Source organism: Muscardinus avellanarius, assembly GCF_963383645.1.
Source record: "Muscardinus avellanarius genome assembly, chromosome: X".
Lineage (NCBI taxonomy): Eukaryota > Metazoa > Chordata > Mammalia > Rodentia > Gliridae > Muscardinus > Muscardinus avellanarius.
In genome coordinates, this window is record NC_137792.1 from 6471358 (window position 1) to 6543446 (window position 72089).

Genomic DNA, 72089 nt, shown 5'->3' on the forward strand with positions numbered 1-72089 from the left:
AAGATATTGGTTGGCTAATTATGGCTTAGAGTATGAAGTTTTCCTAGATATATGTTGAGACAAATTCCTATTTTTCAAAATCTTTCTCTCAAAGAAATTATATATATTGGTAGTGGTGGTGGTAGTGGTGGTATTATGGGGAATTGAACCCAGTCATTCTACCTTTGATCCATATCACCAGCTTTTTAATTTTTTTTGTTTTGTTTTTGTTGCTTTGAAACAGATTGTTGCTAGGTTGGTGTGAATTTCACTGTTTCTGAGGCTGGTCTTCAACTCTTGATCCTCCTGTCTCAGCGTCTCAAGTACTGGGATTATAGGCATGCACCATCATACCCGGCTCTAAAATAGTAAATAAAAAATCCTGTACACTCAGTGCAGTGTGGTATTCTGAATTGAATCCTGGAACATAAAAAATGATAAAGAGTAAAATCCAAGTCAGGTCTAAAGATGTTGATTCATACTAGTTCCCTAGGGACAAATCGCCTTATCCAATATCAGAGAGCAAGCCATTATCATCTGCGTCTAATATATTTTATTGGTACTGGAGATAAAACCCGGGGGCATTCTATTTCCAAGCTACAACCCCAGCCCTTTAAAAAATGTAAAACAGGGCTTTGCTAAGTTGCTAAGGCTGGCCTCAAAAACCTTCAATCCTCCTGTTTCAGCCTCCTAATAGCTGGGGTTACACCACAGCACTCGAATTGTGTTCAGTATTTTTTAACCAAACTTATAAACAGGAAACAGAGAAGAGGCACCCAGCTTGTGTTTAATTTTTTATTCAAAATTATAAAGAGGAAATGGAGAAACAAGTCCAAATCCTTGGCCACCATTTACCTTCTACAGAACCTGGTTGTGAGGTTATATAGGATCCAAATAAGGCTTCACCGTCCCTTCTTGGAGCCCTATCAATGAATGGATTAATTAGCCACCTTTTTCTATATTAAATTGACATGATTTCTAGTTATTTGCCACTCACACAATGTTGGCATTTGCTCGATGTATTTATTTGGCTTCACTGGAGCACCTGGGATTGAGGGTCTACACAGCAGAGCGAAGTGTGCATGAACTAAAATCCCTAGTGCTGGCTTGCCAGTCCTTCTCTTACCTATGACAGTGTGACCTTGAAGGCCTGCCAGGGAGTTAATCATTTACTAACCATAACTTTTCCCCCAAAGACATTGAGCTAAGGCTTTTTCAAGCCTGAAGAACATCATATTCTTCTTTTAAAAGATCACCACAATCATATCATGTTTTTGAGGATTAATGTGAAGATAGTTGTTATCATAAGTTGGTTTGCATGGAAATGAACTTTTTTTTAAAAAAAACTCTGGTCGTAAACCTGATTATTACATATGATAAAGCTTCAGAAAGGTACATGCCAAACTCTTTCACCTCCATTAGGTTCTATTTGGAGGGGAACATATGTTTTCAAACATTTTCTCTCATTTTAAATAAACACCATTAAATGAGAAGTTTTCTTAAAATAAGAAAGCATTAATTTCAATGCTTCCCTACTACCTCAGCTAAATTAATTAGGTAGAATAAATAATTTATATCTTTCTGGCTGGCACCTCTGATCCCTTAGAAGCAAGAGATATTAAACATGGGAGAGTAAGTCATGAACAAAACAAAAAAGAATACTAACAAACCTATTGTGGTGGCCCATGCCAGTAATCCCAGTACTTGGTAGGCTGAGACAGGAGGATCAAAGGTTGGAGGCCAGCCTCTGCAACTTGGCAAGACCTTGTTTCAAAATAAGGGGAGGCTGGAGGTGTAGCTTTGAGGTAAAATGTCTCTGAGTTCAATTCTTAGTATCCAAAAAATTTAAAAAGTAAATCCTGTTCAATTGTGTACTATTCTCTGGTTCCCCATCCACTACTCTAAGAAAAGGAACCTTGGTATTCTGAGGAATGAGAAGAAAATAATGAGAAAATTCATAATTCACTGGGGCAAAAAACTGATGGTAGAATTGAAAAGGTGGTTACTGTTGTTGTTGTTGTTGGTGGTGGTGGTGGTGTTGTGTGTGTGTTCTTTATTATACAATGATCAGAAAGGCATGTTATGTTAGTTATTCCTCATTTCTCTACCAAGTTTCTAGGGGTTACTCGATGGCTCGTTCCTATTTTATAGCTAGAGTATTTTTAAGATAACCTATACTGATACATGCAACAACAGGGACTAACTGAAAACATGTGAAAAGTTCAGACACAAAAGACCACCAACTGCATGATCCCATTTATATAAAATGTTTAGAATAGGCAAATCTGTTATCTGTTATTTGTGGTACCTAGTATTAAACTCAGGGGTACTCTACCACTGAGCTACATCACCAGCCTACTTTTTTTTTTATAACAGACTTTTCTTGGTTGCTGTCTACACTGATCATGTCGATTGCAAACTAATCACATTTTCACTTAACTGTGCACTGTTCTTTCTCAGAAGAAAACTTTAAGGGACTACCATTGCAGAGCATTTCGAATGTCTAAGTTTATGTGCGCATGCCTTCTTCGTACTTTAGGACCATTTTTATTAGTGAGAATTTGCAAAGCAATGCGCTGGGCCAGGGATTGGCAAACAATTGATGACCTACTGGCCCAATCCTGCCTGCTTCATTTCTGTATAGTCTTCAAGGTACAAATGGTTTTTATAGCCGGGCATGGTGGCACACGCTTGTAATCCCAGTGCTTGGGAGGCTGAGACAGGAGGATCGCACAGGTTCAAAGCCAGCCTCAGCTACTTAGTGAGGCTCTCGGCAACTTAGTGAGACCCTGTTTCCAAATAAAGTATAAAATAGGTCTGGGAGTGTAGCCCCGAGGTAGAAAGCCTCTGGGTTCCATCCCCAGTACCACCAAAAAAAAAATGTTTTTTATATTTTTAAGTGGTTCGGGAGAGAAAAACCTTTGAAAATATAAAAATATAGATAAATAAGAAAAATTCATAATGAGAAATAAAATATTTCATGAAGCATTAAAATGACATGAAATTTAGCCCAGTGAAGCAGTACATGCCTATAATCCAGTACTTGGGAGACTGAGACAGGATCATAGGTTTAAGGCCAGCCATAGTGACTTAACAAGACTGTATTTTAAAAATGGGGGGCTGAGGATCTATCTGGGTGGTAAAATGCACCTGGATTAAACCCCCAGTACAAAAGAGAATTTCAATGTCCATAAATACAGTTTGACTGAAACACAATTCCATCCTTTCACTTTCTTCTTCTGCTACAACCGCTGACTCCCATGGTTGTAACAAAGCCCTTAAAGCCTGCAAAGCGAACACATTTACCGTGTGGCTAACTACTGTTCTGGAGTCACTATAAAACTGTGCTCGGGACTGACCCAAGCCCTGGCCTAGTGTTATTAACTTACATTCTAGTCACTAATGGGAAAGATAGTCAATATGTGGCCAAAGATAACACAGTGATAAATTAAGATAAATGCTACAAAGGAAATCAACACACAGAAATACATGATAAAAAAACTGGGGTGGGGATAGGGGAGCAAAGGGATAGGGGAACAAAGGGAATTGCTATAAGTAGAGAGGTTAAGGAAATTATATTTTATATAAACTAAAAGATCAAAAGAGCTGAGCCTGCAATGCAGGAGCCAGTGGAGAGAGTTTCTTGAGAGAGGACAGCATAGAAGCAAAGGTCCTTTAGGCCAAAAGCATTTGAGATGATTTAGAAAATAAGAGCAGATGCTCAGTGAAGGAGGGTCACATGTACTTGGAGGCTTAAGTAAGGCCAATCTACAATTATGTTGGCAGATTTTGAGCAGGATGGTATTCTCTTGCTTTGATTTAAAAAAAATCATTCTGATTGGTGTGAGGAAAGGTATTGAAGGGAGGCAAAGATCTGGGAAGAACACTCCAAGGAGGCCCTGGCAGGAGCTGGCTGGTGGTCAAGGAGATGGAGGGAGGTGCACTGGCTTGAGATGAAGACGTGGCAACCAGAACTCACAGACCAACGGTGGAAAGGACAAGGAGGAAGTAAGAGTAGAGGGTGAGGCACATATTTTGGACTTGATCAACTGAGTCGTGGTAGCACCAGCTATTCTTGGAAGATGGGTTATCAGAAGGCCGAGCAGCCAGGCTTCCCATTAAAGAAACCCGAGTTTTTCCTTAAAGGGCCAAATGGTAATGATGTAGATCCAGAAGGTCACAGTGTCCCAAGGACAACCATTTTACTCTAGCTAAATGGCATGAGAACAGTTATAGAAAATATGTAAATGACTGAATGTGCAAATATGTAAACCTTGACTTACCAAAACACACTGTGGACAGGATTTGACCCTTGGGGCAAAGTTTTTCAAGCCTCTGGGGCCTATAGTTAAGATTAAGCTCTGAGCCTCAAGGAGATGTCTGTGCTGGAGATAAAAGCTTATAAGTCATCAAGATTAAGTCACTGGCCTTGATGGTATCAAGGAAAATATGTAAACTGAGCAAAGTCAAGAAAGCCCAGGTAACTCAGTGGTATAGCATTTACCAAGCATGAATGAGGGTCTGGGTTCCATCCCTTGCACTACAAAAAGAGAAAAAAGGAAAAAGAAAGCCCCAGGGTCATCCTTGGAGACATTCCAACATCTGTTGTCCTGGTGGGATAAGCTTTATTCAAATTGCATTACTGGGAATATTTAGAAGCAGCAACCATTATCATAAGGAAGGATAAGAACTCTTTATGTACCACACTGATCTAAAATTGAAATCCTTCTTTAACAATTAAACACTTTTATGGTAGAATGAAGTAGGAAGCAGGAGAGAGTCAATATCAAGGTGCCATGTGACTCTACTATGTACCTGTGTGACCTTGGGCAAGGTACCTAACCTCTCTGCTGCTCAGTTTCTCTATAGCTGTGAAATAGGGTTGAAAATAATAAGACTGGCTGGGCATGGTGGTGCACGCTTGTAACCCCAGCATTCGGGAGACTGAGACTGGAGGATCGTGGTTCACGGATAACCTCAGCTATTTAGTGAGGCCCTTTGCAACTCAGTGAAACTCGGTTTCAAAATAAAGAATAAAAAGTAGGTCAGGGGGTGTAGCTTGGAGGTCGAATGCCCCTGGTTTCCATCCCCAGACCTGCAAAATAATAATAATAATAATAATAATAATAATAATAATAATAATAAAGACTGTTCTCATACAATTGTTTTGAACGTCTCTACGTAGCACTTTATACATGCACAATATTATTATTCCTTCTTTTAAAAGCTGCCTTATCCTAGAAAAGATTTGCAGCAACTTGTTTTTAAGGGTCCTTAATTTACACCCTCCACTTCTCTAATAGTTTGGCTCACAATAAAGCTAAGTTTAGTCTAGTATTAATGACTTTATTTTGCTCCTCTCATCAGAAAATTTCCCTGCCTTCTCCCTGAAAATCCAATTGCATATATCTGTATTAGTCTGTCTTTAATTATTATAAGGAAATATCTGAGTCTGGGTAACTTTATGAAGTTCTACTCGGTTTTGGAAGCTGAAAGTCCAAACAGTATGATTCTGGTTTCAGTGAGGATCTTTTTGGCTGCATTACTTCATGGCAGATGACATCAAAATGCATTACCAGACAGGCAGCCAGAGATCCTGGAGAGTAGCCAAGGTTGTCCATTTTTTTAAAGAACCCAGGGACATTTTACCTCTGTGTTACATCCCCAGCCCTTTTATATTTTTTATTATAAAACAGAATTTCACTAGGTTGCAGAGGATCTCACTATGTGGCTAAAGCTGATCTCAAACCTGCAACCCTCCTCTATCAGTCTCCTGAGTACTAGAACTACAGGTGTGTACCACTTAGCCCAACATGAAAACTGACTCTTTAATGACCAATTTTCTTGTAAAGGAGTTAGTTCACTCATCTTCATCAGATTTGAGGGAGATTTACTTTTGTTCTGGTTTCTATCTTATCAAGTATCATTATGGACTCATTGTTTGATATTTGGTACATTTCAGGCAATCACAATTGCAATAATTTTATATTCCCACTGTCATACCTTTGATCCATCGGAACCTATTTAGGTTGGCACCTTTCATTTCTGACACATTCCTCATTTTTTTATATACCAAAGGCAATATGAATCAGCCAATTTACCAAGGATTCCTGGCTCCTTTTTGTTGGAAATAGTGTTATGGCTTGAATCTGGAATGTCCCCCAAAGGCTCAGGTGTTGAAAGTTTGGTCTTTAATTCAGCAATGTTCAGAGATGGAGCTCCTTGGAAGTGATTGGGTCATGAGGCCTCCAACTTCATCAATGGATTCATTCATCAACAAATCCATAGATGAATGGAATATTGGGAGGTGGGAGATACTGGAGGAGGTGAGAGCTAGTTGACTATAGTGACTAAACAAAATGTGATGTGATCATACCATGAGATATCATTCAGTAATTAAAAAAGAAAAAATTCTATTCAGACATGAAATCACATCACTACAATCCCAGCTACTCAGAAGGCTGAGGCAGGAGGATTTCAAGTTCAAGGTCAACTTTGGCAACTAACTGAGACCCCGTCTCAAAAAAGATAAAAAGTAGGCTGGTGATGTAGCTCAGTGTTAGAGTACCCCTGAGTTTAATACTAGGTACCACAAATAAAAAGGAACAAAGTTCTGATACATGCAACAACAGGGACTAACTCTGAAAACATGTGAAAAATTCAGACACAAAAGACCACCAATTGCATGATCCCATTTATATAAAATGTTTAGAATAGGCAAATCTATATGTAGAAAATAAATCAGAGGCTGCCTAGGATTGGGGTATGGGAGTAATCAGGAATGGAGGGAGTGGTCTTTTTACTATCTCTATAGTTTTGACTTTTCCAGAATGTCATATAGTTGGAATCCTATAATGTGAATGAAGCTTTCACATATTGGCTTCTTCCACTACGAATATGTATTTAAATTTCCTCCATGTTTTCTCATGGCTTAATAGCTCATTTCTTTTTATAGCTAAATAATATTTCATTGTTCAGATGTATTCTCAGTTTCTGAAATTATCTGATTATCTACTGAAGGACATCTTGGTCGAGTCCAAGTTTTGACAATTATGAATAAATCTGCTATAAACATCTATGGGCTGTCTCCTTTACCCAGTTTTACATTGGCTTATTTGTATTTTTATTATTGAGTTCCAGTAATTTTTCTGTATTCTAGACACAAGTCCCTCATGAGATACATAGTTTGCAAACATTTTCTTCCATTCCTTGGGTTATAACCTTTCTTGATGGTATCTTTCTGTATAAGAACCTGGGGTAATAAAACTGCTTGAGGAAGATCGTGTAAGAGTCGTCACTGCGACCGACAAGTGGTGGCCCGTACGGGGAACTTCGCTTTGATCAGAACCTCGGCAGTCCAGGGCAGCTGGCTGGTAACTGTACAAGAACCTGGGGTAATAAAACTGCTTGAGGAAGATCGTGTCTTTGATCAGAACCTCGGCAGTCCAGGGCAGCTGGCTGGTAAGTACTCCTTTGACTCCGAAAAAGGAGGAGGAGGCTCCGTTTACGGAGGGTTATTTTCCCCGATCAAAGGGGGCTCCATTAAGGAGGATATTTTTTAGTGTAAGCAAGTTACCCCGATCAAAGGGGGCTCCATTAAGGAGGATATTTTTTAGTGTAAGCAAGTTAGAGAATCGGGCTGGTCCTGATTCGACAAGATAGGAGTAAATAAGGCTCGCGGATAAGCGAGGCTCGCGGATAAGCGAGGGACAGCGCTGTGAAGGTTCGCAGGTGTTGCGACGAAAAGGTCTAAGGTTGCTAAAGTGAAAGCAGCCATTTTAGAAAATTGGAAAGCGAAAGAGATTTCTAAGAAGGAAGAAGCTCTGTTAGAATTCATAGAAAAAATGAAACGCCCTAAACCTTCCGCTCCTCCCCCTCCCTCTCCTAATCCGCCACCATAGATGGAAGACACCTGAGGTTAGTTGGAAAAGGCGCCTAATGTGTAAAGGATAGGTCAGAAGATTAGTTCCTAACGTAAGAGTTGTAAACTGCTGCTCGGTACCGTAGAGATGAGTTGTTTTCTTTAAGATCTTTGGGGAATTATTTCTACTTTCCCTCTTCCTTTACCTTGGTTAATGAGGTTGTTTTATTGATACCTGTTTTCTGACTTTCTGCTATGCTTCTATGCACCCTTGGAGACTTTGGAATTTCTGCTCTTATTGCTGTAATTGTGGCCTCTGTGGCCGTGGCAGTTATTGCAGCCACTATGAATGCTCTATCCTCACATGTGGCTGCTGGCATGGCTCAGCAAGCTCAATTATCTGGACTATATGTATAACGTATGTGCAGTATCAGAATTTCTCCCATGCAGGCAATTTGTTTCGTCAATTAAGCAAGACGCTTCTAGGAACTTGGAGCCGTGAATTTGAACACACCATGATTGAGCTATGAGCATCCATCGCTGCAATTAATTCTACCCGCGTGGAAGTCGCCGCAGTACAACAATGAATGGACTTAATACATGGAACATTGGGTTTTTTAAAAGACTGGGGTGGCATGGCGTTCTGGGCATTCTTGCTGATGGTAGCATGATGTTTCATGGTTGGATATATCAGGCGAACTCAACAACGCACACTGCAACAACAGCGCATATTGGTGCAAGCTCTGGCAGCCCTTGAAGCTGGCTCATCTCCCCATGTATGGCTCAGTATGCTGGATCGGTAGTCAGTGACGGGTAAGATCGTCCCCGGGACCTTTCAACCTAAGACAGGGAAACAATCATGCTATTGTTCTCCCAATGACGGGTAAGAATGGTCCTTGAGGGTCGGCAACCTAAGACAGGCACGATCCCGAGCCTTATTTTAATAAAACAAAAAGGGAGATATGTCGGGGCCCACTCGGCAGGACCGAGGTGGCACCCAGGCTTGTTGCCAGCGTGGACTCAAGATGGCGCCTGGGCTTGCAGCCAAGTCACGAGGCTCACGAGGCTGGCGGTGCCCTGAGCCTGCGCAGTGAGCCCTATCAGGCGCCTTACGGATGATTAGTGACGCAGCGCCTCGTGCTACCACCTGCCCGCCCAGGAGAAGGTTAAAAAGCGCGCATGCCCTAGCGGGGGAGCTAAGAGGGTTGGTGGAGTGATGAGGGAGAGGATAGAAGACTGATGTTGTTTTTACCTGAGAGGGCGTTGAGAGAGCATTAAAGAGGAACGGGAACTGTATAAGAACCTGGGGTAATAAAACTGCTTGAGGAAGATCGTGTAAGAGTCGTCACTGCGACCGACATCTTTCCAAGTACAAATGTTGTTTCTTTTATTTTGATGGATGTCCAGTTTATATATTTTTGTTGTTGCTGCTGCTTGTGCTTTGAATTCATATTAAATAAATCATTCCCTAATATCCAAAGTCATGAATATTTGTACCTATGGTTTCTTTGAAAAGTTTTATAGCTCTGCCTCTTACATTTATGTTTTTGATAAATTTTAAATTAATTTTGTATATGATGTGATCTCCTTATACAGACATAGACTAAAAAAACATAGAGGCAAATATATGATATTTTTAATTTACTTTTATAAACCTCAGAAAAGCCAGGAGTGGTGGCGCATGCTTGTGTTCCAGTCTCAACAACTTAGTGTGGATCTCAGCAAAACAGTGAGAATGTTTCCAAATAAGAAATAAAATTGGGCTAAGGGTGTAGCTAGGAGGTAGAATGCCTCTTATTTCAATCCCCAATACTAAAAAAAGCTTCAGAAAAATAGATGAAGTGAATATGGCAAAAATTTTTGCAGTTGCAAAATCTGTGTCATGTGTATATGAGTGGTCAGGATACTCTCTTTTTAAAATTTTTCTTTAAATAATAAAGTAAAAACAAAAGGTAAAACAATACTTGATTATGAAGAAAAGTGTCACTAGTAAAGGAATAAAGTTGAATCCACTCTATTTATTTATTTATTTATTTATTTATTTATTTATTTATTTTGGCGGTACTGGAGTTCCTGGAAACCCTTCTACCTCCAGGCTACACTATTTTAATTTGGAAACAGGGTCTCCTAAGCCAGTAAGTCTGGCTTCCAACCTGCACGATCCTCCTGTCTCTGCCTCCCAAGCACGGGGATTAAAAGTGCACTCTAATTTATTTTTAAAGGATATTGTTTATAAGTTTTAGTGTTTTAATTAGTTACTATTTGACACATCCCTGGTAAAAACACACAAGGGAATGTATGTGTCAGGATGTCTTGGCATGACTCCTAGAAACCAATGTTCTAGAATTTCTTTCTCTAATACAGCAACTGGTAGCCACATGGGGCTGTGCACAGAACACTTCAAATAGGGCAAGTACAAGTTACAACTTGCTGTGGGTGTTAAATATACATCAGATTTTGAAGACTTGGTGCCAAAAAATTATGCAAAGCACCTAATTGATATTTTATTCTGATTGTATGTTGGAGCAATATTTTAAATTTAATAAAATTCACTATTAAAATTACCTGCACTTGTTTCTTTAGAGTCCCTTAAAATACATCTATCAAAGAATGTAAATAGCTGGGCGTGATAGCGCACACTTGTAATCCCAGCATTCAGAAGGCTGAGACCGGAGGATCACGGTGCATGGACAGTTAGCTACTTAGCGAGGCCCTTTGTAACTCAGTGAGATCCTATTTCAAAATAAAGAGTAAAAAAATAGGGCTGGGGGTGTAGGTCAGAGGTACAATGCCCCTGGTTCAGTCCCCAGTACCACACATAAAAAATAATGTAAATGACATATAAGGCTTGCACTGTGTGTCTTTAGGACAGTACTATTCTGGGATAGAAGACTGGGCTAAAAGATGCTCATGCTAATTCCTTTGCTGTCCTTCAATAGCAATGAGACTTAGGTACACTATTTCCATTTCACAGCCCTGGGATAATTATGAATAAAGCCATTCAGCAAATATTTAGAGCTCTTACTACATGCAAAGACCTTGACTAAATTAAATGGGAAGTACAGGATGCGGAAATGTCCATAAGTTCAAATGATTGGTTTCCCATTTCACTTCTATCTGTGAGTCAATGAAGATAGAGGTAACTATGAAAATTTTTCTTGTCATTTTTATTCTTTTCCACTAACACTGTATCTTAAAGCAATGAGTATTTTGTAGTATGCCCAAGATCTAAGATTACATATACACAAAGCCTATGTTCCTTTTATCTTCTGAGTCTTGAATTACTATTTTCCATTTCCATGGAGGCACCTGCAACTCCCTATTTACTCAAACAGTAAGTGCCCTCTGGCAGGCTGAGAGGACTGAGTACACACACTCTTCTATTGTCCCATACCACATTCACTCTAATCTTGGCCATGGTGACCTAACTTTGTCTAATGGGATATTAGCAAGCAAGATATAAGCAGAAGGTTGATCAACATTTGCTCTTTGAGGGTTATCTCTTTAGCAGAATCCTCCTTTGACCCCTGCAGCCATGTTATGAGGAAGCCCAAGCAGCCAGCCACTAAGTGAAAGCCCATGTGGAGGAGGAAAGGGTTAGGAGTTCATTCAGACAATTCATTTTCAACCTGGGGTGATTTCCTCCACCCTGGGTAATATATGAAAATTAGTTGTCATAATTGGTAGAGAGGGGCTCCTGGCATCTAGGGTGCAGAGCCCAGGAATGCTGCTAAACAGGACAGCCCCACAACAAAAAATTCTCCGGCCCAGATGTCAGCTGTACTATGTTTGGGAAACTTACTCTAGACCAAGGTTTCTGCACAATTTGGTTCCTATAAATCAAAGACAAATGGATTTGGGAGGAAAAATGTTTGCACAAATACAATCTTCTACAGTTGCTTTTTTAAGCCTGTTTGTTTCCCAGTGGTGGCTTTCTGTCCAGTCTATTTCTCACGATGATTTTGACAACTCACATTAATATGCTCATCTATTGCAATGGTATATTTCTCTTCGTTTACTTATACTCAGAACCTAAGCATAGTAACCCATCAAACCATTGAACCAACACCCGTTTTGCTTAGTTACCCCAATCCACATTTTGCTTTACCCTGGTGCTATCAAAATCATGGTGTGTCACAATCAATCTGAGCTTCCAAATCCTCACCCCATTAATCAGCCCAGTGCCCAAGGGCTTTAGCTCATATTGTTTTATAATCCGTCAGCCTTGTCACCAAAGCACTGTGGCACCACCCCTCCAATAGGAAGACACTTTCCCTTTGAGAGGAGCATGTGTATATTTAGGGGAATTCCATTATTAATCTGTTTTTTCCTATGAGCAAAAAATGTAAGGACAATAAAAATTATAGTAATATTGCTAGTAGTAAATTTCATTAGAGTTTAAATATAATCCCATTAGCAGACTCATTCAATAAAAATTTTAGACATATGGTTGAGTATGAATATGAATCTCATTGCTATGGTAATTTAGTATGTAAATTTAATTTAATTTATTATGAAATATAGGCATGTGCTGCTTAATGTCTGGGATATGCTCTGAGAAATGCATCATTAGGTGATTTCATCTTTATGTGAACATCATAGAGTTCTGCTAAAACCAACTAAGACAACATAGCTAAATGAAATAATCTTATGAAACCACCTTTGTATATATGGTCCATAATGGACTGAAATATTGTGCAGCCTTACTCTGCATAGTTAAGAAACCATCACAGGTAGGTGTTTTTAATATAATAGAGTACATACATCTTTCTTTCTCTCTTTCTTTCTTTCTTTCTTTTTGGTGGCACTGGGGGTGAAACTCTGGGGCTACCTTCCAGGCTACACTCCCAGACCTTTTTTATATTTTATTTGGAAACAGGGTCTCACTAAGTTGCTGAGAGCCTCACTAAGTAGCTGAGGCTGGCTTCAAACCTGTGTCAACCTCCTGTCTCAGTCTCCCAAGCACTGGGATTACAAGCGTGTGCTTCCATTCCTGGCCAGTACATACACCTTTCTAAGCAGAATGGAATGGGGCATGGGGCAAAAAGGCTACAAGAAATGGGTGCTTTGGACAACTTTTGGTAGCACGCAGATACAGGAGTTTAAAAGAAATACTTGTTATGCAGCTATTGCAATTTGCAAAGTGTGAGGACCTAGATGAAAAATATCAATGATAATAATAATCCCAATGATCTATCAAATCCAAGTAATATGAAGTCAAGTTAGAGTAGGCTACAAATTTTCAGTTTTATTTATTCATTCATTCATTCATTCATTCATTCATTTTGTATTGAGGATTATATCTTCAATCCTTTTTAATTTTTTTAAACTTTGAAACAATGTCTCACTTAGTTGCTGAGGCTGGGGTCAAGCCTGCCATCCTTCTGTTTCATCCTCCCAAGTGACTGGATAACAGGTACACTAGAACCCACCTCAAATTTTGAGGACTTTTTTTTTTTTTTTCTCTTCGCTTTGTTTCTTTTCTTTTTTGTCCTTTAGTGAGGATTGAACCCAGGACATTGCCCATACTAGACAAACACTCTACCACTGAACTACATCCCCAGATCAAATCTTTTATTGACGGAATCCAAGATAAAATAAAAATTTAGTACTTTGTAAAACATATCCACTAATGAGGGGAAAATAATTCATTGGGGGGGGGAAACATTTTCCCTAATTGAAGTTCAAAACTGGTGTATACTACCATCAAATAAAGTACAAAAGTGCTTTGCTCCCTGATACAAACACAGGCAACTCTGTGGACCTAGCCCGCCGGCCAGTTTGCAGACCCGCAAAGCAATGGAACACCAGATAGGTTTGCACTGGGCTTAGGACCTTCCGGGTTGGGAGGTTGCTTTTGGCTGTGAGGCACCACCAGGGCCCCTTCTCACATTCGCCCAGTTAGTCTGGTTCATTAGTCTTACCCTGGAAGGCAGGTTAGGGAGGTCAAGTATGGGCCTCGGAGCTCTCCCAGAGAGCGAAAGCGCCTCTGGGCTTCAGGACCAACCAGGGCTTCACTACACGCAGGCCGCGCTGCGTGGGCAGCCGCTGCTTGCCTGCACCCCCAGCTCCCCCTCCGAGCCCGCTCCTCCTCTCCCTCCCGGGTCCCCGGCTCCGCCCCTGGCCCCTCCCACTTTGCTCCGCCCCTCATCTAGGTCCCGCCACCGCGCTTTCCCGCTCCCGCAGCTGCAGTGGTCCGAGTCGCTGTCCCTCGTCTTCGTCGCCTTCGTAGCGCGCTTCTCGGAACCCGCGACCCACCATGCCAAACATCGTGCTTTTCAGCGGCAGCTCGCACCAGGACCTGTCCCAGCGAGTGGCCGATCGCCTGGGCCTGGAGCTGGGCAAGGTGGTCACCAAGAAGTTCAGCAACCAGGAGACCAGGTGGGGGTCGCTCCGGGGAGGGTCCTCGGCTCCCGGCTGCGGGGCCCGCCAGGGACCAACGCGTGCCCAGGCCCCCTCCGCGGACGCCGCGCACCCCCTTCCGGGGCGGGACAGTGGCTGCGCGGCCTCTGAGCCACCGCGGCTGCGCCTGGGGAGAAGTCGAGGAGGGGCGCCCGCTGACCGCTCTGAGTCCCCGAGTGCGCACAGGCTGTCCCTCCGACCTCCAGCGACCCGGCCACCCCAGGGCTTCCCAGGCCTCCTAGGCATGTCTCCCGGGCCAGGTGCCCCTAGTCCGGAAGGGCAACAACGGGGCGGGCACAGGATGTCTGAGAGAGAGTGGACGCGGCCAGTGGGAACCGCATCCGTGTGGTGGAGGGACTTCCCTTGCTGTGCTGATCCCGGTTGCTGCGTCTCCGCCAGGCTAAACCCTGGATCCCGGAGTGGTGTTAAAGGTTCTGCACATGTCTGGTGCCCTCCCTGCACACTAGATTTACCTGGTGATCTTTCAAATGCTTCTTCCCCGGCTTGCCCCTGAAAGTTCTGATCTAGCGGGTCGGGGATCAGCTTCCTTCCAACTCCCCTGGTGACTCGCGAAGCAACCTGGGTGCTCAGCAGTGCGTTAGCCTGAGGTTGGGAATGTGCAGACAAGAAAGAGTATGAGAACCCTGGGCGCACGTGCTAGGCCCTCCCTAGGCTTCTTCTTATTTCCCTGACCCTAGGATGATGGACTTTAAGCTTCTTTGTGGTTCTGGGATTACACTGCGTACAGTAGCAAAGCCCTAGTTCGGTGTAGATTTCTCAGGTCCGCAAAAAAATGGTCACCTCTCTCCAGGGCGATCAGGCGGTGGCCCTCCTTAGGAGCTGGCCTGGGGGATCCTTTCCCCATCTGTCTCCCTAAGTCTACAAGGCTCCAGATGATTTCAAGTTGGTCTCATTTTTTCCCTCGTCCCCTTCCAAATGTCTAGTTCAGTTAACTGTATAGAGTTGCAGATAACTTTCTATCTTTGGCTAAGTTCCAGCTCCAGTTCAACCAACAGTTTTAAGAAATGGTGCCTGAACAATTGGACAGCCATATGCAAAAGAAGAACCTCCATCTGTACAACCCACTACCTTACAAAAATTAACTTGAAATGGATCATAGATTAAAACTGTAAAATCTTTATAATTTCTAGAAGAAAGCAAGGGAGGAAATCTTGATGACTTTGGGTCAAGGAAAAATTTCTTAGTGGAGTTAACATTAACACTAATGGCAAAATTACTTTTTCTAGACCTATCAGCTTTTAGGATATGTAAATCCGTCCAGATGGTGAATTCCAGTTGTATGGCTTGGACAATAATACAAAGAAGAAACATCGTTTTGAATGCCTGGCTGGTGGTATTACACCTGGGGAACTCTATCTAGCTAAGGAATTGCAATTTGGATTTTAGTGTAGCCTTCTGGGAGGATTGTCAAGGACTCTGGAAAAGGGCAGAACTAGGTTTGAATATTGCAGAATTTTGCCAGTCCTGTTCAACACCAGAAGAATTAAGTTTTTGTTCAGAAGGTGTTATATTGTTGGGTATGGTGGCACACACCTGTAATCCCAGTATTTGGGAAGCTAAGACAGGAGAATCAGGGGTTCAAGGATAGACTCTGCAACTTACAGAGATCTTGTTTCAAAATAAAAAATAAAATGGGGCTGGAGTGTAGCTCAGAAGTAGAATGCCCATAAATTCAACCCCTGGTACCAGAACAATAAATAAATAAAAGAATTTGTTGTCATAGATGTAAAAGAGAAATTTGTGGATGAAGGGTGTTTTGAAAGCAGTTATGTTGCCCTTTCACATTATCTCAGTGCAGCACAATCCTTTGCTATAGAACATAGTTAATCTATATCAGTTCATTGCTAAGTCAATGTTGGATTTTTTTCTAAAAATACTTAATGGACTGTTGGGCAAACCCAATCAGACATTCAAGTAGGATTGTTTATGCATTTGTTTTAAATATAAAGCAGGCTCCTTTTCATTTGGGTTTGAGTATCTTATAACCACTGCTTCATAATTAGAAGTCATAAGGTCTCAAAGCCCACTCAGCATGACATCTGGGAATTGTTTACATGCCTATATTTTATGCTTTTAACTGTAGAATATAAAAGGTTAACTTCCTGACTTTTTTCTTTCCCGGGAACTATATAGGTACAGAGGTTGGTTATTGCAAACAGTCCTGTCTGTACCAGGTACTCTAATAATCTAGTTTTTACTGTGTGGTCTTAGCAGTGATAAAAAGAAGGGCAAAGGGAAGAGAAAATTGGTTCAGTTCATGTAAGTGCCCCTTTCTGAATCGCTCCCTGAGCCAGGACCAGAAATCTGGTTTACTGTCTCCTAGTCATCATCTTCTCATTCAATTTTTGTTAAACACTACTTAAGCAGATATAGAGCGTCCGGGTTTTACTTTCTCATTACCTAATTATTTCAGATTGCAGGTAGGTCTGCTTCGGCTTACCTACAGACCACAAAATCCCTCCATGACTTCCTAGGATGGTGTCTAGAATCTCTCTGTTGAACACTTTCCCCTGGACAGTTAACCTGCTAGTATATTTGCGCTAGCTCTTTCCTGGAAGCTCAGACAGGAACCCGAGTTCCTCTTCCTGTAGACCTCTCCACAGGACAGCCTAAGCACCTTTCTAGCTTGGAAGCAGGATACCAAGAGGGAGTATTTCAAAGGACAGGAAATGTAAGCCACCAGTCCATTAATGCATGGAATTTGGCACAGATCACTTGTGTTGCGATTTGTTGGCCAAGCAGAGTCCTCCCATATTCACAGAGAGGGGACATAGACCCTACTTCTTGATGGGAAGGTACTAAGGGATCTGTGGCCATCTTTTAGTTACTCCAGCCATTCATTGTTGAGTCAGTTACACTCTTCGGCCTTCTTCTTTGGGGTCAGAAAAGATACTCTGGCTGAAGGACTAGTAGATGCAGCGTTTTACCCGCAGTCTGTTAAAGTGCCAGAATCCAGATCAGTGAGGATTATCTTTCTGAGTAGAAGCAAGACTAGCTTTGGGAAAAAAAAATGTTGCCATGGCATTCTCTGCCCTTCCCTGCAGTGCTGGTAATGTGAGGATTGTGGTTCCTAAGTAGGAGAAAAATAGGCTGAAAAGTCTAATGTTGAGGGATCAATAGACGTAAGATCAGGAGTTGGAGAACTTTCTAGATCGCAGATATAAGCACTCCCAGCTGCACATAGCCTCTGTTGCTGTATCTCACAGTAAAGTTAGAAGTCCTCAGGGTGTCCATTCCCTTGCCTTTTCCAGATTTTCGAGGCAGCCCACTCTCCTGGGCTCTTGACCCCTTCCTCCAGTTTCCAAGCCAGTCACAAAGCATCTCTCTGTCCCTACTCCAATCAACATAACTTTCTCTGATCCTGACAGCTTGTCTCTCTCTTTCATTTTTAAGGACCCTTGTGATTACATTGGGGTCAATTTAAATAATACACTATAATCTCCTTATTTTAAAGTGAGCTGAGAAGCATCTTATTTCTACCTGCTAGTACATTCCCCCTTTGTCATGTAATCTAACATACTCAAAGCATTAGGGCTTAGATGTCTTGGGAGGGGGCATTTTTCTGCCTACCGTACCATTCTTAGCGCATAGGCCGTACCAAACAGATTGTAGGCTATATTTCATCAACCCCTGAGCAGTATACTTAATTGCCAAATGAAGCTCCTCTTACAGTAGATGTAATGTTCACAAAGGAGTTCTGTTAACTCCTTAGAACTCAAAATGGGAGGAGATGCATATAGAATTCATTCTGTCGTTCACCCTCAGGTTGACTGTGCACCGTTAACAACCATAGCAGAGAACATGCAAGAACATGACCGAATGTTATCAAGACTCATTTTCAGAATATGTGGACTTGAAAAACTTCATTTTTGCCTTAGGATTATTCTCTTGACAATTAGGAATAAGCTTCTGTTCATTTAGGTGGGCTGCTACATGGTGTTGCAAATGTTTATTTGTTTTACAATTTTCATTAGGTATAATTGGCTCTTTTAAAACATTTATTGGGAACAACTGGCTTCTGATAGTGGAGGAAGAGTAATCACGTGCCTCACTTATATATTTATTGCTATTTAATTTTTCAGATATATTCACTTACAAGCAGTTCTGCTATAACATGGCATATGGGTTCCTAAGAAATTACCACACTATGAATTGTGTGATCAAAAACCACAAGGCCTATGAGAAAATGCGGCTGGGTAAAATATTCAAAAAGTTCTTCATCCGGGCGTGGTGTTGCACGCTTGTAATCCCAGCATTCAGGAGGCAGAGACCGGAGGATCGCGGTTCTTAGACAGCCTCAGCTACTTAGGGAGGCCCTTCACAACTTAGTGAGAGCCTGTTTCATAAATAAAAAAGACTAAAAAATAGGGCTGAGGGTGTCGCTCAGAGCTACAATGCTCCTGGGTTCCATCCCCAGTACCTCAAAAAAACGTTTTTCAATGACACATTTAAAAAAATGGGATCCGGGTACAGGGGTGCGTACCTATAATCCCAGTATTTGGAAGGCTAAAACAGAAGGATCACAGGTTCAAGTAGACCCACAGCAATTTAGCAAGACCCACAGCAACTTAGCAAGACCCTCTTTCAAAATAAAAAAGGACTGAAGGTATATTCCTTCAGTTAAATCCATGCTACTACACACAAACACACATATACACACATCAAAAAAAAAAAAACTAAAAATTGATGGATAACCAGGCATGGTAGCACACATCTGTAATCATAGTACTTGAGAGGCTGAGCCAGAAAGATGGTAGTTTTGAGGCCAGTCTCGAGATTTAGCAAGACTCTGTTTCAGAATAAAAAATAAAATTAAAAAAGGCTGGGGGTGTAGCTTGGGGATAGAATACCGCTGGGTTCAGTTCAATCCTTGATACAAAAAAAAATAGGCCAGGCATCTTGGTGGATGCTTGTAATTCCAGCATTCAAGAGGCGGAGACTGGAGGATCACGGTTCACAGACAGCCTCAGCTACTTAAGGAGGTCCTTCGCAACTCAGTGAGACCCTGTTTCAAAAAATAAAAAGAATAAAAAATAGGGCTGGGGGTGGAGCTCGGAGGTAGAATGCCCCTGGGTTCCATCCTCAGTACTGCAAAAAAAAAAAAAAAATAATAATAATAATAATAATAATAATAAATTAATTAATTAAATAAATAAAAAGATACAAAAACATAGGAATGTAATATTGGCAACAAAACACATGTATTACAGTTTTAAAAGATATATAAACTCTACAATAAACATGTCACTTTCTAATGTAAAATATTTTCCCTTTGCTGGAGAAAGGGAGCCACAGGAGGGTTGCAGCTGTTAGGTTATTATGAGATGGCAGAAGGAAGAGAATTGGGACACCAGGTATGGGTAGGTGTGGCTCATTGCCCTAGCAATGTTGTATGTTTGTATTTCTCAGTGGTTCCTTTCAGCTGGGCTCAGAGCAATTTTCTCCATTCTATCTCAAGATGAGAGGCTGTGTATCAAAAGCAAACATAAAATTCACATTATGCCCAAGTTGTTACAAATATAACGATCATCGTAACAAGTTTGCCTTTTCAGAACAAGCAATACTAGCAGAACTGGCTGGATATTTGGTTACACAGTGCTCTGTGAAGAAGCTTCCCAAGGACAAGAAGAAACTCTTTTGCTTTTTCCCTACAGTGGGCACAGACCTCTCCCCCTCGAATACCCAGAATTCTAAACCTGGAATTATGGAAGTTTTCAGACATGCAATCTTAAAAATGTCAGCTCCTACATACTCTTTCTCAAGAAGCTATGGGAGGATGCAACCAGCAAAACAAGGAAGTACATCATAAAAGAGGATACAGAAAGTGGGTAATCAAGTGCAGGAGAGGGGTGAAGGGAACCCCCTCCAGCTGCTGGGCACAGGAAGGAGGATAAGCCAGGTCATCCAGCTGTGGGAGGGACAGCTGCAGGATGGTGAGATGGAGACGCGACCCAAATCCTCTGGTAGGGGAATGAAATTGTTAGTGAAGTGTTCAGTAAGTATTCAGTTAGTGAAGTATTCGGAATTTAGTAAACTCACGAGTAAGATCATTAGCTACAGGGAAAACAACAATGAAAACAAAGAGTGCCTGAAAAGAAAATAGGAACATGGATGGAAGTTTATTATATATGCCTAAGCTCTGAACAACATTTATAGGGTTCAAATGTGGCCATCACTTTTGAGTTTGAATGTTGATCCATACTGGAATGATGGCGAGGTGGGAAGGATGTACCCATAAGAGTTCAGCCCTCATCTTCCAGAGTGAGAATTCAATACATAATGCCTCAAATGAAAAATCAAGATATAGCAAGACTCATATATCAGCTAAGATTTGAAGGTAAATATATAACAACCATATCGATAGTTGGAATTGATTGCCTCCAGGCTATTTCTCTGTCTTGCAAAAATGATTTGAATTTCTAAAATAACTTAAATACATACATTTAATAAAAATAAGATGGAGCCAGGCATAGTGCATACCTGCAATTTTAGTACATGGGAGACTGAGAGAGTAAGATCACAGGTTTGAGGTCAGCCTCTGCTACTTAGCAAAGCCCCTCAGCAACTTAATGAGGCCCTGTTTCAAAATAAAAATAAAATAGCCAGGCATGGTGGCGCATGCTTGTAATACCAGCGCTTGGGAGGCTGAGACAGGATTGCACAGGTTCAAAGCCAGCTTCGGCTACTTAGTGAGGCTCTCAGCAACTTAATGAGACCAAATAAAGTATAAAATAGGTCTGTGAGTATAGTCCAGAGGTAGAAAAGCCCCTGAGTTCCACCCCCAGTACCACCTAAATAAATAAATAAATAAATAGGGCCAGGGGTATGGCTTGGAGATAGAATCCCTCTGGGTTCAACCTGCAATACCACAAAAAAATTTCTAAAATTAAATATAATGTTTTACAGAAAAGAGTTAACATAGCGGGCCTGAAACTTAGAAAAGCCTATTTGCAAGGTTAGCCCTTGGTTGGCATCTGGGAACTTCAATTTGGCAAGGGTTCTCATCACGCCTTCATAAGAATGGCTGGCTCCTCCCGTGGAGACTGCTAACAACTGCTAAGCAATGTGTCTTAGGCAGAACGCCCATTAATCTGATATTTTGGTGTATGCTAAGCTATGAAGTCTGTGTGACCAGCCTCCAAGAAGAATCCTGCGCCAAGTCTCTAAGGAGCTTCCCTGGTAGATAATACTTGGCACCTGTTGTCCCAGTTTACTATCTGAGGCATTAAGTTCAATTTTACTCCCCCTGGGCGGATGGGGGATGAGATGCTGGGAAACTCACACCCTGATTCCCCCAACTTCACTTTCTGAACTGTTTTTCTTTGCAGGGTCCTTTCCCTATAATAAATCATAGCTGTGAATGTGAATTCCTGTGATTTGACCTGGTGAATCGTGGAACATGGAGATGGCCACAAAGATCCCCAAGACCCAGATCCAATGGAGTATTTAATCAGTGGCCTTTTTCTTATTGCAGTGTTGAGATCGGTGAAAGCGTAAGAGGGGAAGATGTCTACATCATCCAGAGCGGCTGTGGGGAAATCAACGACAACTTGATGGAACTGCTCATCATGATCAATGCCTGCAAGATCGCCTCATCATCCAGGGTGACCGCGGTGATCCCGTGCTTCCCATACGCCCGGCAAGATAAAAAGGACAAGGTAGGAGAGGTGTGTTCTGCCCTCCAAACCTGCTCTGGGCCCCCACTTTTCTTCATGCGTTGCCTTGATTAGACTATCTGGAAGGTGATGTCTTTCTCTCTTCATGACCACATAAATATTTCTTCACTTTCTCTTTTTCAGATTTGTCTTTGAATCCACCGAAACATTAATATTTATAGGTAGCCAAACAGGTAAAGCAGAGTTTTGCAGGTATTAAAATACCATTATTGTTCTTACCGTGATGAGAGTATTGTGTGTCTTTGTAGTGATGGATAGAACTATGAGCACACAAGTCACACTAAGGGACATCTGAATCATGGACTGGGTTGTGTCAATGTCAGGGTCCTGCTTGTGACATCATGTTCTAGATTTGCAAGTTGTTGCTATGGAAAGACTCTGGGCAAAGGGGCTCTAGGATTTCTGCATTGTGTGTCAGTCCACAATTCTCCCCAAAGACAAAGTATAATTTAAAAGATCTTACTGTCTCTTTTTAGCCTTTCAAGAAGAATGGAGTTAGCCAAGCATGGTGGTGCACACTTGTAATCCCAGCATTTGGGAGGCTGAGACAGGAGGGTTGCGGTTCATGGACAGCCTCAGCTATTGAGGCCCTTTGCCATTCAGTGAGACCCTGTTTCAAAATAAAGAATAAAAAATAAAAATAGGGTTGGGGGACCCTGGGTTCCATCCCCAGTACTACAAAAAAAGAATGAAGTTAACATTTGATGATGATGGTGATGATAATGATGATGATTATTTTATTATTATTTGGATTCTGGGGAGTGAACCCAGGACATTTTACCTCCCACCTTTACCCCCAGCCCTTTTTATTGGTTTATTTTTTAAAATTCTAAAACAGATTCTCACTAAGTTGCTGACGCTGGTCTCAAACCTAAAATCCTCCTTTCTCAGGTTCCCAAGTACTGGGATGACAGGCACATATCACCATGCCCACCTTGGTTAATTATTCTTTTAGTAACATTTTTATTAGAGGAGGCTCTGGAAGTCTCAGGAAGTTGAAAGGAATCTGATTGGTATTAGACTTCAATGTGAATCTGAGAAGTTGGAGTTTGAGAAAACCTTATAGGAGATTGCATTAGTGTGCTAGGACTTCTATAAAATATTACCATAAGCGGGTTGCTTAAAAGAACAAAAACCTATTCTCCAACAGGTGTGGAGGCCAGAAATCTGAAACGAAGGTGTCAGTGGGGTCATCCACTTTCCAGCTTCTGGTGGTTCCTTGGTTCTTTGGATTGTGGCATCATCTCTCCAATCTCTGCCTCTGTCTTCACATAGTAGTGATGTATCATTGCGTGTTCATTTGGGTCACTTAACGAGGATACTGTCATTGGCTTGGGAGCATAATCTAAACCAGAGTAATCTTTGCCTTGATTTTTACCTTGGCTACAACTACAAAGATCCTAATTTCCAAATAAGTTCCCATTCTGAAGTTGTGGGTGCATGTGAGCTTTGGGGGGGGGGATACCATTTTACCCACTACAGAGATCAGCTCTACGTTTCATTGCTGACACAACACATTTATGAAAACAACACTCAATTCTCCACAGATATGAAATAAAAAGCCCTGTATATATTGGAATTCACAGACCAAGGTTTCCCTGAATTTTAATCCCAACCTCTTCAGGTATAGTTTCTATTCCTATGCTGACCATGGGTGGTCAGTTAATTTGCCACTAAATATTTTATCTCTAGAACTCCATTCAGCACTTAACTGAAGGTGAGCCTACTTTTCCCATAAATGACTGTAGGATCTCTGTTACAGCTACTAAGCTCTACCTCAAAAACAGCAGCAGAGAATATGTAAATGAATGGGTGTGGCTGTGTTCCAATAAAACTTTATGGGCACTGAAATGTGAATTTCATATTGTTTCATCACATGCCATAAAACATTGTTCCTTTCATTGTTTGCAACCATTTAGCTACATTAGAATCATTATTAACTCACAAGCAGTTGAACAGTTGGTATAAACAATACCAAAACAGGTTCTTCCTGAGTTCACAACACGGAAAAGGGGAAAGGGAACTAGCCACATATGGAAGGGGTACTTAAGTGAGCATGGGACAAGAAAGCAGGGAGGGGCCAGGCTCATTCTTTTTATAGTAGCCCACTTTTGCAGGAACTAACGTGAAGTCCCTTCTCATGACTTAACCATCTTCTGGGACCCACTTCTTAACCATTTCAGCATCTCAATGTTTGGCCACACTGGGGACCAAACTTCCAGCATGTGACCCTTTGGGTTCCAAACCACATCTAAACCATAGCATCAGGTGATTTGTAACTCCCAAGTTTATTTTATCTGATACAAATACTGATGTGCCTACACTTTTGTTGTCACAAATTCGATTTACAGTAACCCCTTTATCCAAGGTTGTGTTTTCAAATACTGGTTCTTATTTTGATCCATATGAAGTATTTGTAATAGAGAAACTAGCACTGTTTTTCCCCTGACCCTGACCTTACAGGAAGTATCATGGCCCTGTAACCTCTGCCCCATCATTTCCCACACTGTCCTCAGCTACTGTGATAGCAAGAAGATCCCTCCAGATTTCCAAAAATTCTAGTGGAACTGCATTGTCTGACTAGGTTCTTACCAGTTTTCCCATTGATAGACATTTAGTTTTCCATTGGGTTTTCCATTGGGGGTCATATGAACACATGTTCTGTGGCTTTCTGAACATAAATGCTACTAGAAAAGATATGACTTTCATCACCCAGAACACAGAAGCATGGATGGGAAGACATTTGAGGGACAGCATATGTGGCAACTTAGGAAAGCATGTGGCTTTTTGTTAGAGAACATGGATAGAAAAGAAGGAACGCTAAACCGGAGGTAGTGGCACACACCAGTCATCCCAGTCCTTGGGAGGCTGAGATAGGAAGATTGCAGGTTCAAGACCAGCCTCAGCAACTTAGCAAGACCCTGTTGGCAAAAAATAAAGAGGGCAAGGATTATAGCTCAGAGGTCGAATGCCCCTGGGTTCAATCCTCAGTATCACAAAGAAAAAAAGAAAAGAAGATGAAGACTAAGGAACCACACAGAGTATGTTTGTTTTCTAGTGTTTGGTAAAAAAATAAAAGTTCCCCAAATTGAGTAGCTAGAAAAAGCAGAAATGTATTTTTTTACACTTCTGGAGGCCAGATGTGAAAATACAGGTGTGGACAGAGTTGTGCTCCCTTGGGCAGCTGGAGGGGAGAATCCTTAGCATTTCTTGGCTTGAGGTTGCATCAGGCCTGTCTCGGCCTGAGTTTTCACAGGACCTTGTCTTGTGGGCTCTGTCACATCTGTCTCTTTAAGGGATGTGTATACGTGTGGCTAGTGCTCACCTAAGTAACCTGGGTAGCCTCTTCATTTGGGGATTTTTAATGTAGTCACATCTGCACAAACCCTCTTTCCAAATAAGGTACAGGTTCCTGGGATTAGTATGGATGTCCCAAATTCAGCCCTTTCAAAGGGGACTTAAAGGAAGTCACTGATGTTAAATGACTATTTTAAAGACAGTTCCAGTTTAGAAATAGTGTTGTTATTGTGTCATTTATCACCTAAGCCAGGACACTGGAAATTGAAAGCGGATTCTATCACTTGTGCCACCAAAGATGTCCCACCAGATTGTCCTGGGAAATTCTGATAGATGACCACTCTCTGTATAGGTCTATAGCCTTTGGACTGATCTTGGAGGTGGCCAAGAGAGGTAGATTGTTTCAACACCATTATTTCTGATATTTCTATGTAGTCAGTATGGCCTGTATTATAGGAATGAAACCTTTTCTTTCTTTTTTGTTGTTGCTGCAGTACTGGGGAAGGAACCCAGGGGCATTTTTCTACCTTTGAGCTACACTCCCAGCCCTATTTTTTATTCTTTATTTTATTTTATTTTATTTTGGTGGTACTGAGGATGGAACCCAGAGACTTTCTACCTCTGGGCTATACTCCCAGACTTATTTTCTATTTTATTTGGAAACAGGGTCTCACTAAGTTGCTGAGAGCCTCACTAAGTAACTGAGGCTGGCTTCAAACCTGCGTGATCCTCCTGTCTCAGCCTTCCAAGCATGAGGATTATAAGCGTGCGCCACAACGCCAGGCTTTTATTCTTTATTTTGAAACAGGGTCTCACTGAGTTGCAAAAGGCCTTGCTAAGTAGCTGAGGCTGTCTGCGAACTGCGATCCTCTAGTCTCAGTGTCTCAAATGCTGGGATTACAAGCATGGGCCACCATGCCAGGCCACAGAATTCTTAATTTGATCTCTGACTTTTGTATTTTTTAACTTTCTGACAACTTTTCTAACTATTCATTTCTTCCCTTGGCTCAAGTGGCTTAGCCCTATACTAGGAAACTGCTTAGATGAGGATAACAGAGATTCAGTGGCTAGGGCTCACCTAAATAACCTGGGTAGCCTCTTCAGTTTGGGATTTTTAATTTAGTCATTTAAGAGAAGTGACAACTGGGTGCAGTGGCACACACCTGTAATCCCAGTACTTAGAAGGCTGAGTCAGGAGGATCCTAGGTTTGATGCCAGCTCAGCAACTTCGTGAGACCTTTAGCAACTTAGTGAGGACCTGTTTCAAAACTAAATATGAAGGGCTGGGCGTGGTGACACATGTTTATAATCCCAGCATTCGGGAGGCTGAGACAGCTCAACTACTTAGTGAGGCCTTTGCAGCTCAGTGAGACCCTGTTTCAAAGTAAAGAATAAAAAATAGGGCTGAGGCTGTAGCTGGGAGGTAGAGGATCCCTGGGTTCAATCCCCAGTATGAGAGAGACAGAGACAGAGTGATATGCCTGAGCTTGTCAGTGTATTTCATTTCTTAGTCAGGTGCCTCCATTTATCAATGTGGTTAAAGGAGACCAAGCCTGGTTTTGGGTAAAGAGTGTTCTTCTGCCTTTTTGCTTCAGTATTTGATTGTAATAGAAAGCCATGGGCTACCATTGGTCTCTGGACCTAGACAGAATATTCTCCTCCTTGGCCACAGGAACAGCTCTGGGCAGCTCTCCCAGACCTTCTATTGTTCTTTTTCCTTCCCTTGGGAGTGTAGTATCTGTGACGTCTAAAGACACAATGAAATTCTGTGTAATTGCTCTACTTAGAAGTCTCTGCAAACAAGCCCAGAAAACTCCAGAGCTTCAACCATCTTCAGAGCTTGTTGCATTTTTAACCTTGTTTTTCCTTATAAGCTAGCCTTGCACGTATGTAAGGTTTTATTTTGAGCTTTATTTGTGTGTACAAGAAGCCAGGAACAGACTTTGACAATGAAGGGATGGGTTCTTAAATTATGACACATCAGCACAAGGGAATATGAACTTGGAAAAGGAATGACATATTAGTAATTATAACAGACATAGGCTACCAGGTGTTGTGGCGCACGCTTGTAATCCCAGCATTTGGGAGGCTGAGACAGGAGGATCGCAGTTCACGGCCAGCCTCAGCTGCTTAGTGAGGTCCTCTGCAACTTAGTGAGACCCTGTTTCAAAATAAAAAATCAAAAATGGGGCTGGGGGTGTGGCTCAGAGGTAGAATGCCCCTGGGTTCCATCCTCAGTACCCCCCACCCCGGAAAAAAAAAGGCATAGGCTGAGCATGGTAGCTCACTCCTGTAATCCCAGTACTTTCAAGGCGAGGACAGGAGGATTGCTCATTTAAGGACAGCCCGAACGACTTAGCAAGACCATGTTTCAAAATTAAAAGGGATGGGAGTATAACTTGAAGATAGAGCGCTCCTGGATTAAATTTCCAGGAAAAATAAAAAAGAAGACCTGGTACAAAGTAGTCCGAGCTCCAGGGTTCCAGCACCATTATCAGCTCAGTCTATTGTCTGTAAAATTTACTTAAACTTTTCATCTTTGATTTCTTTATCTGTAAAATAAGGGCAGTATTAACTACTCTTTATGAAGTATCTAGCCTATAATATACAAGCAGGCCGACTTTCTCTTAAAAGAACCAAGTGTCAAATATTTGGGGTTTCATGGACCTTGAGGTCTCTGTTGCAACAGCTTGACTTCTGCCATTTATTATAAAAACAGCTGTATCCACTATGTAAATGAATGGCTATGACCATGTTCAAATAAAATTTTATTCATAGCCAGGTGTGGTGGCACGCACCTCTAATCCCAGTACTTGGGAAGCTGAAACAGGAAGATCACAGGTTTGAGGACAGCCTCAGCAATGAACCAAGATTCTCAGCAACCTAGCCAAATGCTACTTGAAAATAAAAAAAAAAATTAAAAAGGGCTGGGAGTGTAGCTCAGAGGGAGAATGCCCCTGAGTTCAATTTCCAATAACCTCCTCCCTCAAATTTTAATTCCTGCACATTGATATATGAACTTTCTATAATCTCTAAATGTCACAAAATATTGTTATTTTTATTGTTTTTCAGCCACTTATAAATAAAAGAGACCCATTCTTAGCTGTCACTTTATATAAAAACAAGCTGCAGGCAGGTCTGGCCCATGGGCCAGAGTTTGCTGGCTCCTGCCATAGTAGACACTCAATAATTGCTAGTTGCTTTCTGCGGTGAAAAGTGTAGGTTGTGGGTGAGGCAGGGAATAATTACTTCTGAGCAAAGTGAAGGTCTTTCAGCTTGGCTTTTCTTTTTCTTGCTTCAAAATCATTTTTAAGGTCATGTTCTTGTTTTACTGATTAAATATTATTCCCAGCCAGGCATGGTGGCACACGCTTGTAATCCTAGTACTTGGGAAGCTGAGACGAGAGGATTGTGTAGGTTTGAAGCCAGCCTCACCTACTTAGTGAGACCCTGTTTCCAAATAAAGTATAGAATAGGTCTGGGAGCATAGCCCAGAGGTAGAAAGCCCCTGGGCTCCATCCCCAGTAACACACACACACACACACACACACACACACACAATGTTGTTCCCTTTTATTTTTCACTGATGTTAAAATCTACACTCTTGTAAGATTGTAAAGCTCATTAAATTTCTAGGGTGGCATTTGATGCATTCTGTACAATTCTGAGAAGATCGAGCTGACTTGCAAAACATTTGACCTTTATCCATTTTTCATTAGGGGAGCCCACATTTTATTTTTGGCTACTGTGTCTCATTTTTGTGTACTGTTGTCTCAACGCTACCTTTGTTTAAATGCTGTACTGATTCTTCTATATATAAACTATAATGTTAGGTAACTTATTAATCACTCTTCCTGCATAACTCAGTTGGGTTTCAGGCTAAACTGTGAACCACAGTACCAAAACATAACATTTTGAACAAGGGCAGAACACAGAAATCCTAAAGTCTGAATTTAGAAATTACCCCTCCTGTCCATGATGTAGACACCAGAAACAAGAAATACTGGATCCCATGGAGGAGGAATAAGATCCTTTTAGCCAGTGCCTCACTCCATTTGTGCTGCTATAACAATAACAACAGACCAGGAAATTTATAAAGAATAGAAATTTCTTTTCTTTTTTTCTTTTTTTCTTTTTTGGTGTGTGTGGTACTGGGGATTGAAACCAGGGGCATTCTCTCTCCGACCAAACACCCAGACTGATTTTTTAATTCTTTATTTTGAAGCAGGGTCTCACTAAATTGCAGAGGGTCTCAGTATGTAGCTGAAGGTGACTGAGAACCCTGATCCTCCTGTCTCAGCCTCCCAAGTACTGGTATTACACATGTGTGCCGCCATGCCTGGCTTGAAATGAATTTTCTTACAGTTCTGTAATCTGGAAGTCCAAGACCAGGACACTGGTGTTTCATGTGCATTAAAGGCCACATCCTCCAAAGGGATGAGTGCTGAGTCCATTCGTGGCAAAAGGAGGAAGGACAAGCTGACAGAATGCAGCCAGAGCCTCCTTTACCTGGGCCCTGATCCCATTAAGGGGGCATAACACACCTAGCCTAATCACCTCTTAAAAGCCCCACTTCTGGTGCGTGTGTGTGTGTGTGTGTGTGTGTGTGTGTTCCTGGGGATTGAACCCAGGGGCATTCTACCTTTTATCTTTGAAACAGGGTCTCAGTAAATTGCTCAGGCTGGCCTCAAACCTGCAACCCTCCTGTCTCAGCGTCCCAAGTACTGGGATTACAGGCATGTACAATTATGCCTGGCTAAGGCCCTACTTCTCAATACTATCACCTTAACAACAAATGAATTTTGGAGAAGGCATATTTAAACCATAGCTACAGCTTATGACATTATAGGAAGAGCCACAAATTGATTTCTGTTGTGAGCCAGATTCTATTACAAAGAAGTCACAGCGGCCAATTTGTTCTCTTTGTTATCCTGGAACTTTGTTCGAGTAAATAAATTCTTCTAGTCTGTGAGGCTGATGACTGAGCCTTGGCAACTTGATATTGTAGAAATCCTGTTATTAAATATTTATTGGAAAACTATCACATGCGAGGTATAAGAGCTGTATGCGCTGCAGATGATGTCACAAGCTCCCTACCATCTAGTCATGAACACTGACATCTGTGCATGTGGTATGTGTGCACACTGATCTTTCAGCAGGTGTCTATCACAAGGGGGTCCCAAATGGGAGGGGTCAAACGCTTAACCAGAGCTGTGTCACTTTAGAAGGGAGAGATGATTTCTGGAGTTCTCAGAGCATCTTAAAATCGGGAGATCTGGACCCGACCTGGAGGATCAAAGGCATTGGCCCAGTAGAGATGGGAGTGAAGTGGGAACCAGGAGGTATGCAGGTGTACAGGCATGGCTCAAGTGTTCTCTGGAAGAGGTTGGGCAGGCCAGGTCCGGGCAGCAGAGAGGGACCCTGCAGCAGAGGCTTGGGAGAAGCAGTTCTCAGCGTACTGCAGCCAGACCGGCCGGAGGACTTAGCATAGTGAAGCTGAGAAAATTTGGGTTTATCCCACAGGCAACTTGGGATGTAGCAGAGCAGGGAAGTTAAACATTGAAAACAGGAGTTATGATACATAGTTAATACAGAAGATTGGAAGAGTAGAAAGACAGGAAGGATAGGAGGGAGGGAGGGAAGGAGGAAGAGAGAGAAGGAGGGAAAATATTTCTCCAGTACCTGGGAGGCTTTGCAGGTTGGAGGTGAGACCCTGCAATCCTTCATGAGACACTGTTTCAAAATAAGAAATAAAAAGGGCTGAGGTGTGAATCAAAATGGAATGTCCTAAGCCGGGCGTGATGGCACACACTTGTAATCCCAGCATTCGGGAGGCTGAGACCTGGAGGATCATGGTTCACAGACAGCCTCAGCTACTTAGTGAGGCCCTTTGCAACTCAGTGAGACCCAGTTTCAAAATAAAGAATAAAAAAAAATAGGGCTAGGGGTATAGCTCAGAGATAGAAAGCCCCTGAGTTCCATCTCCAGACCCGCAAAAAAAAAAAAAAAATGGAGTGTCCCAGGTTGAATCCCGAGTATCAGTAAAAAGATAAATTTTTTTCATAATCTCACTTTTTAGAAATGTGTGCATGTATGCGTCTACCATCTTGTACTCCATTAAGATTTATGACTACAGTGTACTGATAAAATTAAAAAATAAAATAAAAATATTGGCCACTAATATTTAAAAATTTTCTTTCTTAAATTCTTGTGTGTTAAAAATGTAAATTCATATTTTTGTTATAAAATAATGGGTTTTTCTTTTTAAAACTCAGAATTTTGTGTTAAAGCAAATAAAGTAATCTGTTAACACTTTGATACAATGTTTTCCTGTGTGTGTTTTTACATGAATATGTGTGTGTGTGTGTGTTTGTGTGTGTGTGTGTGTATGTGTGTAATGGGAACGTTTATTTGTTAGAATTTTGAATGAAACCTTTTATTGTGTGTGGTACTAGGGATCAAACCAAGGAGCATTCTACCACTGAGCTACACCCACACCCCTTTTTTGGAGACAGGGTCTTGCTAAATTGTGGAGGCTGGCCTCAAGCCTGTGATCCTCCTGTGACAACCTCCCAAATGCTAGAATTATAGGTGTGTGTACCACCACACCCAACTAAATGGAATTTTCAAGTTATATTTTCTCTCTTTTGTGGCTAGTGTATAAGGAAGAGCAAATTGCTAAACTCTTCCTAGATCATGTCTGTAATAGTCTCTTGGATTTTTATTTTTCGGTGTGGGCTGTTTTATTGTCCATAATTTATGATATGGAAACTAAAGCACTAAGTGGTCTCTTAAAAGGGACATAATGTCAGTCGTGGCAGTACATCTATTTCTCTAAATATTAAATTATTAACCACTAGGAAGTATTCTTTTTTCCATCTGGCTTTAATTTGTAATGGTAGTAGCTTCCAGCTCTCAGTACATGAATACCTCTTTGATAGCCGGACTTCTTTCAGTCTCTAACTGTGTGAGATTCTCTTTGGCTGTCTCACATGTATCACCCTGTCCTTCCAAACGGCGGCTCTTTAGAACGATTTCCTCCAAGGGGGCCTCTTAAAACCATGCTTTTTAAACTTTGTGTCCTTCCTTTTATCATCTTTTCTGGGCCATTTATCTAACTTCCAAGGGCTTATCACGATTTAACTTACACCAATTGTGACATTGCATGTGCAGTCTTTATGTTTTAACTATTTGTGTCTTTGATATCTGTTCTCTATACCCAGTCTTTTCACAGTAGCTCACGATAGTATATGGAGATAGAGAATGTTTGATGAACACAACAGATGTCACTTTCCTTACTGTGCTTTGTTGATTCTGTCTGTGACACAGCTTTCTCGTGTTGGTCTTAGTGAGGGGGGACCTAAAAGTATCCACCTTTTCCTGTTATCACATCCATGCCTTTGTTTTTCAGAGTCGTGCTCCAATTTCTGCGAAACTTGTGGCCAACATGCTCTCAGTTGCTGGGGCTGATCATATCATCACTATGGACCTGCATGCCTCTCAGATACAGGTACCAGCATATTCTTCCTGCCAGCCATTAACTCCTAATTGTGTTATGTTAAATAGTTTTAAAAGGAGGGAGAGTTACTCATGTTTGAGTGTGGCTATGACTTCACTTTGGGATTTGGTCCTCACTGAAGTTGGAAATATAATTTGATGTTGACATACGCCCCCGTCTCTAGCACCAGCTTGCTTCCAATTAGTTTTGGAGGAGTAGGAATAGATTCTTGGTAGACTACATTATGTAATTTTATCTCAACTTCTAGAAAATGATTGGAATGGTAAAGTCATAATATACATTTTTAATCTCTCCATAACCTAGTGGCTTCATCTTTAACAGTCCTAGTTACACAGTGCGTGCTTTATGCTATTTGACTCATTACAGGTGCTTAAAAATAGTCTTTTCCCCCCACTGCCCTGCAAAGCTATTCTCTCATTCCGAGGATAGGCCATCCTAAGTGGTACAGCGTGTCTTGAAGTTTGATTGGACTGAAATATGCCCTGCAACATAACTGTCTTTTGATTTAATTCTAATAAAACGAACCAAAGGGAATCTGTTACAAAGGTTTCTTTTGAATAAAAAATTCTAACTTTATTCAATGAAGGCAATTATGTTTAAAAAAAAAGTCCAAGGTGACACTTCCTTCTCCCCATAGGGATTCTTTGATATTCCTGTGGATAATTTATATGCGGAGCCTGCAGTCCTGCAATGGATTCGGGAGAACATCACTGAGTGGAAGAACTGTATCATTGTCTCACCCGATGCAGGGGGAGCCAAAAGGTAACAGGCAGGCTGCACCATGCAGTTTTCTCCTTCTGTCAATTGCTTTTTCCTTTATGTATTTATATATGTGTATTGTTTTAAGAAAGTGTGCTTTCTTTCCCACTGACTAAGGATCAGAACTGAGGTCCATACACATGCTAGGTAATTACTCTGCCACTCACCTATACTCCCTGCCTCAGGAAGCGTGCTTGAAAGTATGCAACACCTTATTTTGCAAATGAGCAAGTAGACCGCAGGCTCTGCTTTCAGAGCAGAAACCCATCATCACTGTCAACATTTTATCATTCGTGAAAGTAAAAAAAAAAATGTGTGTGTGTATATATATATATATATATATATATATATTGCAAAAAATAATTAAGTTTTAAACTTATTTTCTGATTATAAAAGTAATGGGTTTAATTGGGACCCAAGGCATTTAATTAATAACATGATTAAATGAGCTGCTAGTCCTTCCTATTACAAACATTTGAAAATGGTAGCGTAAGTAGAATAAAAATTTTCAAAAGAAATCTGTGTATGTAGAACAGCAAGAAGTTAAAATATCTGAGGCCAAGAAATAAAGAAGGGGCTGAAAACTGCTCTGGTAGCCTGGGGAGAGGAAGAGGCCTGCAGTTTGGCTTTTAACACCCACACAGGGACCTCTATAAAGAACAGAATTGGGCTTCTCTTATTTTTTGGGTGGCCTGAATTCTCCCGTGAATGTGTATTTTCTACTTCCTAAATAAATTTCTGTCTCTGTCTAAAAAAGAACGGAGAGCTAAAGCCGGGTGCAGGACTCGGTTTCAAAATAGGGCTGCAGGTATCCAGGCGTGGTGGCACACACTTGTCATCCCAGCATTCGGGAGGCTGAGACAGGAGGATCGTGGTTCTCGGACAGCCTCGGCTACTTAGTGAGGCCCTCTGCAACTCGGTGAGACCCTGTTTCAGCATAAAAAATTAAAATAGGGCCAGGGGTGTAGCTTGGAGGTAGAATGCCTTTGGGTTTCATCCTTAGTACCACAAAAAAGGGAGGTCTGAAGGTGTAGCTGAGAGGTTTAATTCAATCCTTAGTACAGAGAAACAACACAGAGCTGAAAGGCAGCAAGATGGGGAAAGAAAACAGTCACCCTGGAGAAATCTAACCATAATCCTGTGCCAGGGGCAGGTATTCAGTGAAAGATATACTCTCCCTCGGGTGCAGAAATGGCCATGCTTAGAAAATTAACCTGAAAACTGGTCCCAGGTTACAGAACTACTGCAGTGGTGGCTTGCACCACCCCCACTTGCTCAGTGAGCACTCTTGGCTGAAAAGGCCCCTCCTGAACAGGACCTGATGCTAGAAGATCCAGAGGCAGCAATCCAAGAGGCTCATTGTGCAGACCACAGTCCAGCAGGCAGCCAGTACCGTGGGATGATAACACAGTTCCTACACTATCACAGGCAGGAGCAAGTTTCAGAGAAAGTAAAGCAGGAAGAGACAGGGACTGATATGATACTAGAAGCACGGTAGTCATATCAGTGAATGGCCTGAGAGAGTGTCCCTGAGCAGCAAAATCTAAACGGGCTTTGCAGGGAGGCTCAGGGAGTTGCTGAAGCATTGGAACACAAGGTGTTTAGAATCAAGACAGAGAATGCTTATCTGATAACAGTGTTTACTGCAGGCGGATGGGAGGTTGGAGTGGCTTGGGGACTCTGTTACCCTTTGTGTAACTTTTTGTGTGTTTGCTCAGGATTGAACTCAAGGACGTTCTACTTCTGAGCTACATCTCCAGCCCTATTTTTTTAAATTTATAAATAGGATTTCACTAAGTTGTGGAGGACCTCGCTAAGTGACAGAGGCTGATCATGAACCCGTGATCCTCTTGTTTCAGCCTCCCAAGTACTGAGGTTATAAGCATGGGCCACCATGCCTGGCTAACCTTGTACATCTTTGCATCTGCTATCTGGGAAGGGGAAAAAGGGGGGAATCTGGCTAAGAAAAAAGTTGGAATGGAGTTTTATTACCCAGGTAGGGGCCACTGTAAGGAAGGGAGAGGTGGGAGACACCACTGGCCACCTGCTCCGTGTAAAAGCAAAGAGGTTTGTGAATGTGTGCTACTAATGTGCACTGAGAATAGTGAGGGGTCATTAAGCTGCAGGAGGCCTTTGGAAGTCAGGAGCTGGGGTGTAGCACAGTGGTTAGTGCTTGCCTAGCACATCCAAGGGCGAAAATAAAAAATAAAAAAAGCAAAAATCTGTCCCTCATTTGGTACCCTCATTCACCTGCAGCTCAGACAGGCACCTAGAACCACACTTAAAATATTAGGAATGGGCCAAGTATATTGACATGACATGTACTTGGGGGTCCAAGGCATAAGGCTCAGGTTCAGGGCTAGTCTCTGCACTCTGACTAGTTTCAAACAAAAATAAAGCTGGGCATGGTGGTGGCACATGCTTGTTATCCTAGTACTTGGGCAGCCTAGACAGGAGTAGCTCATGAGTCTCTGTTCTAAGATAAAATACAAAATTAGGCTGAGGGTAGAATGTCCTTGGGGTCAGTCCCCAGTACCAAAAGGAAAAACAGCCCAGATGGTTCAGGAAGCAGTTACAGTGCTGATGACACCGATGTAGGAGAATGCAGGTCCTGATTCTCAGAAGAGCCTGTTTGTTCTGCTCACAGCTGCCAGTCCAACGGCCGCTTAGGTTCCCAGCACAGAAGAGGAGGAAGAAACGGGCCATACAGCTGGAGATGGGCCTCTGACAGCTGCAGGAAGTGGAGGTGGACAGGAAGGAGACACATAAAAGAAGCAGCAGACAGCTTGCAAATCCCCCAGATGGGCAGCGATGGGGTGGGACGCAGCGCTATGTCATATGGCCCTTTACGATCATGCACGAGGGGCACAAAGGTGCCCCCCACAAGTACATCAGGGTGGATCATGCCAAGCTGTCATATGCTTAAGAATTGAGGGACTTTGCAGAGTCATTTCTACTAGAATGCTTGCAGTTGACATGGACACCTAAGTGTCATGGTGAGATCTGCATTCAAGTGAAGCAAATCTACTGGTTTCAGCCGGACATGGTGGCGCACGCTTGTAATCCCAGTACTCGGAAGGCTGAGACAGTAGGATTGGGCAGGTTCGAATCCAGCCTCAGCAGCTTAGTGAGGCTCTCAGCAACTTAAGTGAGACTCTGTTTCCAAATGAAAATATAAAAAACATAGGTCTGGGAGTGTAGCCCGGAGGTAGAAAGCCCCTGGGTTTCATCCACAATATCTCATACACACACACACACACACACACACACACACACACACACACACACACCTACTGGTTTCAGGTGAAGAAATAGGCCAAGGGGTCCAGGAGCATAAGATGTCCTTGGTTTGTAATAACAACTCTTTGGTGTCGACAGGCATGGTGTCACACGCTTGTAATCTCCACGCTTGGGAGGCTGAGATAGGAGGATCGCACAGGTTCAAAGCCAGCCTGAGCTGGCTTAAGAGACCCTTTATCCAAGTAAAAAAATATAAAATAGGTCTGGGAGTGTAGCCTGGGGGTAGAAGGCCCCTGGGTTCCATCAGCAGTACCACCACCCCCCCAAAAAATAACAAATACCTACAATTCACCCACTTTAAATGTCTAGTTTGGAACTTTTGAATATATTCACAGATGTTGCGGCACCATCACCACTGTCTAATTCCAGAGCATTTCCATTGCATCAAAAGAAAACCTTCGCCAGGCGTGGTGGCACACACTTGTAATCCCTGAGCTTGAGAGGAAGAGACAGGAGGATCGCGCAGGTTCAAAGCCAGCCTTGCTGGTGTAAAAGACCCTGTTTCCAAATAAAAATATAAAAAATAGATGTCTGGGAGCGTAGTCCGGAGGTAGAAGTGTTTCCAGGAACCCCAGTACCACCAAAAAAAAAAGAAAACCTTCTATCCATTAGCAGGCATTCCCTATGCACCCTGTCCCAATGCCCTGGCTAACCACTTATCCACTTTTTGTCTCTATGGAGCTGCGATTTCAGAACTTTTCATACCATTTCATCGTATAATATGTGGTCTTTGTGCCTGGCATATTGCTTTTTTAACCAGAAGATGTAATGTTTGTAACTAGTAAGCCCAAATAGGTTTCATATACTTGTATGGCCTTTTACTTTCCTGTTCTAACCCTCTTTTTGTACATATGGTCAAAAAATATCATGCACACTCTTGGCAAAAAACTGAAACATTACAAAAGTGACACTCCTGTGTGATTCTTTAAGCACTACTAATTTTTCCAATGCCAAATGATGTTTTTTCGGCATAGATTCCCCTATTTCTTACACACAAATGGTAATGTGCCATACACAATTCTTTCTCGTGCATTTTTTAAAATACAATGGCTATATTATAGCAAAAATTCCATAGTCAACTCTGCTTGATATTTCTATAGGTGTGTAATACTCCCTTACATGCATATAATTCCTACAATCTGTCCCCTGTCACCTACTTGTAGACACTGTAGTTTATAGACTCCTGCAGATGTGCACGCTGTGCCATTTTGTATAAGTAGGATACATTCCGAGAAGTGGAATTTACAAGTCAAAGGGCAAGTGCCATGTGAGTTTGGATGGACAGTGACAAAATGTGGTCTTTCAGAAAGGATGGACTAGGTGATGTTCAATCAAGTTCTGCACAGCTCTGATAAAACTGTAGAGTATCAGACAGTTTTACTTGACACGTCGGGTAAGTGACCTGTGGCTTGTGTTCCTATAAATTCAGGTTGCTGTGGGTAAAGATAAGCACTCTTTCTGCCGTGGTGATTTTCTTTTATACCTTTTTGCCTATTGTGCTATTGGCTAGAGGTCTTTCCTAAGGATTTTCAAGGGTTCTGCAGAGAAATGAGATCACGTATCTGTTTCTGGTGTGCATTGCACATATTTCCCCAAGTGTGTTTTTTTTTTTTTTTTGCTTCTTTCTCCTTTTTATATTTTTATTCTCTGCTGGACTTTTCAAACCTTCATATATAATAAGTCATATCTTTTGTTCCTATTATGGTTTCTGGGTTTATGAAGTATTCACCTTTATCTTTAAAGTTTTTTCTATGATTGTTTATATTTTTAAGCGCATCTTTTCCTTTTCTTTGTTTCTTTCATTTTTTTATGTTTGTCCGTGGTACTAGGAATTGAAACCAGGGCCATTCTACATCCAAGCTGTACATCTAGCCCTTTTTAGGCTTATTTTGTTATTGTTTTCAAACAGGGTCTCACTAGGTTGCTCAGAGTCTTGCTAAGTTGTTGAGCCTGGTCTAGAACCTACGATCCTTGTATCTCAGCCTCCCGAGTACTGGGTTTGCAGGCATGCACCAATAAGCCTACTTTTTCTTTGCTTTTCATTATTAGTATCATTATTAGTGATACTGGGGATTGAATTTAGGGGCATTCTACCTCTGAGGTACACCCCATTGTATTTTTATTTTGAAATAGGATTTCACTGGTTTGCTGAGAGTCTCACTACATTGCTGAGGCTGGCTTCGAACTCATGATCAGCCTCCCAAGTACTGTGATTATAAAATTATAAGCATGTGTACCACTATGCCTAGATCTTTCTTTCTTTCTTTCTTTCTTTCTTTCTTTCTTTCTTTATTTATTTATTTTTGGTGGTACGGGGGTTCTTGGAAGCCCTTCTACCTCCGGGCTACACTCCTAGACCTATTTTTATTTTTTATTTTTTATTTGGAAACAGGGTCTCTTAAGCCAGCGCGGCTGGCTTCGAACCTGCACGATCCTCCTGACACCCAAGCGCGGGTATTACAAGTGTATGCCACCACGCCCGGCTTCTCTTTTTCTTTTTTAATGTTCCAATTTTTATTCCATCCGAAATTTATTTTGGAATAAAGAGTGAAATAAAAATGCAACTTTTTAACCTCCCTCACCGCTGCCAACTGTCTAGTTAATTAAAAATTCTTAGAGTCTACATTTTCCCTATTGTTTTAAAATTAGATCTTTTATTATACACTAACTTCCCCTGTTTGCTAACTCCTCTTTCATAACAATACAGAATAGACTAAAGAGAGTAAGTACATGGCCAGGTTTGAGATGCTTTTTCTGTTCAGATCCCCTTTGCCAGAAAGGGCCAGCCTTTGCAGGGGACATATTTCAGATTTTTTTTTCCACTTCCTTTGCTTTTCACCAGAGTATCTGTATCTGCTACACATCACTGTTATCCTCATTATTGACAGTCTTCTCAGAACAGCCTGGCGGGCCACATGTCACAGATGCAGGGGTCATTGATAAGTCAGAGCCTGTTGCTTTCTCTTTTTTAATTTTTTATTGGTGCATTATATTCATACATCATATCGGGGTAAAAAACTTGTGTGTACATACATGTACACATCACTGATTTAACCCCTACCCAATTCCCACCCCATTCCCTCCCCATCCCTCCTTCCCTTGCTTGGCTTAGTGGTTGACTTCGATATGTTTAAGTACATTGTGTGTTTTAGAGATTTTCCTCTTCCCCCCTCCTTTCTCCTCCTTTAGGTTGCCTTGTTTGCTCCTCTATAGGATTTCCTTTTTCATCTAGAGTTCCTCCTATTACCCATTTCTCCCTAACTCGCACATATTAGGGAAAGCATATGATTTCTTATTTTTTGTGACTGACTAATCTCACTTAGCATAAAAGGCTTTGAGGCTTGGACTCATCCTGGGTAAAACTTAATATTGCCACAGGAGGTCACTCTTGGGTAGCCTGTGAAGCTTGATTATGTGCAAGAGAAAGGAAATGAAACCTAAGAAGGAAACATACCCACCACAGTTGAAATAGCAAATATAAATATAAATAACTTAGCGTGGCGATAGGAAGTAAGGGACACGAAATTCACATTTAACTTTATTTTTCTACTTATGTAATCCTTAGCTATGCTCTATAAAAATGTGGATAACTAAAGAAAAACTGCAACTACTTTCTAATTTCTACCAGTGACACCAATAGGAATGATTTGGTGGATTATACACCTTCCCTCCTGGGGATTCCCAACCCCACCCCCTCTACACACACACACATACAGAGGAAAGCATGTAAATATCTGCCTAGAGGCAGTCGAAATTAAAGCATATTAAAATATTTGTTCTAGTTCTCTCCCCATAAGATTGCAGCATGATCTGTTTCATTAACATAATTTATTAGGAATATATATTACGTCTCCATTATATACATGGGAAAGAATAGTTTTCTGTAGCTTTTTGACGAAATTATATTGTTCTAGCAATTCAGGGGGCTTTTTGCAAGAATCATTTCCTTTATCTTCTGCCAAACATTATCAATGGGTACCTGATAGTGCTAGAAAGCTTTACCCAGATCAGGGACTTTTTTTTTTCATGTATTTTTTGTTTTGTTTCGTTGGGGTTTTTTGTTGTTGTTGTTGTTGTTTTGGGTTTTGTGTGTGTGTGTGTGTGTGTGTGTGTGTGTGTGGTACTGGGGATGGAACCCAGGGGCCTTCTACCTCCGGGCTACACTCCCAGACCTATTTTATATTTTTTATTTGGAAACAGGGTCTCTTAAGCCGGGGGAGACTGGCTTCAAACCTGGGCGATCCTCCTATCTCAGCCTCCCAAGCGCGGGGATTACAAGTGTGCGCCACCACGCCTGGCCAGATCAGGCATTTAACCAAGTAAGGAAACTGTTGGTAGATAGACAACTTTATTAACAAAGGGACATCTGCTAGTGCTACCCTTTGGTTCCTGCCAGAAGGATAATTATTTTTAAAGGGAAGAGAAACATGGACTTATAGTAACACTTTCATTTGCTTCTGCAGACATTTGAAAATCTAAATTTAGTGTCTTCTCGTGACTAATCATCTTTCTTTTGTACTGGAAATTTTGTTCCGTTTTTCTCTTACATTATTACTGACATGTTTGGATTTGTGACCACCATTTTATTATGGGCCTTGAAACTGTTACCTAGTATAGTTTGTTTTCTTCTGCACAGATTAGATGTTATTATTGTGGTGTTATACCAACATTCATTTTATGTGGTTTTATATCAGCATTCATTAAGAGTTGTCCACATAGTACATCAGTATCTTTGCTTACCTTTCTTCCCCACCACATCTCAATGTTTCTTTTCTCATTTTACTATAGATTAAGTTACATTCTTTAAGTTATATGTTAGTCATGAATTCTTGGATTGTGTAGTTTGGCTGAAAGTAGCTTTATTTCTCCCTCATTCTAGAAAGGCAGTTCTGTTGGGTATAGAATCTTAGCCTGCTTGACTTCCATGATAGGAGTAGAAAATTTTGCTCAATCCAATTGCTGTACCTTTCTAGATGGCCTGACTTTATCCTGTGCCTCTTTTAGGAGTTATTGGTCCTCTGTAGTTTTATCACAAAATTGCTTGAGGATTCGTTGGTTGGTTTGCTTGAATCATAGGATTGGTGTCTTTCAGTAGTTCTAGAAAATTCTCAGTCATTTCTCTTTAAGTATTGTCTCCTTTTCCCTCTTTCTAGAACTCTTGCTACTCATTTGACCTTTGTCACTCTGCTGTTCATTTCATCTCTCAGCATCGTTTTCATGTTTTCTCTCTTTTAACTCTTGGAGTGCATTCTGAATAATGAATTCATCTCTGTCCTCCAATCTCCTCATTCTGGTTTCCTCATCAACTGACTGACTGTTGTATTTTTAATTTCAGTAAATTTGAATACACTATTTTTCCTTTCTTAAAATTCCATTCTATTTTTTCCTGTATTGACTGAGCATTCTTTTTGTCCTATTCTTACCAAACTTCTGTTTTATTTCCTGGAAATTAAAAAAAAAAAGCCTTGTGTCCCTTTTCACCTAATTTCAGTGACTCGTTCTTCTTTTTCAAAACTTGGTTACAGTTGTTTCTGGTGGCTCTCAATTTGGCTTCCTTGTTTACTTGGGTGTTTGTGATTCTTCTACAAATCCCTCATTTTCTTTAGAATCCTCCAGAGAGGGTCCCCATTTTCTGTTACTAGCTCTCTTGGAGAACTACCCAGAATCTTCACTTTTAAACTGTCCACTTGAGAGGTTATTTTTTATCATATACATAATAGTAATTTAGATGAACAGCCCTCAGGGAGAGCTGAGATGTGGTTTTGAGCCCTCTGTAAAGAACTAACCCCCTCCACGCAGCATGGAGTTTGAGAAAGGTAAGTATCCTTCCTGTTCTCAGCTGGGTAGCAGCTTTATTTTTCATTCCTCGTTACTCTGAAGGGAAAAAAAAACACTAGCATTCCTGTGTTGCATGAAGGCTTGTTGTTAGGTCCTTGACCTCAGCTGGGTACATCTGTTTTGCCACATCCTCTTCAACAAAACAGAAGCTTAAGATTGTTAGAGCTCATCAGAAACTCTCAGAGTAAGCGAGTGCCTTGCTGCTTACCAGCTTCTCAGGGTAACCTACTTCTGTATTTTCTGCATCTGCTGAAATATACTACCGTTTGGCTAGTGTGCAAAAAGGCAACTCTCAGGTATCATCTGAAAGCAGACATATGTCTATATGGAATACAGATGACCTTCCCTTGGGCCTCAACATCATATATATCTCTTGCTCAAGATGGCAAATATCCTTACTAAATCTAATGTAGAAAAATAGCATTAAGGCTTGAAAGAGGTGGCTGAATTCTCTGCTCAAATAGAAAAGAGGGTAGCTCAAAATTGTTAAATTACTGGCTAAATCTCTTATATACAGAGTTACATGTGTTCCTGCGTATATGCCCAAACACTTAAAGAAAAGGACTCGAGTTCACCAAGTGTAGTGGCACACACTTGTAATCCCAGCATTTGGGAGGCTGAGACTGGAGGAATGCAGTTCGTGACCAGCCTCAACTATTTAGTGAGGTTCTTTGCAACTCAAGATCATTAAAATTATCAGGTATCATTATTAAGCCAGGCAACATCTGGGGTATGTACACTAAGCAATCGATGGGGAGACATACTAGTGACAGACTTTGGTTGCCACCTTCCACAAAAGCAGAGTCTTTGGGAGGCTGAGATGGGAGAATCGCACAGGTTCGAAGCCAGCCTCAGCTACTTAGTGAGGCTCTCAGCAACTTAGTGAGACCCTGTTTCCAAATAAAATATAAAATAGGTGTGGGAATATAGCCCGGAGGTAGAAAGTCCCTGGGTTCCACCCCCAGTACCAAAAAAAATGATACCTGATAATTTTCATGATCTTGAGTGTAATTACTTGCTATGTTCCTAAAGTAAGTTGTGTGTGTGTGTGTGTGTGTGTGTGTGTGTGAGAGAGAGAGAGAGAGAGAGAGAGAGAGAGAGAGAGAGAGAGAGAGAGAGAGAGAGAGAGAGAGAACGAGAACTCAGGGGCATTTTACCTCCAAGCTATATCAGCCCATTTTATTAGTTTTTAATTTTGAAACATTGTCTCACTAAATTGTTGAGGCTGACCTTAAACCTGAGATTCTCCTGTCTCAGCCTTTCAAGTACTGGGATTACTGGCATGTGTCACCATGCCTACCTCCTTAATTATGATTTTAAAGAACAGAATGTTTTGTGTGTTTGTTTTTGTGGTACCAGGGTTCTATCTCTGAGCCACACCCTCAAACAACAGATTCGTGTGTGTGTGTGTGTGTGTGTGTGTGTGTGTGTGTGTGTGTGTGTGCACGTGGTCTGGGAATGGAACCAGGGGCATTCCACCTCCAAGCTACACCCCCAGCACTATTATTTTATTATTTCTTTTTTTTTTTTTTTTTTTGGTGGTACTGGGGTTCCTGGAAGCCCTTCTACCTCCGGGCTACACTCCCAGACCCATTTTTACATTTTTATTTGGAAACAGGGTCTCCTAAGCCAGCGCACGCGGCTGGCTTCGAACCTGCGCGATCCTCCTGTCTCTGCCTCCCAAGCGCGGGGATTACAAGCGTGCGCCACCACGCCCGGCTATTATTTCTTTATTTTGAAACAGGGTCTCACTGAGTTGTAAAGGGCCTTACTAAGTAGCTGAGGCTGTCCACGAACCATGATCTTTCTGTCTCAGCCTCCCAAATGCTGGGACTACAAGCGTGCACCACCTCGCCTGGCTAAAGAACAGATTCTTAAATGAACTGTATTATGTTTGTTTACATCTTTGTACAGGGTCACGTCAATTGCAGACCGGTTGAACGTGGAATTTGCTTTGATTCACAAAGAGCGGAAGAAAGCAAATGAAGTGGACCGAATGGTCCTGGTGGGAGATGTGAAGGACCGCGTGGCCATCCTCGTGGATGACATGGCTGACACTTGTGGTACCATCTGCCATGCTGCTGATAAGTACGTGGGATGGTTCAGGAAACCATGAGGACCTCTCCTTAAGGAAGCAGAAATACCAGTTTTGGAAAAATTGAGCACATTTTCCTAATTATTGTTAATGCTTGGCCTTAAAATGTTAGAACAAAAGAGATTCTAGGTGCATTTGGTCTTTTATTATTCTTTTCCTGGTAGAAGAGCAGTCAGGAGCCTTTTCTTTTTCCAGGTTGAGTTTTTTTTAATATTTTATTGGTGCAGTGTAGTCATACATCTTAAAGGGGTACAGGATGGTGGAGGCATACATGCACACATCACTCATTTAGCCCTTCCCCAATTCCCATCCCATTCTCACCCTCTTCCTCCTTCTTATGTTTGGCTTAGTGATTGACTTTGATATTATTGTGAATATATATCATGAGCCTTAGAGAATTTCCTTCTTTCCCCCTTTCATCCCCTCAGGTCACCTTAGTTGCTCATCTCCTTCTTTGTCTAGAGTTCCTCCTATGACTCATTTTCTCCCTAGCTTCCGCATATTAGGGAGAACATCCAATTATTCAGGTTGAGTTTTTAGTATATTTTTCAAAAGGGGCAATTCCCAGTTTTCTAAGAAAGAGAAGGGCCATATGTTTTCTCTAATATGCTCAAACTAGAGATTATTGGGAATACCAGAGGGACTCCAGATAATGGAGAGGAAACCTCAGCAAAGCTAGAATGGAAGGATAGGAGAGGAAGAAGGCTGAGGTTAATTAATAGAGGAGCTACCTTCAAATATGTGTAAAAGTATGAGTGTAGCATGGGCTACCTGAACACTCATTGTTGGGAGGGGAGAAAGGGGAACCAGGTGGGGGGAGGGCACCAAGCACTATCTGAATGTATGCCATTTTTAATATGATACACAAAATATTAAAAAATAAATAAATTTCCGGGCGTGGTGATGCATGCTTGTAATCCCATCATTTGGGAGGTTGAGACTGGAGGATCACGGTTCACAGACAGCCTCACCTACTTAGTTAGGCCCTTTGCAACTCAGTGAGACCCGGTTTCAAAATAAAGAATAAAAAATAGGGCAGGGAATGTAGTTCAGAGGTCAAATGCCTCTTGGTTCCATCCCCAGACCCGCAAAAAACTAAAATAAATAAATAAATAAATAAATAAATAAATAAATAAATAGGGTCAAAGCCAGGCGTTGTGGCACAAGTTTGTAATCCCAGCATTTGGGAACTCAGTGAGATCCTGTTTCAAAAAGAAAAAGACTAAAAAAAAAATAGGGCTGCGGTTGTAGCTCAGAGGTACAGTGCTCCTGGGTTCCATCCCCAGTACCAAAAAAAAAAAAAAAAAAATGTTCATACACCAGGTGTGGTGGCGCACACTTGTAATCCCAGCACTAGGGAGGCTGAGACCAGAGGATCGCGGTTCTCAGACAGCCTCAACTACTTAGTCCCTTTGCAACTCAGTGAGACCCTGTTTCAAAATAAAGGATAAAAAATAGGCCTGGGTTTGTAACTCGGAAGTAGAATGGCCCTGGGTTCCATCCCAGGTACCGCAGAATGAATGAATGAATGAATAAATAAGTAAATAAATAAATAAATAAATAAATATAAAAAGGGTCAGAAGAGATGCTTCTCTGGCAAGTCAGCACAAAAGATAGGAGTGCTTTGGCCTTCTTTGGGCCCTTGTTTCCTTTGCCTTGGCCTTAACTCCAGCCCTCTGGGCCACAATGGCTCTCCAGAGGCCAGAGCCTCACAGTCCCCTATGGAAGCCTCCACCAGCCACCTGTGCTTGTGACAGACTGGGAATGTGGCCAGTCTGACTTGAGATCTGCTGAGATAGCTCATTAGTAATGTTTTATACTGATTGCACATTCATATAAAATGATGATCTTTTGACTATATTGCTATAAACCAGTGGTTGTCAAGCAGGGGAGCTTTTGCTTCGGGAGTGACATTTGGCAGCATCTAGAGATGTCTTTGGTTTTTACAATTAAGGAAAGGGTAATATTGCTAGTGAATGGAGTCCAGGGATGCTGCCCAATTTTTCTGTAAAGCACAGGACAGGCCCTATGACAAAGAATTATCTGAGGCCAATGCCAAGATTGATAATCCGTGACTGAATGGAATGCTAAGTGTTTTGCTAATACATACCTTAAGAAATCCTGGTCTTGGCTAATAAAAGTGAATAAAATTTGTCTCATCTTTCCGTTATGGAGCATACGTATTTTATGGCACAGGGAGTTGAATCCAGGGGTGCTTTACCTCTGAGCTATATCCTCAGCTCTATTTTATTTTTATTTTCAAACACGGTCTCTCTAAATTATCATGCCCTGGCCTCAAACCTGCAATCTTCCTGTGTCAGCCTCCCAAGTACTGGGATTACAGGCACGTACCATTGTGCCGGGTTTGGAACCTACTTTTTGCTTTTAATATTTATACTAGTGGAGAATATTTCAAGACTGTTTGTGTTCACTTATTTTTTTTATCTTCTACCTTACAGGCTGCTCTCAGCTGGCGCCACCAAAGTTTATGCTATCCTTACTCATGGGATCTTCTCTGGACCAGCTATTTCCAGAATAAATAATGCTGCCTTTGAGGCTGTTGTTGTTACTAACACAATTCCGCAAGAGGACAAAATGAGACACTGCTCCAAGATTCAGGTACTGTCTATTCCACAGGCAGAACCAAGCATCAAGGCACCTGCTTAGGATCACTAAAAATAGCACCCAGCCTTATGCTTGTGCCTACTTGCTAAAGCAGATGCTTGCAGAGAATGCAGCTTCTCTTCGTGGCAGGGTATCAGTCACCTTAGATCCCTGAGAAAGGCCAGGGCCATCAGAGGTCAATGTTCACTATTTAGAAATAGCAACTGAATAAAACAGCAATAGAAAAGGAGCAAAAAAAGCTGTGCTAAAGTTACACAGACCCAACCGTTGCATCTCTCTCTCTCTCTCTCTCTCTCTCTCTCTCTCTCTCTCTCTCTCTCTCTCTCTCTCTCTCTCTCTCTCTCTCCACTCTCCATATATATATACCCCTTCCAAATTTGGAAACATGCTCACATTAAAAACTTGGCCATGAGTGATCATGGCAACACTATTCCCAAAAGCCAACAGGTAGAAACACCACCTAAATATCCATCAGTAAATGAATAGATAACCAAAGTGTGTCTCATTGTTACACTGTTATTCAGACTTTACAGGAAGGACATTTGGCCACATGTTATAGCAAACACCTACCTTGAAAGCATGCTGAGTGAAATTAGGCACTTCTAAAAGCAGAAATATTGTATGTTTCTACTGTTATGAGGTGCCTAGAATAGGAAAATGCATATAGAGACATAAGGTAGAATGGTGGTTTCTAGGGACTAGTGGAGGGGGGACTGAGGTGTTATCATTTAAGGTGTATACAGTTTATATTTGGGCTGATGAAAAAGTTTTGGAAATAGAGAATGGCAATATTTATACAAGAGTGGGAATATAATTAATGAATGCCACTAAATTATATGTTAAAATAGTTAAGATGGCACATTTAATGTTATGTACATATTTTGCCATCATTTCAAATACAAGGGGGGTGAAGGAAAACAGGTGGCACTGAGGATCCTCAGAGCTTCATTCCTTTATATGCATATCCCTCCTGATTGGATTGATGCCTAGAAAGCTGGTGCTCGTCACTTGACAGCAGCTGGCCTGAAATCATTCAAAAAGGTTTGAGTCAGCCAGGCGTGGTGGCGCACGCTTGTAATCCAAGCATTTGGAAGGCTGAGACCAGAGGATCCTAGTTCGAGGACAGCCTCAGCCACTTAGTGAGGCCCTCCGCAACTCAGTGAGACCCGCTTTCAAAATAAAGAATAAAAAATAGGACTGGAGTGTACCTTAGAGAGGAAGAATGTCCCTGGGTTCCATGCCCAGACCCGCAAAAAAAAAAAAAAAAAAAAAAGGTTTGAGTCCCTTTTTTGTCCCATATTTTTGGGGAACTTTAGCAAGTCCTTTCATTCTCCAAAGCTATGTTCCTATCCATAGAGCCTGAAGGTGGGTAAGAATGATCCACTTCCTGATTTCTGATCCATCAGAGAGACAAAGATCACATAACACGAAGAGATAAGTTTGGTGCATATATTCCTCTACCATTTTGTACCCCATTAAGATGTATAACTACAATGCACCAATAAAGAAAATGGTCCAAATAATGGTTCCTCATATGTTCATGCATAATTGATTAGCAGTATAGTTTGGGAGTTGTTAAACTATGACTCATAGGCCAAATGCAGCCTACCAGCTCTTTTTGTAAATAAAGTTTTATTGGTACACAGCCCCACCCATTGAGGTATGTGTTGCCTATGGCCATTTTCACAGTACTATGGAAAAAAGTGTTTGAACTGCAAAGCCAAACTTACTAACTCTGGTCCTTTTCGGAAAAAGTAGTTTGCTAATCCAAGGGTTAGATGATCACAGTTCTGCTCTGAAATGACACCCAATGACAAAACCCTTCCACCAACATTGAGTAAAATTAATTTAAAAACCACAAATGCCCCAAGAAAGCATGTCTCTGATCAGTAGGAGCCTTAAAAAGCCTTTGTTTGTCTGTACTGAAAATCATCCTCCCAGGAACTCATCCAGGTTTGGTTCAGCAGGTTGTAATGTGCAGCTAGACCTGAATTGTATGTGCCCCCAAAAGGTAGATATGGAAGCTTTTGATACGCGTCCTGTGTGCTAGAGAAACCTTTTCTAGGCTTTTTGTCATTTTGGTTTTTAAAGGAATATAACGCCTCCCTTTCTGTTTTCTGCTTGGCATTCAGGTGATTGACATTTCAATGATCCTGGCTGAGGCCATCCGAAGGACGCACAACGGTGAATCTGTGTCGTATCTCTTCAGCCATGTCCCGCTGTAAATGCAAAGTGGGAAGTGTGGAGCAAGCCTCCTCACAATTCTCAGCTTGGCTTGCTTTGGTAGCATTAGGACTCAGCGATGATAGTGTGATCACTGGTAAAAGCTCTGAGATTCATTGTTTCCCCTTCTAAAGCTCAAAACTATTTCTTTCCAGTTTATGGGGCGGGGGAGGTGGTGGTTGTTTGGTCTTTAAGTGAACTATCTGAAATGGGAACTGTTCTTATCATCTGGACTTGTTCTTATAGATGATCTCTTCCTTTGTTCTTTCAATACTTTGAGGCAACAACTTTCAAGAGGAAAATTCCACTGTGGAAATTCAATTTTTCTATTTTGAGGTTGCCAAGGGTAACTTCAGCTTAAAGCCTTCAGTGTAAATATTTAATGATAATGCCTATGGACATTCGGGTAAAACCCTGTATAGCCCTTTACTTTGGAGTGAATTTTAGATGATTTATAATACCATGGGTTTTGAATTCTTTTTTTCATTTTTTAAAAAAATATGGTAACTAGGTTTCAAGTAAACCATCTCGGTGATTGTGCTTAATTTGGACCAAATTTTATTTAGCTTAAAATGGCCACTTAACTTTTGCTAGATGTTAGACATATATATATATATATATCAAAGGCAATGTAGCCCTGTATCTTTTTTTTTTTTTTTTTTGGCAGTACTGGGGATGGAACCCAGGGGCATTTTAACTTCAAGCTACATCCCCAGCCCTATCTTTTATTCTTTATTTTGAAACAAGGTCTCACTGAGTTGCGAAAGGTGTCACTAAGTAGCTGAGGCTGTTCAGGAACGGAGATCCTCCCGTCTCAGCCTCCCGCATGCTGGGATTACAAGCGTGTGCCTGGCTGCCCTGTATCATTTTGATTACCATTTTTAGAATATCACCATCACCTGAAATCCCATGTCCTAAAACTCCAAAAGTATATTCCATGATCACTCTGAGTTAGAAACTGTTTTGAGATGCAGTGTCTTGGCTCTCTGTCATATTGACACTCTCCTCTGTCCACCTAAGACAGATAATTCCTTAGCATGCACCTCGTGTCCTCTCCTCTTGGTCCTTCACATCTTACATTCACCTATTATAGCTTTCAGCTTTTTACAATGATTTCACACTATGGATTTCCACAAAGAAAACTCTCAGAAATCCCCTCAGATTTACTAGGTTGATCATTATTTTGTTTTTGACCCAAATAAGAAGGCAAACTTTTCGGAGTGCTACCTAACATTGTTTCATGAGCTTTGATTAAATGTTCCTTTGCCCTTTGTAATCAGAAGTAGGAGGTCCCTGGCAAATGAGTGTCTTAAAAAAAAGCTGTTACATGAAGAGTAGGATATACCTACAAAACGTCCAAAAAGTAAAAATCAGCTCCTCCATTAGGATAATATACAAAAAATGGTTCATAAGTGGTTGCGAAGGGGCAGTTCGCTGATAATCGCATTCTCCTTAAATGTCTCTTTATGACATCCTCTGAAGTGAAGTGCTTTGTTGTCTTTGTGGGAGAAGTCAAGCTTTGACACTCTGCATTTATTATATGCATGTTAGTAGACAATTAAAACAATAGTCTGTCCCCCCTGCTGAATTGTGAAGCTGGTAGAGAATGAGTTCTCTGATTGAAATCAAATATAAATCACTAACAAACTTGAAGGGCAGTGTTTAGAGTTCCAAACTTCAGGATAGCAGAGGTTGAACATAGAAAGTAACATTTAAGTTGTTAGAGAAACTAGCATTTTACTATACCCTAAAGTGGCTTTTGAGGATGTGACGTAACTTTGTAAAGTCGGCTCTGCTGTACAGATTGATTTTGTCTAGAAAGAAGTGACTGGAGCTGTGTAAAAAGCCCATTTTGATGCCGTGTAATTTTTATTTCTGGTAGATGTGCGACATCTGTATTTCTTGGGACTTCTGTGCTTGTACAAAACAAAGATAGTTGGTAAACACGTGTAGACAGTGCTTGACCCACAAATGTGCGAATTTATGTGTGTTGCCATGGCTAAAGCCAGTTGATATGAAAGTGATCATTTTATCTAAATATCAGAAGCTTAAAAATATACAGAGCTAATTTTAAAATAACAGTGTTCAAATGAAAAAAGGAAACAGACGTTCTCTATCATTATTTAGTCCAACTTTTATATTTTAAAGTACTTCTGATTTTATTTATAATCTAATTAGACCAGACTCAGCCTTACACAATGGGAATGAAATGCAGGCTTTAGATATTTAATAGTTTCAGTTCAAGAAAGGTGATGAAGAATATCTCTCGTGAGCAACTTAATCCAGAACTTTCTCATTCTTTCCTTCTCATGGTGTGGATACTTGGATATTGGTCCTATCCAACTCTACTGAATGAGGATATACTACAGCTGGAAGAGGGAGCCAGAGAAAGATGAATATACCAAAGTTGTTTAGCCTCCATCTTAAATTATATTAGTCAACTCATAGGCATTCATGTGATAACTGTCCCTTATTTGAAACAATGTTAACTAGAGTCAGGATTATATCATTTGCCATGTACACACTGGTTTAGAATCTAGTATTGAAGCTCCTATAATGTACTAAAACATTTCAATAAAAAATCCTGCTGACTACTTTCTTCCCTAGTTTGCATCATCATTTTAGAATAATGTGTTTTGATGGAGTTATGTGTGTTTGTGGTACCTGAAGACATTTGCTACTTTAGGATTATAGCCCAGCATATGAAATCAAAGCTCAATGTTTCCTGAAATCAGCTTTTCTCTATTTTGAAGGTTTTTCTTTTTGAAGGACTTAGAAGCAAGCTCCTTTCACCAAGGCAGCTATGCTGCATAAGACTTTCAAGTTGATATTTCTAGGTGTTTCCTTTAAAATGAAAGATCAGACAGTGTGTAAAGGAAGTAGTGATGGTCAATATCCATCTACCGGATCTTACCAAAGTTCAACGTATGCCACATAAAAGCCCTTCATCTATTTTTGTTTCAAAAGCACAAAGAAAGGTTCCTCGCCCCATAGAACACCTACCTATTCAGTAATTCTTTAAATTACTCTCATGGGAACAAAATAAATTGAAAATATGTTCCCCGAATGAAGCTCAGTTTCAAAGTATAGATAACACCGAGAGTGGCAGCCCAATGTCTTAAAGTTACAGTGAAATATAAAGAATTACAACCCGCCTGTCTTAGAAAAAAAGTTGATCACAGTGTCACAGAGAACATGATAGAATGTACTAGAAAGGAAGGAGGGAAGTGAAGAAAAGGTGGAAGCCCCAAATATGAGCATCAAAATTCAACTAATAATGTTTTCACATCTTGGAGATGTTTCATGCCCTACCTAACCCGCCTGTTGGACTCCAGGGGCCCAGGCTAAGTGGAGAAGGGAAAGAAGCAACACTAAGGCATTCAGTGGGGAAAATGAAATACTAAGGGGTTCAGAGCATTCAGCTGCCCTGGGGAGGTCAGGAAAGGCTTTTTGAAGGGATCCCTGTTATAGGTGATAGGTCATGGCAGAATTTTCTAGAACCCAGTGGCTGTGTTCTAGCATGGACTGAAATAGGAGCATAGGGCGTTTGATATATGAAGTGTTTGAGAGAACTAGGGCCTAAAACCTGTCACATCCTTACTCTAAACTGTATACCAACATCAACAGAAGCCCTACTTTCCACTACAAATACCTGCATTACTGATTTAGGTCTGTTTATGGGATTACACTCCCCCCTTTTCTTCTGCCATTGCTACCCAAGACCATACAGGATGCTTTACTGTAGTCTAAACTCATTTTCTCTTCTATAATAAGATAATGTTTAGGAACACAGACTCCACCACTTACTAGAATTAAAACAACTTGGGTTGTTCACTTAACCCCTCTGTGCCTCAGTTTCCTTATATGTGAAACAAGTATAATAGTAGCATCTTATAGATGTGAAGGGATGATGAAATGAGATATTAATCTTTAAGTGCTTAGAATCCACCCATTTGTACACTGACTTCAGTTTTTAGAGTGGGCATCTTAAATTATCTCTCAGAAAGACTGTAAGGTTTGAAGAAGCAAAAACTTTCCTGCCTCTTTTAGGTGTTAAGCCTTGTGGAGAACACAGTCCCGTTGCCTGTCATTTTAGAAAGGGTCTTGGCATGTGACTGCCTTAGGATATCATTTAGGTGATAAAAATAGTTGCATGTTTAAAATACTCAATAGGCTGTAGAAATGACAGGAATGAATGTCCAGGGATCACAGAGAGAGTGATCGACAGAGGCCTTTTACAATTCCAGCCCTCCTTCACTGTCCCATCTGAAGCACAACTAAAAGTAGCCCCCAATATAAATGGGAAGAGCTATCTTTGCTCTTCCAACATCTGAGTTCTGTGGCCCAAAGTCATGCCTTATCTAAACTCATTTTACATTTTAAGAAGGCAATATGGATGTCGGGTGTGGTGGTGCACGCTTGTAATCCCCGCGCTTGGGAGGCTGAGACAGGAGGACCCAGCTCAGGTTCGAAGCCAGCCTCCTCTGGCTTAATAGACCCTGTTTCCAAATAAAAAATATAAAATAGGCCTGAGAGTGTAGTGCGGAGGTAGAAGGCCCTGGGTTCCATCCCCAGTACCACCAAAAATAGAAGAAAGAAGAAGAAGGAGGAGGAGAAGGAGAAGAAGATAGATGATACTGAGATGTGGAGGGTGACAGTTTGCAGACAGCCTCGGCTACTGAGTGAGGCCCTCTGCAATTTAGTGAGACCCTGTTTCAAAATAAGGAATAAAAAATAGTGCAGGGGTGTAGCTTGGAGATTGAATGCCCCTGGGTTCCATCCCCAGACCCGAAAAAAAGGGAGGAGGTTAAAAAAAGAATGAGAAAGCAAAAACAAAATAAAAAAACAACAAAAAAAAGAATGCAGTGGGAAGCACCTTAAATCAGGAATGTGGCAATCTGGAATCTGCTGTGTGGCCTTGGGGAAATGTCTTCACCTTTCTGAGTCTGAGTCTAGCAAAATAAGAGGAAAATGATTGCCAAAGTCACCTTAATCAATAGGTGAAGACATCTATTTCAGTCAGTATTTTCAGACCTGTGACCAAAAACAACTGACACAAATTAGAGGGAGACTTATTTACTCACAGTTCTGGAGATTTCAGGGGTTCACTCCACTTTAGGACAGGTGAAATATTTGTTTTTTGTTTTTGTTTTGTTTTTTTTTTTTTTGGTGGTACTGGGGGCAGAACCCAGAGGCTTTCTACCTCCAGGCTATACTTCCAGACCTATTTTATATTTTATTTGGAAACAGGGTTTCACTAAGTTGCTGAGAGCCTCACTAAGTAGCTGAGGCTGGCTTCGAACCTGTGCGATCCTCCTGTCTCAGTCTTCCAAGCCCGGGGATTACAAGCGTGCGCCACCACGCCCAGCAAGACAGGTGACATCTTTGGATGAGGTAGAGCTCAGGCATAATACAAGGAAGCAAAGAGAGATGGGGGGAGGGGGGAGAGAGGAGAGAGAGAGGGGGGAGAGAGAAAGAAAGAGGAGAGAGAGGAGAGAGAGAGAGAGAGAGAGAGAGAGAGAGAGAGAGAGAGAGAACAAGAGCTCTGTTCTCATATCATAGAAGCCAGAAGTAGAAAAGCAATGGGAGAAGGCCCCACTCATAGGGATCCCTCCTCAGCAACCAAGTCCCACCTCCAACTGGGCAGCCTTGTCTACGACATAAGTTCAGGGGGTATATTCTAAATCCAAACAATAACAATATCACCTCTACATTTAGTTGAACTCGTTCCACTAATTGAAGGTAGTAGTTCCAGTGAGGCAAGGCTGTTTACTCTTCCCTTGAGTAACCATCTGGTTTGGGTTTGCTTCATGGTTAAGTTTTAGCACTAAAAGTCCTACATTCCAGCAAACTACTCAATCCAGGGAAAACGAAAATGTTTAATCACCTTAGTTACCTCGGTTCTAAGACAGGAATTGATGGATTCCTAGAACCACTTCAGCTAAAGTATCCTGTTCACATGGTTCTGACCTTTTGCTACTTGCAAAGGAAGGAAAGGAGGAAGAAAGGAAGGGAGGGAGGAAACAAGAATATATGTCAAACCCAATATGCCAAGGATCTGCACCATTACAGTTCTTTCGACATCTGTTTTCAGCTAATTATATTACAGTTACTATGGTCTAGAAGCTGAAGAGCTATAGTCACAAAAGAGAAGGGAAACACTTTTAGGAAATATGTTAAAGACCTGGCTTCTTTACCAGTTCTTTAGCACAGCCACCTTTAATACTGTGAGTTGCCATGACAGCCTCTAGGGAACAGTCCACGCAGAAGGTGGAGCTCACTGGCTCTTCACTGAGGGACATTGCCCTTCCATGCATTGAGGCATTACTAAAACTATGAGGACTTGGCTGTCTGCCTGAGGTCCTGTGATTCTTTGATATTCCCTAGGCAAGGGGTATTAAATCAAGTATTTCCTTGCAGCAAAGCTAAGACTGACCGTGAATTATGGGAAAATGTTGAGTACTGTCATAGATCTGAACTAATGCCCTCATTAAGATCGTCAGAATGATGAGAGGGGAAAGAGGCTAAAGGAAGCAGTCTTTCCCTGGGTCAGACACATTCCCCTGAAATATGGTCTCCAATTCCTTCCCTTTGTCCCTCTGGCACTTTTTTTTTTTTTTTCATTTTCAACTTTTTCTTTTGCCCTTTGATATACGTTATCCTGGGACTTCTCAGACTTCGCACCATTGGCATTACGAACTGGATGGTTCTCTGCTGTGGGGCTGTGCCATGTGCTCTACGATGCTTAGAGACATATTTGGACTCCATTCGCTAGATGCCAGTAGTAGCCCCCACCCCATCTCACACTTGTGCCAACCAAAGAATACATCCAGAAATTGCCAGTGTTCCCTGGGAGTAAAACTACCCTCAGCAGACCACATGGTTATTTTAACCAGGGCCTTCTTCCTTAATCCACTTTCCTGATGATCCAGGTCAGAAATACAGAGCAGTTTCAAGCCGACCTCTTTCCTAACTGGAGGTAGAAACGTATTTTAGAACAAAGAAGTTAAGACAATGGCTATCATGTTGATATGGGATAGAAAAAATGAAAGAAATGTAACTTTAATATAAGAACCTGTTGCTAAAGTTCTCTTTCCCAAGCCTGTTTCTCCCAAATTGCTGGGAACTCTATAAATCTTAAAGTTAACAGAAACAAAAAGCAAACAAAAAATTCCTATGCACTGTTAACAAGACAGATATGATATCTGGAGAAGCCTGTAATTCAGGAGACTTTCCAGCTTATCAGTTGATCAGATAATGGAGACCAAGATCAGTTTGAGGATCCTGAGGAACACCAGATCACCAGAAACTACCTGGTGACGCGCACTCAGAGGTCCTCCTCGCATTCCTCCTCTAATACAGAAGAGCCCTGCACTCCCAGAGCACCTCTCTCACTCCGGAGGTGACCCACATTCTGTCTTGAACGCCGATTCCTTATTTTCCTAAATAAACCTCTATGTCTTAACCTGGTTGCTGCTGAAATTCTTTCCTGTCACACAGGCCAAGGACCCAGCTGGTCCCAGAAATTAAATCAATCTTTCTCCTGTGATCATGTGTCACCTAAAAAAATTCAGAGGCAGACATGGTGGCCCATACTTGTAATCCCAGCTTTTGGGAGGCTGAAACAGAAGGATCTGGGTTCACGGCCAGCTTCAGCTACTTAGTGAGGCTCTTTGCAACTCAGTGAGACCCTGTTTCAAAATAAAGAATAAAAAATAGGACTGGGGGTGTAGCTCAGAGGTAGAATGCCCTGGGTTCCATCACTAACTTGTTTTGTTAGGATGTGAAGTTTATAGGGAAATAATTACATTATCTATCTCATGCAGGGTCTCAAGGACCTATTCTTGGGGTGAGATTTTGAATAATTCCTTGAAGATTTATTTGCTCAATTTTTCACTAAGAATGGTTCCAGCTCCAGTTTTTCTTGTTCTTGTTTGTTTGCAGTGCTGGAGATTGAACCCAGAGCCTCATGCATATTAGTTAAATGCTCCACCACTGAGGTTTATCCCCAGCCCCCTAGATTGTTGTTGTTTGATAGTACTGGGGATAGAACCCAGGGGCATTCTACCTCTGGGCTACACTCCCAGACCTAATATTTTATATCTTATTTGGAAACAGGGTCTCTTAAACCAACTGAGGCTGGCTTCGAACCTGCAAGATCCTTCTGTCTCAGCGTCCCAAGCGCGAGGATTACAACCGTGCGCCACCACGCCTGGCAGATTTTTTTTTTAAATCAAGAAATTGTTATACTAAAAATAGCCTTGAAAGAGATGGTTGAATCTTAGTCTGACTTCAACAGAGACTTCACAAGAACAGATTTTTCTGCTTACCCTGAAGGTTGCACGTTGGGGTTGATCTGACTTTTTCTTTCTTTTGGTACTGGAGATTGAATCCAAGGCCATTCTATCTCTGAGCTATACCCCGAGCCCTAATTTTTTTTTTTTTTTTGGTGGTACTGGGGTTCCTGGAAGCCCTTCTACCTCCGGGCTACACTCCCAGATCTATTGTTTAATATTTTTATTTGGAAACAGGGTCTCTTAAGCCAGTGCGGCTGTCTTCAAACCTGCATGATCCTCCTGTCTCTGCCTCCCAAGAGCGGGGATTACAAGCATGCACCACCACGCCCGGCCCCCAGCCCTATTTTTTTTTTATTTGGAAACAGGTCTCACTAAGTTCGAGAGGGCCTCAGTAAGTAGCTGAGGCTGGCTGCAAACCTGTTATCCTCCTATCTCAGCCTCCCAAATGCTGGGATTACAAGCGTGTGCCACCATGCCCAGCTTTGACCTGTCTTTTTTAATATATAATTTGATTGGTGCATTAGAATTATACATCATAGTGAGGTTCAAAATGGTATTGACATACATGCACACGTAACTTGATGTGCCCCCACCACATCCCACGGTGCTTCCTTTCTTCCCCATACATGTTAGTGAGATTGGTAGTGATACCTTCAGAGATGGCCATACCATTATCTGAACTGTCCCTTCATCAAGGATATTTTTCCCCTCCCAACTCCTTCCCCCCAGTTCCCTTCCCTCAATTGTCTTATGTCTCTTTTGTTACCTTTTTTTTTTCTCTCTCTCTCTTTTTTTTTCCTCAGTGCCGGGGATGGAACCCAGGGGGATTCTACCTCCAAGCTACACCTCCAGCCCTAATTTTTAGTCTTTATTTTGGAACAGTGTCTCACTGAGTTGCAAAGGGCCTCACTAAGTAGCAGAGGCTATCCGTGATCCTCCTGTCTCAGCCTCCCAAATGCTGGGATTACAAGCGTGCGCCATCCCGCCTGGCTAGAATTTTATTTTACTTTAACAGCATAAAGAGATTGAGTTAACAGTTTTACTAGCTAGCCATATCTCTTGAATCACAAGCAAGTACTCTTCCACTGTACCTAACTACTAATAAATCGCGTATGGGTCTACAGAGACAAGATGGCCAAATGGAGTGTCCAAATGCCCACCTTGGGAGCACTGCTTTGGAGTTTTCCAACAGCAGGGGACCATTACATATAAAGCACATTTTAAAAAATGAAGTCACCCACTCTAAAATTTGCATCTGGGGCCTTCTGTCAGAACATTTGGCCCTTTGGACTCATTTGGTGAAGACTAGTATGTGGGACCATCCCTCATCACAAAGGAACGTTTTTGTTATACTAATTTGCATGTCCTGACCAGGACGTCTTCAGAACACTTTCATTTCTTGGTAAAATGAAACTTACAGAATAACTAAGTAGTGAAGTGCTTCGGATTTCAGTTTAAAGGGGAATGAGAAACAGAACGCAAGGTGAATTCTGACACTGGGGATTTACAATGCTAAAAATACACTATTTATATAAAAGGGATGTGTGGACTGTGTACTTTCTCCACATGTCATTTGCAAAGCGCAGGCACCAGTTACCTGCACATTTCTAATAAAGAACAGTATTTCAAAAGGGCCCATAACTGTATCTAACTGGAAGAGTTAATAAATGTCCCATGATAGTTCCTTCTCATCAGCAGAACCTGGTTTCCAGCACCTGACAGTGGAAAGAGCCAGTAGGAACTGGGGAAGCATAAGGACCAACACCTACCTGTCACTCGCATTCACATGCAAACCAAGCAAGAAACCTAAAACCCTACATCTTCACATTCTGGAGACTCCACCTTTAGGTGGACTTAGGCAATTTAATTAAGCAATGTATTTAGTTTGCCCTCAGTAAAGTGGTGTTTCTCCAGCTTTAGGAAAGCATGTATCATGCAATATTGCTACTGACAGCTTTGATGTTTATGTCTGAGTCCAGGGCAAGGCTGGGACTCCATGTAGGGCTCTGTCTGGGCATGGTTTGACTCAACTGTTCACTGGGGGAATTGAACTAATCCTGCATGACTCCCCTGGGAGAGGGCTCTTGGAAGCTTAGGTCTGGCTTTCTCCAGGCTTCAGAGCAGGCGCCGTTTCCCATTGTGGATTTTGGCTCGCATCCTTTCACGGTCATAAATCATAGCTGGGAGTATGACTATAAGCCAAGACTTGTGAAACCTAGAGAATCACCAACCCCAGGGGTGGCCTTGGAGACCCCTGACATGACACACAATATCTCCCCCTCTCTCCTTTCTATCAATATTTCAATCTCTATATTAAATTCAGTGCCACATGAATATGGATTATCTATTAAAATCATATAAAATATGAAAAAGCCTCTGCTTTATATTTGCGTAAAAACCCCATTTGACCGTTTCTTCCTTTCTTCTTTTCGTTCTTCTTTCCTCTCTTCCTTCCTTTCTTTCTTCTCTTTTCCTATTTAACTATAAAAGATTTCTTATCTCAGGCCTATTTAATTTCTATTAAAATTAAAGGAAAATTAAAAAAAAAACCTATTGCCCCATATTTCCAACTAAAAGCCCCAATCAAAATGTTTCCAGAGAGAGAGATAAAAGAAATAGAGAATACAATCATTTTCACTTCCTCGATCTCTAAAGAGACAAAATGCTTGTAGCTTTTTTAGAGTTTGACAAAATATGGAATTAATATGCAAAGACATCTCTTAGAAATACAATAAAAATTTTATTTACCATAATTGAAAACATATAAGGAATAGAAACAATGGGAACAAGATAAATATAAGATTTCCATATGGAATCTACAAAATTTTGTCCAGTAAAATTTTAAGTAATGGAATTCTATTGTGGGTCATCAGGAGAAGATTAAGTATTGCTAAAATGAGGATGGATTCTCTTGTTCAATAATTACTTATTTAATGTAATTTAAGTTAAAATCTATTTAAGTTTTTTGAGAGCTATCATATTTATTCTAACATTAATTTGTAGGAAAATTATTATAACCAAAAATAGTCCTAAATAAAAAAGGGGAGTATCCTTTTCATTGAGATACTACAACACACTATGAAATACAAAAACTAAAATATGTTATTAAGAGAATAAAGAAGAATGATTCTTTGTGTTGAAGGACATTCTATGGTATTATTTGCTGGTAGCATTTATTTATTTATTTTTCGTTTGTTTTATTTTTTTGTTTTTTTTGTTTTTTTTTTGTTTTTTTTTTTTTTTTGGTGGTACTGGGGGTGGAACCAAGAGGCTTTCTACCTCCGGGCTATACTCCCAGAACTTTTTTTATTTTTTATTTGGAAACAGGGTCTCACTAAGTTGTTGAGAGCCTCACTAAGTAGCTGAGGCTGTCAACAAACTTGCGATCCTCCAGTCTCAGCCTCCCGAATGCTGGGATTACAAACATGCGCCACCACGCCCGGCTTGGTGGTAGCTTTTAAATGACATTTATTTATTTAATTTTCTAAAACTTTGTCCAGCTTTTCTAAAGTAATGTTTCAAAGCCTCAGTGCTTCCTTCTAGAAGAATGCATCCCTCTTTGTACATTAAAGGAAATACAGGTCTGCCATTCAGGAGAGTATTGTGAACATTGTTGTCATGGTGCTTAGTGTTAACTTTGAGGGTATTGTACATTTTTTTTTTATTGGTGCACTGTATTCATACATCATAGTAGGATACATACTTTTGTAGACATACTTGCACACTTTTCTCAGTCAGCCCCCACCCAATCCACACCCCATTCTCTCCCTATCCCTCTCCCTCCCTCCCATGCTTGGCTTAGTAGTTGACATCTAGTATTATGGCAATTTATCTAAAATTAAAAATGGTAATCTCACATAACAGTTTCATTTGTCTGATACCAAGCTTTTGATGACTTAAAGATGACATTTCAATATTTCTTTTTACTTTCTTTATTACCAGAGAATATTTTTTTCTATTTTTTAGGTGAAACTATCATATATTTATATATTTATTTTTCAGAAAAAAATCTATCCTAATATGGAATATGGACTCTAGATACCCAAAACGATCTTGAAAAAGAACAAAGCTAGAAGATATATATTTTCTGATTTCAAACCATATAAAGCTACAATAATTGAAACAGTGTAGTACTATTCTAAAGGCAGATATATAAACAATTGGAGTTAAATAAAAGCCTAGAGCTAAATTCTTCCCTATATTGTCAAGTTATTTTTGACAAGGTGTTCACGAACATTTGGTGGTGGAAATATTAATCTTTTAACTAAATATTGTTAAAAAATAATAATTACATGGAAAAGAATAAAATTGGACCCTTACCTAATCCCATATACAAATATTAACTCAAAATAGATAAAAGACCTAAATATAAATCTTAAGACTATAAGCTTTTAGGAGAAAATCTAGGTCATTAAACCTCACAACATTGAAATTGGCAGTGATTTCTTGGTTATGATTTCAATGGCACAGGTAACAGAAGCATATACAAACTCCCTAAAAAATAAAAAAATATTGTATATCCAAAGACAATGTAAACAGAGTTAACAGTTACTAATAGAATGGGATAAAATATTTCCAATTGCTATATCTGAAGGTATATTAATATTCCAACTAGAAATCCTAAAAATTAACAACAATAAAGGCAAACAATATCCTTTAGAGATAGGTAAAAGACTAACATAAATAATGAATCTCCACAGATAACCAATCTTAGTTGTCTGTTGGATGGAAAATCTTGTTTCTCTAGTTCTGGTGTGTGTTACCTATTTCTTCTTTGTAGTTAATCTCTTTTGAGTATTTTCTCTAGCGCTGTTTTTGAAGACATAAATTCCTTCAGTTTCTGTTTGTCATGGAAGCTTCTTATTTCTCCATCTAATTTGATAGAAAGTTTTGCTGGGTAGGAAATTTTTGGCTGGAAGTTGTTTTCTTTCAGAATTGGGAATATGTTACTCCAAGCCCTTCTGGCTCTCATAACTTGGTTTGGGAAGTCTGGAGTGATTCTAATTGGTTTGCCTCTGAATGTCACTTGGCCCTTTGCTTTTGTTGCCTTTAAGATTCTCTGCTTGGCTTCCACATTGGTCATTTTGACAATTATGTGGCGTGGGGATCCTCTTCTCCGATCCTGTCTAAAGGGAGTTCTATAAGTTTCCTGGACCTGTGTATCAGCCTCTTGCTCGATGTCTGGAAAATTTTCTGCTATTACTTCCTTGAAGAGATTGTTGATCCCTTTGGTTTCACTTTCTTTTCCCTCCTCTATTCCAATTATTCTTAGATTATCTCTCTTAAAATGGGCCCATATTTCTTCAATATCAGATTCCTGCTGTCGGATATTTTTTTCTAGATTACAAACTATGCGTTCATTTTTGGATTGCTCATCTTCTAAGAGTGAGATTCTGTTCTCCATGTGTTCTAATCGGTTGTTTGTGCTTTGAATTGAGGTCTTTACTTCATTAATTGCATCCTTTATCTCTTTTTGGCTCTCTCTGAGTTCTTTTCGAAGCACCTCTATTATTTCTACAGTTATTTTCCTGATTTGATCTTCTAGAAATCTCTGATTTTCAGTTTTATCGGGTTCTGATGTTGTGGGGTTGTGTGCATTCATTGCTCCAGTATTATTCCTCTTTCCCATGATTTCGGATGTTTGTGCCTTCTCTGGGTTCTTCCCTTGGGTCACTATGACTTCACTTAAGGTGTTCTGGATCTCGAGTCAGTAGTATCTCAGACCCCACTACTCCTTTACTGGGTTTTATCACAGAGTCTCTGACCCAGAGAGTCGATAGAGGCTGCTTTAGACTGTGGGGGGTGCCAGGTTGCACGTTCTCCTATGGTGTGATATCTCTGCCACCGCCCCTCCCCCACTGGGTCAAGTCCCAGGGAGTACAGTACTGGGATTTCTCCTCTGTGGCCCGCAATTTGACTCACTGTTCTTGAGTGCGCAGATGTGGCTGTACTGGCCTCGCTGATTTTGCTGCTGCTGCCGCCGGTGGCAATATGGCGCCGCTGCTACACCCTCGGCTATGGGGCTGGCGTTTTCTTCTTGGTTTTGATTTCGACTCTGAATCCCTGCAGTGTGTGCTGAGCTCAGCCACTGGGAGCTTTAGACGCTCTCTGCTTGGAGAAATCCCGCCTGGCTGTTCCGCAGTGGCTCACCTCGGCTTGCTGTAGCCGTCCCGTGAATTCGCTGGTGCCGGCAGTATGGCGCTGCTGCCGCGTCTGCCACGTCCTCGGGCGCTAGGCCGGTTATCTCCTCTGTGGCTCTGTTCTCAGTCCACTTTCTCTCTGGAGCCTGGTGATTTTTTTGTTTCACTGGTGATGGTGTTTTCTGGCTATGAAAGGCGCTGATTTTGTGGTAATGGAGATTGGTTGTTAGCGGGGCTCTTACGCCCCGCTTTTCTCGGTCGCCATCTTCCCGGAACTCGAGATCATTTCGGTATTGTACATTTTTAAAAGGGTTTTCTATAAATGAAGACCACAAAGATATTATAGATACCCAACTCTGTGTGAGCACTAAGTGACTCCTGAATCAATCAATCAGTCAGTCAGTCAATCAATAAAATTTTAAAAGCTACAAAAGATGTCTTGAACCCAAATTAGGGAAATTTGAGTGCACGATTGATATGGGATGACATTATGAATTATTCATTGTCTGTGATGTCCTCCACATATTTAGGAAATACAAGCTTATGTACTTGGGTAAAATTTCATATAGTTTTTATATAGTTTTCACATAGTTTTTAGCTTTCAAATGATTAAGAAACACACACACACACACACACACACACACACACACACACATATATATATATATATAAAGGGATAGATCCAGTGTAACTCACTGTTAATCATGGTTGAACTTCAATAGCTAGTATGTAGGTGATAGTGTGCAATTCTTTCAAGCTTTCAGTATGTTGGAAATTTTTCAAAAAGAAAAGCTGGAAAGAAAGAGAAGTGATTGCACACACCTGTAATCCCAGTAATTGGGAGTCTTAAACAGGAGGACCACAGGTTTGAGGACAGCCTTAGCAACTTAGTGAGACCTGTTTTGAAATAAAAAATAGGGCTGGGGTTACAGTTCAGAGGCAGAATGCCTCTAGGTTCAATCCCCAGTCCCCCTCAAAAAAAGAGTGGAGGAAAAAGACATACTTTCTTTAAAAAACAAAGATATTGATATCACTGAAAAAAGATTGATGCCAGGACGTAGCTCTGTGGTAGAATGCTTGACTAGCATGCATAAGACCTTGAGTTTGATTTCTAGCATTGCAAAATGAAGATATAAAATTAAATTAATAACCATTGATTTCATAACCATTTTGCTATTCGACCTAATGTTATTGAGTTAAGAAGAATTTAGCATCTAATGACCGGTCACCGGCAAATTAAGCTGTCTAGTGATCTTCCTCTCGAAATGGATTTAATTGTTCTTATGTTCATGATACTTTTATTTTCATTATCATAAAGAATTTCTTTTTAAAATTAATTATCATTGGTACATTAGAGCTATACAGAAGAGTAAGATTTATAGTGACATATTCAAATAAGCACATAGCACAATTTGGTCTGCTTCCTTCCCTGTTTCTCCCCATTTCCCTTCCCCAGTCCCCTTTTACTACTCTACTGGTTTCTATAAAGAGCAATATCTTAAGCACCTACTATGAACAGGATTCTGGGGACAATACATTTTTTTTGCAGGTCTGGAGATGAAACCCAGGGGCATTCTACCTCCGAGCTACACCCGCTGCCCTATGTTTTATTCTTTCTTTTGAAACAGGATCTCACTAAGTTGCAGAGGGCCTCACTAAGTGGCTGAGGCTGTCCACGAGCCGCGATCCTCAGGTCTAAGCTTCCTGAGTGCTGGGATTACAATCATGCGCCACCACACCTGGCTTGAAAATACATTCTCGACTCAAGGGGTCTATCATATCACTGGGGAGGTAGAAGATATAAATCAAGGATAAATAGCCATCTGAGAAAGCATGGTCAATATGATAAATGTATAAGATCATAATCTTCCAGGACCTTACCATATAAACTCTGGATGTGTCTTTCCTGGACACATAGTTTCATCCTTCAGGTTTGGGATGGTAAAGTTTATTTATTATTTGAGTAAGGTTTGTTTTAATGCAGTCAAAAATTTCAATGTTTTCTTCAAGCCACGAAGGTTGTCGCTGTTGATTTTTATTTTTATCATACTTCAATTTTCATGCTTCAAGATTATAAAAGGTATTTATTATGGTTTCTTCTAAGCACTTTTAGTGTTCAATGTCCTATATTTAAATTTTTGAACCATGTAAAATTCACTTTGATTTGAGAAACTAGGTTGGATGACAGCTTTATTTTTATTAAACTCCAAGTCAATTGCCCAACTTTATTTTAATAGTCTCTTTTGCCATTGATGTGACTAAAACTAATTATCTAATATGTGCTTTTCTTTAATTCTGACTTTTCTGTTTTATCAGTGATGCAGTATTATGTCACTTTTAAACACTATGGCATTTTAATCTGGAAGAAAAATCCTCCCACTGGTACTTTTTCACTCAGAAATTACTTGGCTACACTCAACTGTGTTCTTACTCCAGTCAGACTGAATGCCCAATATTTGGTAATCTTTCCTTTATTATCCAAAAGATGATATTTATGGAGGAGTAGCCCTAGTCTTTGTGATAAACAAAAAGACACGGCTGATTTCCCAAATATCGCCAAGTCTAAAATAAATCTGGCAAGTTTCTCATAAAATCCTATTTATACTTGGTTAAGATTGCCCAACATCTACAAATCAATTTTGGCAAAAGTTTCACTTTTTTACAATGTTGTGACCTCCACCCTCAATAACAATATATTTCTCTTCATTTATTTATGTCTTTGCACCCTTTAGGACCTGGCAGGAAATAGATATCACATCAACAGGAGAAACTGACGAGTTCAGCAAAGCAACTGTAGACTTGGACGGAATTTGAGGAAATCAGAAAGGATGATGTAGCACTTGAGGGGACAGCTTTCCCAGCCCCACATCTGGAATTGAGAAAGGCAAACATCATGGGACAAGAACATCATTACATAAGGGTTGCAGTCAATTCACAGGCAGAAGGAGGGAAGCAGGGGGACAAAGACCATGTCCTCCAGTTTCTAGCCAGGGCCTCTCATTGGCCAAACCCAACCAGGACTCAGCAAGCAAGAGAGCTGTTCAAGCAGCTCAGCTTCTTTCTGGGGACAGAGCAAGATGAAAAGATTGCAAGAGTGTGGGCTTACAGTCTGCTAGGGAAAACTCTGAACTCTCTCCCAATTATGTTCTTGTCAATTCTCTTTCCAAATATTTCAGATTTTACTCTTTTGAATGGGGTCTCTCATATTACCAGTTTGGATCAGTTATTGTTCATATGTGAGAAAGCTATTCAGTTTCATATATTATTTGTATAACAGAGTGATTTGATAAGGAGATGTTTAATTTGTACTTCCTGTGTGGGTAACACTTGTTATGTGATCTGGGGCCAGTACAATATATTTTCTTTTCTTTTTTGCGGTACTGGGGATAGAACTCAGGCACATGGTACCTCTGAGCTGCACTCCAAGCCCTATTTTTTAGTTTTTTTTTTTTAATTTTTGAAACAGGGTCTCACCGAGTTGCAAAGGGCCTTGCTACGTAACCGAGGCTGTCCAAAAACCGCAAACTATGATCCTCCAGACTCAGATTCCCAAATGCTGGGATTACAAGTGTGAGCCACCATGCCCGGCCCAATATATTTTCTGCATCATGTGTTTGTAAAAAAAAATGTGTAATAAGGCATTTACTTTGTTTTTTTTTTAATTTAAACAAAGAATACAGATGAAGTAGTTATTGTTATGGCAAAACAGTCATGGGGGCCCTGTTGGGCTCCGAAACTGTTAGGGCACCAAAACTGTTAGGGTGGTACAACATTACAAAGGTGCCAAAACTGTAACAGTGAGATGTAACCACGGGTTCTTGTTCTTATCCATGTGTAGAAAACAACAGCCAGAGCATCTCTTTCTTTCTGTAAGCTTAAGCAATTTTATTATTACAAAGGCAGAAAGATAGAACAGAACTTAGATTAAAGCACTACATCATAGGGAGTGACATAGTGGGATGACTTGAAAATAAGTCACTGAGGTATTTTTGGATACAGAACAGTATTATATCAATAATCTTCTGACCGACTAGATCCGCCCCTTCTCGGGGAAGGTCTTTCCATGTGGGGATCCCTTCCTCTAGGCCTGCCCTGTCTCCCATACAGACTCCAAACCTTTTATTACACCCCAAAATGTATTGATTGTTGGAGTCTGGGATCTCTTAAAGGCTTATGGCATCCCCTCACATTCTTAGGGAATTTTGCTTGTCTTTAAAATGTAAAAGACCAAGCTGAGCATGGTGGCTGCACATGCTTGTGATCCCAGCTTTTGGGAAGCTGAGACAGAGGATCGCGATTTGCAGACAGTCTCAGCTACTTAGTGAGGCCCTCCACAACTTAGTGAGACCCTGTTTAAAAATAAAGAATAAAAATTAAGGCAGGAGGTGTGGCTCGGAGGTAGAATGCCCCTGGGTTCCATTCCCAGACCTGGGACAATAAAATAAAATGCAAAAGATCCTGGGCTCCCTCTATCTTCTGGCTAATTACCCATGGTGCCAGGAACTCTGCCGAGTCCCTTCCCTGCCTGAGTGCCTGCCTGCACCCAAGCTCTGGCTTTCTAATATCAAAGCTAATTTCAAATACATTTTGAAGCAATTTCCCAATACCAGCACAGTTATAACAGTATCAGCTTCATAACAAACCCCCAATAAATAGCATCTATTATAATCATATCTAGTAGTTTTTCAGGTGACTTTTCAACCCGGCATATTATTCTTGATTGTTATCAACTGATTTCCCCAGGCCAGACTCAATGCATTTACCACATTTTCTCCAAGTGAATTAGGTGCATTAAAGACCTTTGGCTTTACTACAAAAGGCCCTGGTAATCAGGTAAGAAGGAAATAATTCCCTGGGAGACCACACTTTCAAACGCAAGGCTTTAAGTGACACTAAACTGCAAGTGCAGCTGACCTTCTTAAACTAAAGTGATTAAAGCAAAAGGTGGTGCTCAAAACCGAGCATCCCTTCCAGCTGGGCCAAAGACAAAAACAGCATAAATTTAGACATGTCTCTAAGATATCTATAGAACAGTGGTTCTCAACCTGGGGCATTTTGGCCCTCGAGGGATATTTTGCAACGTCTACAGACATCTGTGATTCTCACAACTGAAAGGAAACAGTGCCCTTTGTATCTGGTGAGTACAGAGCAGGCTGGAGTCAAACATCCTACAGTGCAACGAGGAATTATCCAGTCAAAAGTGTCATCAGTGCCAAGGTAAAAACACCCTGCTATAAAAAAAAAAGACAAAAGATTGATCTGCCGGGTTGTTTGGATTTAGATGAGATATTGCCCTGATTGTGGTGGTAGAAAGAAGAGGAACTTGGTGCTTCTGCAAACCCCACGTCTGGGTGGCTTAAATAGTCACACTCCTCCCGGTAGTCTCCCCTCCCTCCTGCTCCCTGCCACCCAACCTTACCTTTGCGATTGTGAACTCCAGGGCTAGCTGCCTGAAATCTCTGAGACTCTATGCTTTCTTCCACCTATCTCTTCATCTCAGAAGATTCCAGATAGAGGATCACTCCCTGCAATCAGGAAAACTATTTTAAGCATTAGAACAAATTTGGATAATTTAAGTAAGTAGATGTATGCCTGTTACAAGGGAGTGGAGAGGGGGAGGAGGAAAGGGAATCCAGAACGCATGCACAAATTCTTTTTTAGAATATAAAGGAAAAAATGTGGTTGTCTAAAATGTCAGTTCTTTGGCGGGGCGTGGTGGCGCACGCTCGTAATCTCAGTACTTGGGAGGCAGAGACAGGAGGATCACGCAGATTTGAATCCAGCCACAGCTACTTAGTGAGGCTCTCAGCAACTTAGTGAGACCCTGTCTCCAAACAAAAAATATAAAATAGGTCTGGGAGTGTAGCCCGTAGGTAGAAGGCCCCTGGGTTTTATCCCGGTGTCACAAAAAATAAAATAAAATAAAATAGTTCTTGAAAGATAAAGTTAGACTTTCCGTATCACTAGAAATGGTTTTCCAGAGTTTGTCTCTCTTTTATCTAACTTTGAGGACATGAATGCTACTAATAGGTGTTTTTCATAGCAAATTTTAAAGCAACATTCCCAGCATGTTTTTTGCTTGTTTGTTTATTTGTTTTGGTGGTACTGGGGGTGGAACCCAGAGGCTTTCTACCTCCGGGCTATACTCCCAGACCTATTTTCTATTTTATTTGGAAACAGGGTCTCACTAAGTTGCTGAGAGCCTCACTAAGTAGCTGAGGCTGGCTTCGAACCTGCGCGATCCTCCTGTCTCAGCCTCCCAAGCGCGGGGATTACAAGCGTGCACCACCACGCCCGGCTCCCAGCATGTTTTGAAGGTAACAGTTTTTTGCTGTCTCTCTTTATCTTAGCTGATGCCATTGAGTCCATCACAGCCCGCTCTTGGTACCTCCCATACATTGCCCTCTTTCACCAGACTGCTATATTCCATTTTGGAAGAAGACTAAACATGGTAAGAACTGTTAACATATTCCTAAAATTATAATCTGTATTCTAGGCAGGAAAAACTAAAAACAGTTGGAAAGAGTAATGCTTGAGAATTGTACTTTGATTATTTCCCGAGGGAAGTTGCTTTGTGACATTTTATCATTGAGATTAATCCATGGAATCTTTCATATTAATCAACACTTGCTCTGTCCAACTTCCTATAAAAGTTAAACAGGTGTCACAGTGAGCAGGAGCAGATATTTGAGTTGGGGGCATAGCTTGTTTGGATCTCATTTATTCATCCTAAGGTTTGGGTTTTAAAGCAATATAAATCACTGAAGTTACTTGGAGTTTTATGCAGTATATGGTGTTGTCTGAGTTATTATATAGAGAGGGAAGGGAGGGTCGCATAGGACTTGGTTTCCAGGAAACCTTGAGCTCAGGTGCTGTTAAGGAAGACCAGAGCTGGTGAATAAAATGGAACTAACAAGACTATTGCATTGGGGAAAAGAAACCTCAGTATAGAACTAAGCTCAATTCTGAATTCTGAATACAGCAAGGATACAAGGGAGTTCAGAGCCAGGAAGTAGGGTGACAGCCAGTGTATGGGAAGTTACTAAGAACAAACTTCAGTCCGGACTAAGGGTAATTGTGGCTAAACTGACCTGGCAGGATTCTTCTGGAGGCAGGCCATGCTGATGGGGGCATCTCCTAGGAGTGGTGGGGGTGGTTGAGAAATTTCATCAGATACTGAAGGTGATCACAAACCAACATGTGGGGAAAGATTTCTTTAAATATACAAGCTGGGCGTGGTAGCCACACTTGTAATTCCAGCATTTGGGAGGCTGAGACAGGAGGATCGCGGTTCATGGACAGCCTCAGTTACTTAGTGAGGTCCTTTGCAACACAGTGAGACCCTGTTTCAAAAATAAAGAATAATTTAAAAAAATATATGGCTGGAGGTGTAGCTTGGAGGTAGAATGTCCCTGGGTTCCATCCACTGTACCACACACACACACAAAAAAAAAATGTGTGCTCAAAACAAGCAGTATAATGATGGACACAGAGCTCAAAGGCTTTGCAAAGCTCCTGGGTTTGGAGCAAAGACTTGGGCATGACTTTGTCAGTGCTGGCTTTCCCAGGCATTATCTGGGGGACCTACTGTGCATGCATTCTGAAGCTCAATTTCTCTGTCTACAAAATGAGCATTATAATACTTCCCCATTTGCCTTTCAGAACCATCCTGAGGCTCACACAACATTCTGTTCATTCAAGTCCTTTGCTAGTGTTATGATGCGAGTGTAAGCGATTAGGTATGGTGAAACTAAATCTGAAGACGACATTGGTGATCTTTTTCTGAAATCATTTTACCACCCAAAGTAAACACTATGAAGAGGATTTGCTAGGAACCCACTGCAGTTTCTAGATCTGAATATTGACCTCCGGGTTTATTTTGCATCTAAGATCTAATGAAACACTTGTCCTAGGGCTACTCTGCTGCAAGGAAACAACAGCTATAGTTTCATTTCCTAGAAACCCAGATGTCTATTTTAATGCATGCACATGCCCACATCTGTCTTTGTCCCTTAAGGGATGGTATGATAGGAATGATGAGAATAGAGAGCCCACAT

General features: G+C 41.1%; 2 protein-coding genes across 3 annotated transcripts in view; both read left to right on the forward strand.

Moving 5' to 3' along the window:
- Positions 1 to 14099: 14099 nt before the first annotated feature.
- On the forward strand, positions 14100 to 49597 carry PRPS2 (phosphoribosyl pyrophosphate synthetase 2; the record flags this gene model as incomplete). 2 transcript variants are annotated; one of them, XM_080719240.1, is made up of 7 exons in its annotated part: positions 14100 to 14221; positions 21738 to 21930; positions 32648 to 32746; positions 33393 to 33517; positions 44567 to 44740; positions 47207 to 47366; positions 49505 to 49597. In XM_080719240.1, 7 exons carry the CDS (start codon positions 14100 to 14102, stop codon positions 49595 to 49597), a joined length of 966 nt encoding a protein of 321 aa, XP_080575366.1. The 2 variants fall into 2 exon arrangements, with proteins under 2 accessions (XP_080575366.1, XP_080575367.1); XM_080719241.1 differs by having other exon boundaries at positions 21738 to 21921.
- Positions 49598 to 70438: 20841 nt separating this feature from the next.
- TLR7 (toll like receptor 7) overlaps positions 70439 to 72089 on the forward strand; it is a gene marked incomplete at its 3' end in the record, with an annotated part of 24181 nt that continues 22530 nt past the window's right edge. The window contains exon 1 of the mRNA XM_080719427.1: positions 70439 to 70483. Coding sequence (XP_080575553.1) covers positions 70481 to 70483 — 3 coding nt within the window. The 5' untranslated portion in view covers positions 70439 to 70480. The remainder of the gene's footprint in view (positions 70484 to 72089) is intronic.